At 41.6% G+C, this 62,721-nt stretch overlaps 1 protein-coding gene and 1 long non-coding RNA gene across 3 annotated transcripts; both read right to left on the bottom strand.

Moving 5' to 3' along the window:
• Positions 1 to 2,010: 2,010 nt before the first annotated feature.
• RNF11 (ring finger protein 11) lies at positions 2,011 to 34,148 on the bottom strand. Its single transcript, XM_035333152.1, has 3 exons — positions 33,527 to 34,148; positions 5,060 to 5,229; positions 2,011 to 4,517 (listed from the first exon to the last, which is right to left on the bottom strand). The coding sequence occupies exons 1-3, from the start codon at positions 33,647 to 33,649 to the stop codon at positions 4,346 to 4,348; spliced, it is 465 nt and encodes a 154-aa protein (XP_035189043.1). The 5' UTR covers positions 33,650 to 34,148; the 3' UTR covers positions 2,011 to 4,345.
• A 5,557-nt stretch (positions 34,149 to 39,705) lies between these two features.
• LOC118170382 lies at positions 39,706 to 53,834 on the bottom strand. 2 transcript variants are annotated; one of them, XR_004752685.1, is made up of 3 exons: positions 53,714 to 53,834; positions 46,533 to 46,665; positions 39,706 to 39,810 (listed from the first exon to the last, which is right to left on the bottom strand). It is a non-coding gene; the product is annotated as an uncharacterized LOC118170382 (long non-coding RNA). The 2 variants fall into 2 exon arrangements; XR_004752684.1 differs by lacking the exons at positions 39,706 to 39,810; positions 46,533 to 46,665 and adding an exon at positions 52,517 to 53,292.
• Positions 53,835 to 62,721: the final 8,887 nt, after the last annotated feature.

Genomic DNA, 62,721 nt, shown 5'->3' with positions numbered 1-62,721 from the left:
AATTTTTTTTTTTTTTTTTTTTTTTTTTTTTTTTTTTTTTTTTTTTTCCAGCTGAGGACAGAGGTGGTTTGGGGGCTTTTTGGCTGGTTGTAGCATGGTTGGTCCCCTCTTGCTGAGAGACTTAGGTTCCTTTGTGCAGCTAGAAACACAGGCAGGCATTTTCACTAATATTTTTTCATTACATAGATGCCTTTCTGCAGCTTTCACTTAGCTGTGTATGTACAGAGTGGATACTGTAATAATGAACCAGTTGGCAGCATGCAAATATAGTTACTCCTTCTGCTGAAATCAAAAGGATGCTTTTGTGGGTTATGTTTGGACCATTCCTTTTATCAAAAGGCTTTACATTTCATACCAAGAATTCCAAAGCCTTGAACTCTTATCCCAGAACATATTTAAATGCAAGATAATCTGCAAAGGATGGTTAGCATAAATTATATTCTTCAAAGTGAAATTCTACATAATAGAAAAGTTACATCTTTGATGTTTATTTTTATTCTGGCTATTAAAGAGTGTTCTTCTGAACAGATTTTGTTCATGTTTTTTATAGGTTACCAACTAGTGTATATGTTTTTAGTACAAAATTGGTGTTTGTAATAAACTGTATTTCCAGTTGACTAGCATCCACTTTGTAAGTCCCTTTTAATCCAGGATTTAACTGATCAGAGCCCTTGTTGTATGTTTGGTTTCAGCTGTCTTGTTTTTTATTTAACTACCAGTCCAACACAGAAGTACTTTCATCTTTACCATGATTGCACAAGGACAGGAAATGTTGAAGTCTTGAAACTGTGGCAACTTAAGTTCAGGTATTTCATAATGCTTCAGCCTGGAAGCACACACTTCTACCACTGCAAAGAGACGCCTGTCAGCTTTCCAAACACATAATTGCTTTCAGCCCTGTGAAGCTGCGAGGTAGTAGGAACTTTGAAAATGTTATGTGGTTAGAGCCTTTCCACAACTCCACCTCTTCACCAAGAAATTCGCTGCACCTTTTTTTGTTTGTTTGTTTTGGTACAAACTTTCTGTCTCTATGATTTACATATGAACTGGCAGAAGGCAGTCAGTATTATCATCGTTAGACATAAAATGATTTATATGATAATTCCAGTAGCATGCAAGAACTTTTAAGCACAAAGGTCTTTATGAAATTGAGTACCTTTTGCCTCAGCTTTGTGGGGATTTTTTTTTCTTTTGTTGTATGAGACAAAAACCATTTCCTACTGTAAGCTGCAAATATAGCCTAACGATTTCTCCACTGTGCACGCACCTCAGATGGGGGCCATGCCCTTCAGCCCCACCTGCTCCATCTCTGTGGCACTTCTGTGGCAGCTCGTGGTCCTTGAATGGGACTGCAGGTTGCTGTAAGGCTGTGGTGTCTGGCAATGACGACAGGTGCACGAGTTTCCCAAGTCTGTGTCTCTTGCATTGTTGCCTGAGATTGCAGAGGCTTGACCTTGATGATGCACGCAGGTAATCCTGGGGCTGCTCCAGGGTTGTTCTGCCAGTTACTCTTCTAAAGGACGGCCACTTTTCACTGCAGTGCCTATCTCCAGGAGGGTGCTTTAAAGCAACATTTTTCTAGTTCACCTGATGCAACTACAGTCTCGATTACTTGCACACGGGGGCTAGGAGAGTATTTTTTTTTTTCTTGACATTGTTTTGCAAACATTTAACTCTAGGCCTGTCCACCTTGAAACGTGCAGCACTGTCAGAGGAACGGCTGCAGGCAAACTGGGCCAAAAGAACAAGAGCCAGCCCTTGCCACACATAGGGCTGCAGCAGACTCTGCATAGGAAGCAGCAGTGCTGCAAATGAACTGTCTAATATGTCTGAAGTTCAAGTAATTTATTGGATACCTCTGAGACAGGAGGCAGATATTAATTCCACCATCTGCACGATGAGGATAAGACAGATCTTGTTTCATAACTGTAGGTAAAATTCAATTTACATGTTATTTTTGCATTGAATTCAGATAAATTACTTTGAATTAGAAATCATCCAGAACAGCACTGCACCTAAAAACTTGAAAAAAAAAATCATTTGATTTATTTGTTATATTTACACATTTGTTTTTAAGCTAAAATTTGATTTTTTTTGGAATGTTCTTGTGTAATCAACTCTAGTTTTAGCCCTTCACACCTTTTTGTTATTTAAGGAGCATTTTAATAAAAGTAATTTTTTCCTTAGCCCAGTAAGTATATCAGTGTTAAAAGTTCAACTATACAAAGTGCCTAAAAAAGCATTCAGGTCAGTAACCAGTCAATATTTCTTTCAAATCTTCCTCAATCAAGTCTAGTAATAAATAAAGACTAATACCCACGTGACAATGATGCTTTTTAAAATTGTTCATTTGCCAGTTTTAACAAGATAAAAGAAACTAATACTTAATGAGGACATTGTTTTACATTAAAAAAAAAAAAAAAAAAAAATTTAAACGCCCCCCCCCCCCCCCAAACAAAAACAAACACCCCAAAACAGACAAAGGACACAAAAGAACACACATGGAATGATGAAAAGGAACAATTATTTCGCACTGAAAAATATTGCACAACTTCAGGTCTGTCTGCCCAGATTTTGCTCCATGTAATTAGGTATGTATGAATTAAGCACAAAATTGTGTCCAGATAGATCTATAGCAATTTGAGTGAATCTAGAACTGTAGATTGCTTTGACTTGCTTCTGACTGCAACTTGGAATTCTTTTCTGTGAGCAGGTTGCTGTCAGCTACAGGTTTGGTAAATAAATCGTGTTGATTCTGTTTTGCTGACCAACCCTTCAAAGGTTATCGGTGACGCGCACAATTCTTCTATATGGTAAATACACAAAGTCATCAAAGTACTTGGGTCTTTAAACACAACTTGTTATATCGAGTCCTCAAACCATGTATGAAAAACAATCCAGAACGTTCCCTGATTTGTTGTGGTTAACTTGAGACTGCATCTCATTTTGCAAGACCAAGACTTCTCAATGTTATCAGTGTTGCATTTGAAGGTATAAACGTCACTGCAGGGTACATTAAGAAAAAACCAAACATGCTAAGTGACTAAAAGGCCTTTACAGCTACAATCTTTGCTAGCCCATCCCTTAACAAGCACGTACTTTTTGCTGCAGAAATAAGCTAATGGTGTAATTCTGGCTGTAGCAGTACTATTTTCCCCCTCAACTGCTACTACGACAGTCTGTGTTTATATAAACTTTGCGTTATATGCAGAGCAAGTTTTTTCTCATATCTGACTCTTATCTGCTTGGTGGACTGATGTGTCAGCCAGCAGGGCTTAACAGATACATTTAATACAGGAGACTGAGATACAGTATGTTTATTCTTAACTTCTGATAACCTAAGAACTACAAGAACAAGAGATGCAGTATCCATTTCCTGTGATTAAACCAACCATTTTTAGGGAGCAAAAAAGTAGAGTAAGTGATCAATGCTAATGCTACATTAGTTCCAAATATCTTTTTCCAATTATGGTAGCTTAACTATTTATTGTCCATCTGTACCACTTTTAACTTGATCAAGTTAAAGTAGACATAAAAGTGTAAGGACTGTTGTTTCGTTAAAACCGAAGCAAGTTATAAAAACCATATACCATAATTTAATTTGTAGGACCAGTTTCATATCTTCATATTCAGCATCACTTGCAGAAAAGGGATAATGCATCTCAGTTTGCTTACAAGCTAGGAGATCACTTCGAAGTCTGCATATTCCTAACTGCAAACAAAATATAGCACTTTTAACAGGTTATAAATAAACTGGTTTTCAAGCATAGAGCCAGCCCAACAATAACAATACACTATTAAAAAGACCTAAGGCAATGAATTCCATCTCCAATGGAAAGAAAAAAAAAAAAAAAAGAAGAAGAACTGTGCAAACAAGCTTAAAACTATTTCTTTGTGCCAGTGTTATAAAATGTAGATTTTAATAAAGCCTTGACCCAAATGCCAGGACTTGTGAAAAGAATCAAAAAAAAAGTTACTTTATTTAGGAAAAAAAATACTCTTATCTTACTGCTAATAAAATCAGATACACGCAGTTTAAACATTTACAGTTGCTGTAACACTTTACAATTCCTATATATGGGTGTAAGAACAAACATTAAAAGACAATGGTGGGTCAAGGCTTTACATTAAAAATAACAACCTACTTTTTCTATAGTCTCTAAAATACTATGTTTTTTTCCAATATTTGCAGCCATTCAGGAATAATTTTTATGTATTTATTAGGAAATGTATATTTTGTGCATGATCTTAATTCCTAATTCCTGGCTCTTTGGGCTGAATGACAAAAGGATCAAACCCATTAAAGTGGATGGCCTCCTTGAAGGTTCAGTGGAGAAACCCTGGCTCAGTTAGTCTCATAGGATGAAAGCAGTGCTGCATCCACTGGCTCCATGCAGGATGGACAGGTAAAGGATCTCATCAACCAGTCATCTATACAGTCCAGGTGGTAAATGTGCATGCACGGCAGAAATCGGATGGGGTCCCCATAAACAAAGTCCATCATACAAATGACACATCTGGGGAAACAAAAATTGTTAACACATTTAAGATGCTGTTACCATACCGCACTGGGAATGAAAAGCAACGTAATGTCTACTGCATACGTCTGTGTGAACCAAGCTTTAACTACTTGTAGACACAGCGAGGATTTCTTAGCTACGTCACTGCTGGCTCCACCAAGCGTTGCGTTTCTTGGTGTTCTCTTTGCACAGCGTGCCCACGACTGCAGTGTTAGCAGAAGGAAGGAAGCCTGCAGGCATGGAGGGGACAGCTCAGCAGATGTAAAATTAGTAATGGGCAAGGGGAGTCGCAAAGGTGAGGAAGAAGCAGCGTGGAACTACTTCCCGATGAAGAGAGGCTAAAGGGGGTGGTAAAAAAGACATGGACGAGAGAAAGTAGATTTCATTTGTAGCAGGAAAGCAAAGAAGGATGAATCAGAGTCTTCTGCATAGCCCTTTTCTCAGAAAGCTGTGTCAAATTACACCCGGATCAGGTTCCCTGTGGCAATACCATAAACCAATGCAACACCCAAATTATTTGTTAGTTTTCTGTAACTTACTCTCTGATCTTCTTCTCGGAGCCGTCTCTCCCAGGATCATAGACTCCTTTAGGTAGATGCTGAATAAGGCCTATCCTCTGCGCTATTCTGATTTGTTCTTCTTCTGTCAGCTGTGTTGCTAGCCGAGTCTGGCTAGGGGTCGGATGATAAACAGGAACAGGGACTTGCTCCTAAAATTAAAATAGTTCAATTAAAAAAAAGGCTTTCCTAGTATTTCCTAGCACACACAACGTAATTAAATTTCTTCTCAGTCCTACAAGTGTTTCTGTGATCTCCCACTCCTACTTTGCAATTTTGGGGCTATAATTACAGACATAATGGGATGAAGGATTGAGGCCAGCATCTTGGGCAAGCAGCTGTTTGTGGTTGTTCTCTCCAAAAGCTTTTGGTCTCCATGAGTCATTCACAGATGAACTACGTGCACAAACTCCACCTGAGAGCAGGCACATAAATCTTACAGGCACCTGGTGAACTGGCAGATACTGAATCAAACAACGTAATGGCTTTAAGTTGCAAGTGGAAGAAACCCCAGTATTTGTACCAAGAAGTAGCTTTGCTGTTAGATTTGTGAAGAATGATTTGCAAAGAAGAGGACAGCTGAGTCTGAGAGTTTCAGAGAGGAATATTTATGACTTCTGTAATAACAAAAAATAATGTGAGCTATTCTGGGCCACCCAAACTCCAATCCCCAAACTCCAATCCAGAACTGCAGACTTGAATTCTTGCGTGTTTAAAAAAATGTTACCTGGACAATAAAAATAATTGCTTAAGCAAATAACTGATGTTCTACATTTTTTCTACTATGTTTATATGATTTTACAAGTTCTCCCAAGCTGGACTTCAGCTGATGTATGTTTAGAACATGCATTTCCCAAACAAAAACTATGTGGTGTGCAGGTATTCTGCATTCCTTCCTCAGCTTTTTTTGATCATTAAGGAGCTTTAGAGCAGATGTTTTCACATTTACATTAACACCATACTTCGCTTTTCAAGCATTTTTTGAAAGTAAATACCAGTTGTGAACAGGAGATACTCTTAGCATAATACTGACCGGTAACCATAAGCCTGCTGTTAAGAGAGAAGTTCTTGCAGTAAGTCTATTTAATGGTGCTTCTTAGACAGCAGAAAAAGCAACTTTCACAGAGGAGCTGGACAGGCTGTCCCCTCGTGCTGCCCCTGCGCCCAGCTGCTGCCAAAGGTGTGACACAGGACACGTGGACACAGCACCCAGACAGATTCCTCCAGCACACAAATGGCTTAGAGGAACGCCAGCATGGACCTGCTGGCATCACCACCTGTGTGTAGCAGCAGAAGCACAACCGCCCTTCCTGCTCCTGCTCCCTTGGGTTCAGGCGAGAAGCCCACCCGGCCAAGACAGCTCGGAGGGTAGTGCCCCTGCTTCTGAGCTACAGCGACTCTTCTGCTGCCACAAAGTGTGGTGAGCAGAGGTGCGGCTGAGGGCAAGGCTCCGGGATGGCTGGAGGAGGCTCGGAGCCGCTCGCTGGCCAGAGCCTGGCAGTAGAAGCCCTTGCTTACAAGAAATGCTCACCAGAAATACAAGTTTCCCAGGCAGTTCTTCTTTTAACACAGTGCCTACTGCTTGCAGTTCACCTATGGGGTTGAATTCACACTCCTCTCCTAATTCAACTACACCAGGCTTTCCACCTCTAACCTCCTCGCAGGACACAGAGGGCTTCCGAGAAGGTTTGGAGAGCGCTAATACGGCCACACTTCCAAAGAAAAATGCCAGTGGTTCGCTAAGTTTGATTAATTTCCTGGCTGCTCTAGACTGCATTTCACAGAATCACAGATTTCTTTCGGAGCAGCTGCCTTTTAATGGTTTAAATTATCTAAATTATTCTCGAATCACTGCTTGGATAGAGAAAATCACCAGCTGAAGCTAAGGATGACCTGTCAGATACAACAGTACCCACGAAATGGCTCTGCAGCCTGTGATGCCAGGAAAATGAAGCAGTTTTTCCCCTTCCCAAACACTGCACACCCTCTGCACTGAAGACAACAGCCTGAGGCAGTGCCCTGCCCTGGTCTTACACTGCAAGACCCCACAAACTATCAATAACTTTTTATTTTCGAGGCACTGCTATACCTCTATGGAAGCACAGTAATTAAATCAATAGTAGAGGACATTACTGCTGGCTCCTCCATTTGTCACGGAGAAGGATGCATGTAACACTTCACACTCGGAGAGAGAGGCACCCCCCTCCCTGTCTGCAGAACAACAAGAGCAGAATAACAACCACCACGCACTGCCCAGGGGGGTGCAGAGGGCAGTGGAGGGGAAGTTAGGGGTACGTAACGTGTCTCCCCTCGGTACAACCATGGCTGCAAGTGTTTGCACAGAAAAGTACTACTGAAAGCAAACACAGGAGGAAGAAAAGAGATGAGGAAACTCAGAACATCTGAAAGTAGCAGGAACACCAACCTGCTGGTGAACGGTCCGTCAGAGCAGCAAACCGATGAGCGCAGCGTGGCACACACATACAGCACAAGGAACAGCAGTTAACTGAGAATCTGTCTCAAGTTAAAAGCTGTCACATCTCAGACAACTCTGAAATGAGCAGTCAGGCCTAACAGCCAGCTGGTGGCTGCTTCAGGTAACTTTTGGACAGTGAATGAGCATAAAAGACAGAAAACGAGCATGACTTTAAGCACAGAAAGGCCAATCAAGGAAGAAAAGCCTTTCCTCGTTCGGGTCAGTTACAGGCGCTCGCTGCCGCTGACCACCACAGGCCCCTTACCTGGGGGCCCCCTCAGGCATGACTTCAGGGCCCCTCTCCCCAGGTGACTTCTCCCCGCAGAGAGGAGCGGAGCACGGGGCTGGCGGTGCACAGGCCCCTGTTCCCTCCACATACCAAATCCACAAACGCCTTCCCCAGCGCTGCAGGCAGTGCTCGTCCCTTGGGCCTCCTGGCTCCGACTCCCTCCAAGCAGAGCTGCTGCCTGCACCACATCCGACAGACCCACGTCTGACAGACCCGGTGGAGGCAGCAATTTATGGTCGTCAGCTGTGAGCTCCTCCAAGTTCACACACCAGACGAGAATCTCTTGTCAGATGGGTGAGGCTGGGTGAAAACAGTGCTGTCTTTCAGCACGAAGCCTTCCTATTTGGGAATGTGAAAACACGGGAGGCAGAGGGCTGCCAAGCTGTTGTGAGAACGCATAAATCGTGTTGCTGTAAATAAAAACGAGTGACCGCTCAACACCCGTGATCCCATGCACTTCCTTAACATGCTGTCTGATGGCACTTCAGTCTCTTCTCCAGTAGCTATGAAAAGCCTGCCCAGCCTGGGCCAGCCATGCTGGACAAAACACGCCAGGAAGATGGAAGAACGCGGCCCCACAAGCTGCAGAGGGAACGCCAGCAACGACCACTTCACACCCGGCCTCTCCCCAGGACAGACACAAAGACGAGGCGTGTCTGTACCTGCGTTATTCGGAAAACACTTCAGACTGTTTATTCACAGGAATATTCGCCCTCGGCAAGTCTCCTGCGGTTTTTATCAGCCCAGGTCAACGCGAGGTCCCGCACAACCCAGCGGGGATATTCTGGGGTAACGAGCTGGGGATTTAAGGCTTCGCTCAATCAAATTACATTTGTGGCTACAGGCCCTCTGACATGTACATACACAAAAAAGATCGTATTACCCGCATAATTATTATTATAGTCCAAAGACGAGCATGGATTTATTGCTCTTCTGTCTCAATTTTCCCTTATCTCCCGTGGAAAATGTTCTTGCAGACAAAGTTATGAAACACTGGCTTTCTAGCCAAAGTCTGCGTTATTTATCGTTTGATAAAGACATCAGGTATTTCAAACGCAGACAAAACTTTGTGCTAATTATTCCTCCATGAGGTAAAAAAGGAATGATAAAAAAGCCAAAACAAACAATCAAATCTACACATCAGTGTCAGCCAAGAAAGTAAAAATCACTTCCTGGCACTCAATTTGCTTTCATCAGTGACTACATTCATAGGGGGGGAAATAATGATGAAACACCTCAGATGGCCATGGTCCCAGGGATGCGCCCACTGCTTCTGCCTTGTTCAAAGGCAGGTGCTGTCAGCACAACTTCCCCTGGCTTTCTATGCATACCAAACCTAATTCCTGATCATCTCTCGTGTTTATTTGGCCCTCAAATAACAGCATGAATTCAGACTCGAGGACTACAGTGGGGTTTGCATCTCCACTGCACCTTGGCTCCTCCTCCCCCGGGGACAGGGAGACCATACAGGGCATCTGGAAGTCTGCATTTTTCACTACTCATGAAAATAAAACACTTTCACACTTTGCTTGAAAGGCCCAGACACTGTTCCTGCGTGTGGATTCCCAACCATGCTTTGGGTTCTTGCCTAGAAAAGGTTTCATTCAGTGCTATTTTTTTGTTTGAGGTTTTCTCATCAATGCAACTTATCCTGGTTATTTATGCTGCTGTAAAACAGCTTCTGTTTTGTTTTACAGCATTCTCATCTTGTTCTTGCCAGTGTAATGAATTTGTAATACTCTGAAAGCAGGTCAGTGGTAGATCAGAAACTCTTAATCCCTGGATAAAGATTATTTTAAGATCCCTCTACGCCACATATCAGCAGTATGCTATCAGGGCTTTTGTTTGTTGTTTTTAGTAATTGCACCAACATGCACGAATTATCCTTTCAGGAAGGGCAAAAGTGAGACAAATAATTGCTAACATTTCAAAGCTCCAGAAGTTAAAGCCTCACTGCCGTCCCTGACATCCTGCCCACTGCCACGCGTTTTCCACGACTGACCAGTTTGCTTCATTTCCATCTCTAAATTTTCTTCCTCATCTGCTCCAATGCTCTCGGTGTGCATCACCTTGGAATGCTTATTTGCACTTTTACACCAACGCATCTGTTTGACAACGGAGACAAACTTCCTCCTGCCTACGCTTACCTGAAGTCTTTTTTACACTTTCCAAATACCGGTAGGTGCAGCACTTACGCTCCTTGTGCCTGTTGCTGATTAATTAACCCAAGTCTAGCAGTTCAAATTGAATTTCCCCAATCGCTCCCACTGCTCCTTTTTGAAATCCCTTCACTGTGCAAACACCTGTCTCGAATCGTGGTGTCTGAAGGCAGCTGCTTCGTGTATGGCTGCGTCGGGGCCACATCTGCTCCACCGCCGGCAGCCTCGGCCACTGATGGCGACACGGAGCGGCCCCTCTGCAGCTGCACCGTGCAGCAGCCCTGTGCCCGCTGCACCCGCACCGCTGCGCTCACCTTCCAGCCTCGTCGCCTCCCAGGTGTCCCGCCCTGAAGGTGAGATGCAGGGAGCCTGAACAACTCAATTCAGACATAAACAACTGCAGTTTACAGATGTAAAGGCAGGAGGTGAGGGAAAAAAATAAATCCTGCTTTTTCTGTCGCTTGCAAAATCCCCGCTGAATTTCATGAAACGTTCTCCTCTCGCTACTTTATTACTCACAAGAAACTAACAGGGATAATGGTCCAGAGGCCTTTTCTGGAAATGCCATTCTGATCTGGGTGAAAAGACTCAAACTCCATCTGTATGTTAATACACCCTCTGAAATAATATCCTCCCCCAAGACATATTACTGAAAAACCACTCGCCGCTATAATGTGCATTATACTGCAACTACAGCTTACTTTAATAATCCTTAGAATATTACGAGCAGGCTGCCAACTGTAAAAGCCTTTTTCTGCCATACAGAAGAGAACAGTTCATTTATAAAGCTAAATACCAGCTGCTATAAAACATCATGTAATGAAATTGTTACCCAATCTTTTATATTCCTGCTTCCAGGTAGCCAGTCAGTATAAATAACTGCAATAGCTGAGCACTTACATTAAAAAGTCCTTTTTAAAGCAGAATTCCCTCTGCCATTTGGAAGAGCCAGCTGGGACAGACAACCAGACCTGACATGCACCCCGGAGCCGCCCTGGCTCCAGCTGGAACCTGAGCATGGGTTTGCCCAGCAGCCCCGCTGCACTTTAACAGTAACACAGCCAGAAAAGAGAGCAGACATGCCATTAACGCCATATTAAGCAAAACTGTAATTGATCCTTTACTAAATCTGCAAAGCAGCCAAAGAGCCTCCCGTTTGTTCATGGGAGAAGCGTGAAGATCCACGTAGCTCCCCCCTGCCAATGGCACCTCTCAAACCAGGTTCTTCGCTTAGTCTCCTGAATGCGCATTTGCCTTTGAAATAGTTACAATTCCTTGCATTTCTCAGGATTCCCAAGTTCCTTCCTGAAGAGATTAACTACACAATTTAATGTTAAAAGTAAATTTGATTCATCTGGAACTTTAAAATGAAGTATACTTCTATTGGCCTTAAAGAATTGTTAAGGTGTTACTCCACTATCACTGCTTGCTAGAGAAAGTTTACTTTAACTGTTTGTGACCATTTTAAACAAAACCACCTTACTTTTATTTCCCTTTATTTGACACGTTCCTTGGTAAAAACGGAGAGCACTGAAGGACAAAAGAAAACCACAACATAAAACTTTTCACATCTCAGTTTTTCGTTTATAGTTTTGTAAGTATCACAATTAGCACTGAAATATTAACTTAAACCAGAGAATTGCCACGCAGAGAGAAATGTGCACTGCATCTCACTGGCCCATTGCAAGTAGGAGAGCAACGCACAGAAGAAGAGCAAAACCCCTGGCACTTGGGACGTGCTCAGATTTGTGCACGCTTCCCATCAGGGTGCTCCTAAGGAAGATAAATGAGTTAAATTCTGAACTGGGTGTTGTACGCATGGGTGGTCACTGCTGTAACAGACTAAGAAAGCAGACTGCAGCAGAGGAAGGGAACAGACTCCTTGTGTTGTTTCTCCAGCTAGGAAGCAACATCTGGTTTAAGCCGTTTTGTTTCAGAGTTGTTGGTGTAGGCCCTGCTGGTTCTGCAGCAATGGAGTAGCCTTACTTGAACTACTACTGCTAAAACTGTAAAATAGTTCTATGCCTTTTCTCCACAATTAACCCACTGAATGTCTGGGAAGTGCACCTGAAGAGTTACAGCAGGCAAGCACCAGGAGTGGGCCCTGGCTGCTGACTCTTCCACCCCGGCCTACCTTGCAGATGGAAATCGCCTGCTGCTCTGTAAAGTCACCTCGCCTGGAATCTGATTATCATCAATGCAAACCTAAATATGAGAGATTAGCAAGAAGGGGTGGTAGGGAAAAAGCAGTAATTAAAAAGCGGTAATTAATCCCTGGAAGCACAATCTCCTGCCACAACCAGACAATTTTTACATTTCCAGGCTGCGCAGCAGGTTTCTCTGGCTCCAGGGCTGTATCCTTGGGCGCATTTCCACTGAACAAGTCTGCTCATCAGCTCCACGTCGGCTTCAGCTGTCCTTGCTCCCTTCTCCACTGACCCCACCAAACTTCAGGGTGTGAATTTCTGCAGGGTAACACACACACACCAGCACATTCTTACTAGTCCCAGGCCCTCAAATTGCCCAAGAGAACTGACTCCATCTCCAGAAAGAGCTCCTGACAGCTCTGCTCATGGCATCAGGCCACCGCTTGAGATAACAATGTCCTCTCACTACAGCTCCTAGCGTGTTTATTTTAATAGGTTATTTTTATATGGGGAGGGAAAAGATCCACAAACAATTTACAAAACTTCACGCATTTCTGTCAAGCTGTTGCAATGAGAGAAACCAGAAAGAACAGTTGCCTACAAACGTTAAATTAGGGGCACTCACACACGAAACAGCTTCCTTGCACACCCCAGGGATGACAAAGCAAAGCAGACAGCTGGGTAAGGAGAACAGAGAGCAGACAGGGCCAGCAGTCATTCCTGCAGCTGGTGGTAACAGAAGAGCACATGTATGCGAGTCATCCTACCCCATAAGCGAACCACAACATCTGCATTATTGGCACATGTTCTCTCCTACTTGCACCGAGTGGTTATCTCTGCAGAAACCCCTTCTTAGGTCTGGCAAGCAGAGACAGTTATTATAGCACCACGGCTGCACTATACACAGCACTTATGGTTCAAGCAAGACGGTTGCCGGAGAAATGAAGGGCAGATCTGACAACAAAAAACAGCTGAAGTTTTGGGAAGAAGAAAAAACAAGAGGAACTTGGTCCTAGACAGTGGTGGGGAAAACAACTAAATCTCAGTGAGACCGTCTCCTCTGCTTGAAGGGTCCAGAGTCAAGTTGCTGTGTCCTGCTGACTGCTGGGGAACTGCCGTGACGCATCCCGGACACCGTGTCCCACGCACACCTACCCGAGCCACTCAGGGCTCTGACTCACTCAGGGTGCAGCAGACAAAAAAGCCCAAGCTCACGCGCTCCTGAGACGTGAGCCTGGCCCAAACCTACCGTCCTGCACCCCCAAGGCACCGCTCCGCTTAGATGACTCCACCAAGTCCTTCTGTGGAGGGCTTGATCCTGGAGCACCCCAGAAAGGACAGGCGTGTGGGTGGCTTCACGTGGGCAATGCGAACACGCTGGGAATATTCAGAGCACACTGTGCTGGGAGCCTCCTACCGAGCCCATGGACTGCGCACAGCCAAGCTAACCACAGGCAGCCCCTGCTCACCTCCCAGTGCTGTTTCAGTTTGGGGATTTGTGATCCAAACTGATCCAAAATGGTGCTGCCTCTGAAATACCAGTCCTGCCACTTCCCCTGCTCTGTCTCTTGTCGTTGGCTGTATGGACACTGACCCAACTGACTTCCCCTCACAAAACAAACCAGTATCACTGACTGCGCGATCACTGGAGCACGTGAAAAAGCTGGAAACCACCAGCCCAGAGGAAAATGCACAAGCGCCCCTTTTAGGGACTCAGGCCAGTTATGAAATATTGACTCCAAACGCTTAAGAAATAGCGAGAGCGCTAAAATGTCTAAAATGTATCTTTTGGCAAGAATTGGTTAGGTCAGTTTGAAGGCAATTCTAAGAACAAAACTGATATTTTGAGTACTTGAGGAACAAGGTAGCAAAATTACAGAAATCAGCCCTAATTAGCTGAGAGGAATGGCTGGGGAAAGAGACAAAAATAGTAAACATAAAAATGCACAGAAGCGAAAGACAGGAGCAATCCATCAGGGGAGGACTGCTCAAGTATAAATATATACCGGCTGCGCTTCTGTGTATAAATACAAGATGTGTGTATGTATATATATGTTAAGTGTGTACTACAAGAGTCCGTCCTAACTAATAAAAACATAATAATATAACAGAAAAATATGATTAAGATTGATATGCAGAAGTAGGAATGTATTTTAGCAGAAGTACATGGTGCACAGGATATCAAAGGATCAGTGCCATCCTGTGAAGAAGGATCTCATCTCTGGGATCAGCATTATCTCCCCATGACACAGCAAGCATCTTCCTAGGGCAAAGAGGGCCACCCAGAAGACAATTTAATGGCCTTGTCTAAAACAAGTTTCAACATATATCCAAAACATAGCATCAAATGCAAGTCCTCATTCACCAGGCTCCTAAAACAGGCCTGACAGACACAACAGCCGGAGCCGGGACAAGATCACCCTGCGTACAGCCATCCTGAGGGTGCCAGTTCAGCCGAAGATAAGAGGTTACACAAATGATAGAAACAAACAGATCAACAGCAGCTATCTCAGATCATCTGCCTCCTAATGTATTATCCTACGCAATGACACTAAATACTTCCCTGTAGCTACCCAGGTACAAGCAAACATCGAAAAGGAGGTCTGAAAGGGGACACAGTAGATCTTTTTATAGATAAACTGTCTGTTCCCCACCTCCCCAATACAAAACAGGCAATGCTGCCCTAACCCAGTAAAGTGGGGAGCAAAGGTTTCCCCAGACAAGGTAAGCAGAACCAAAACTGTTGGGAGACTTTTCCCTCAGGCCTTGCAGCAAGCAGTAGTCCAGGACAGCAGGACTCCGTCACTTGGTGCAGAAAGGGTACAAACCCAATTGTCCTGCTAAAGTTAAATGACTGCACAGAGAGAAGTGATAAATATCCTCATCCTAACACAGAAGAGCTTCAAGAGATGGACAGGGCTGGTGATGGGCTGGGTAGCCACAAAGCAAGAAAAACTGCAGCAGAGACTGCCGGTATGTGGCACCTGCTTTGAGACCTTGTCAGTCAGAAAAGCAGCCTGTGTCAGGAGGGTTTATTTCAAAACTCGGAAATCTGTGTTACGCTTTACTTGATCATAACTTTGTACTCGATTTGAAATATTTTAATTATGTTTTTAACAAAGCCATCTTCAATTATGAGTGCTTGCTCAAGCAGGAAGCTGCCACACCTTGGCAGTTCCATGGTACAGTCAGATCCACAGCCCTTTTTATTCTCTCTTAATTGCATCTGAATTTCTAACACAAAGTGCACGTCCCTAAGATCAACGTGCATGACTTGGAATCTCAGCCGAGGCAATGCAGCAGGGACCCGGACCATGCGGAGGATCCAGCAGCGTTCTGAGGCCAATAAAAGGACACAGTCACTGCTGGGTTTTGCAGCAGCTTAGCCATAGGGGTTGTTCAGCATGTTTCTGCATTAGCTTGTTAGAAAGCCACAGATACGTGAAGCAGATGTAATATACCTGCTGTACACCAGGGCACCCTAAATGCAGTACGAGTCTCCATGAACAGCTGTCCCTGTGGTGCACCAGTGTGGAGATGATGTCCCCACTGCCCACCTGCTCCCTCCCTTCTGCCTGATGCTGGTGGTGCGATTCTTGTGATGACTTCTGCACTTGACTTCTTCTGGTGCACCCTGTGAGCTGTCACGTGAATGGGGTTTGGGTCAGGTAGTACTGCCAGCACACGCGAATGGGGTTTGGATCAGGCAGTACTGCCAGCACCACCAGCCGCTGGGCTGCACACAAAGGATTTCTTCGCTGGCGATGCCCATGCGCAGCCTGGGTAACACGCTGTGAGGATGCAGTCACCTCTCCCAGGCACGCATCCACTTCCATGCCCCGCTTCTGTGAGAATTAACACACACACAAAAAAAAGGTGATTCGGCTATTTGTTTGGTGTCATTTGATAATAACAGTAATTTCAGCTCTGAGGTAATGAGCAGCAGGAGTAAATAGCCAGAGGCATTGCTCCTGGCTATCAGCTCATCTCTGCCGGTCAGTTATTAATGTTGAAGGAATGTCTCAGGTATTAACTATCATTGCTAAATCTGTTTATGGTTGTTGGCTTTTGTTTTGTTTTAAAGCAGTGTCCTATCTAAAAGCAAGGAATGACTGGATGAAAACTAAGACATACTAAAGCATTATGAGGTTCCCCTTCCCAGTGCAGTATTAGCAGTGAACACAAGGGCAATGTTTCTGTTTTTTTCCGGCTCAGTCTTGTCCTCACAAGCAGTGACTCTGCATTTTTAGCTCACAGGGCACAAATCCAAGAGTGATCTCATTCAACTGTCAAACCACTTCTAACAGAAAAAAGCTCTGTGCCAAGAACAGGTAGAAAAATCATAAATAGCTCTCTCAGGACTTGGTTATACAAGAGAAATATTTCCAGAATGTATTTTCCCTACTTATTTTAGAGTTTTCAGTGCATAGAGACGGTTCAATGAACATCTGCTCTCTCCCTACTCTGTCACCAGAAAAGACACGTCCATTTTACAGTTACCTATGAGGCACACATTCGGTCACTGGAGTAGTCAGGATGAGCTGCAGACATTCAGCTTCACAGCTGAATAAGCTACGATGGCCATAAGTAACTGCATAAGCAACCTCCTCTCTAATGAGTATTTCTAGTCTGTTATTTCTTTAACTGCTCTTCTTCGGATCTCGCCTCTGCTTGTTTTACGCCAAGGCCAATTGTGCTCATTTCAGCACAGGCCCTTTCACAGTAGGTGTTTTTGGGTGAGAACTGAGGGAAGCCCAAAGCAGCGTGGAGCTGTGCCTGGGGTCCAGACCAGGCTCCTGAGGGGCCGGCCTGGCCACACCGCTGACGGGCTGGGGACTGCAGTGTCTCATGTTGTCTGCCCTGAGTGAAAAACCTGCCTGCAGCCAGCCTGCCCCCCTGCTTCCACATGCTTTCACAGAACGTGGCAAGAGCTTCACTGACATTAAGACCAGCTATCTGAAGAAGCCTTGAGGCCACACCGCTACCACGGCCACACAGCCTCAGCAGGGCCAAGCCCACCGAGCGCTCTCCTCACCACCACAGGAGCAGGGACGTACAGCTCCATGCAGGCAGCTCCTGCTCTCCAAACAGCACCAAAATACCTGCATTTTAACCATCCCTGTGCTTGCTCACACAAATGCACAGCTGGAAGCTGCTGAATATCGCCTGCAACAAGCCCTGTCCCGAGGCAGCCAAGCAAGCACCAGGCCCGGCGACTCTGGTGACAGCAAAGCGCGTGCTGAAGTGCCCTCCTGGGCCAGGGCCTGCTGCCACAGTGGCTCAGAAGAATAGAAAAGCCATTTAAGTGGAGTGCTGTGAATACAGAGAGGTCATTTTTCTGAATATGGACTGCCTGGTGGGAAGACAAAGGCCTGTTTCACCCTGAAATACCCACATCCAAACAGCTGCAAGACTTGAAGACGCCCACCACGGCCTGAGCTCCCCCACGTGCAGTCAGGGGCTCTCTGTGTTAGGTGGAATGCACCAGAAATCCCAAACAGCCGACACGGTGCTAAATACGTCACTTCAGGTTGGGGCTGAGAGTGAAATCCCACTGAAGTAAGGCAGCTACCTGTGCCAGTTTAAAAGCATTCATTTCCCAAGATTGTTACGGGTGACTTTCAAATCCTCTGCTTTGGACACATACACACGAGACCACCCCAGCTGTGCACTGAAGCACAGCTCCCACAGGTGAGGTACTCGCTGCTTTCAGGGCCACTAACAGACAGAAGTGAACACCGTACAACATTGCACTATCCACACTGTTTCGGGCATTATGAAGATGTAAAGAAATACTTTCTCTTTATTCTCTTAATGTTTCGTGTGGAATAACCATGCCCTGCTACAACCCACACCATCACTAAAAGAGACTTTGTCAGTTTACACAAACCCCAGTCATGATAAAATGCCAAAATGGAGTAATACCGACGTACAGATGGAAAGCTCTGAAAAAAAAAAAACAAAAAAAAAAAAAAAAAAAAAAAAACACCCTGGGAGTTTTTCAGGTTTAATTTATGACATTTAGTCTAGAATACACCTTGTTTCTTGGGTAACTACAGTGATAACTGTAGTAGCTAGAGCAGTTTAAAGAGAAGAAAAAAGGTGGAAAACTTCTTGTTGGGATTCTAGCTGCATGAGCAGAAGTAGTGCCACTCAGTTAGTACAGAAATATTTTAGTTATCTTTCTAGATTACTTAAAACTCCTTTGCTAGGCTGCACCCTGTCAGCAACGCTTTCATGAAGCACTTCCAACCACAAATCCCTTTTCAACATTACCACAGAACTTGGGAGACCATGGCTTACTTTAATTTCAGGTTATTTCAAAAAACCCCAACAAAGCAGAAATTTTACCAGAGGCTTGTGTCTGAACACCACTCTGTCCTGCTGGGGCTGGGTGTACCAAATCCTGACACTAAGGAGGGAAAAGTCTGTGGCTGCATTTTTCTTCTTGAGCATTTAAATGCAGCAACAAAATCATACATACCAAATACAATAGCAACTTTGCTCTCCCCTGAAGCTCCCTGGATGGTTTCCAGGACACCTATCCTAAATGCGTCTCTTTGAGAGAGGACAGTTGCACCACAAAGTAATCTAGGTGGACGTGCTTCTGCAGGGTCATTAGATTTCCCAAGTAATCTCTGAGCCAACAGGCAAGGTAATAAAAGCAGTCTAAATGCTCAGCTATATCTGGGATACCACCTCTCCTATAGGCAAATCTCCACTCCAGCAAAGAGACCAACAGAAATCGCTGCAGCTAACAGATTTTTGTTCTCTCAGTTGTTTTGCACCAGGCACCAGAAGCAAAAATGACATGGGGAGATGGGCAGCTCTAGGCATTTCCCTGGGGGCAGAAAGGACTGTGCACAGCTCTGTCCAGGAGCCTGATGGTCTTCAAGGGAAATCTGCTGAAAGCCCTATGCAGCAATTTCAGACTGCCATATCTGGTTAAAGAAACTTTCATTGCTCAGTTGAAGCTTTGTATAGAAATTAGTCCTGAAATACCATACATTTTGTTTTTCAGGTAAACCGAGTTTCTTGAATATTATATCCACTGACAAACAAAATAAAAATAGAAGCATTAGCCTAGAAAAACAAAGGCGGAAAGGCATACAGGACTGAGCTCTAAATAAACTAGGAGAGTAAACATCAGAAAAAGAAAAACAACTAAAGATCTGCTTGGTACAAAAATAACAGGTTCAAGCTGGCCATAAATATCTAGAAATGCTAAATAGCTTCTTGAGCCTTAGCTCTTGGCTGATCAAGTGGCTCCCTGCAGGAGTAGTAAGGGCAGAGCTTGATCAGCTTATTGCAAAAATTATATGCTGTCTGCAGAAAAGAACTTCGCGGAGAATGTCTGACTACCCACCCTTCCCCTTATTCAGACACCAGCCCAACAGCTACTCATACGCTCCTCAATATGTAAATCCTAATACCATAATGAACAGAGCTGCTATCCAAATTAATGCAATCTATGATGTAGTGTAATAACTAGCAACTATACTCATCATATCTAACTCAACGCAATTTAAATAAAATAGAGAAGGTAGTGCTCATTAAATCTGAGCATTGCTTTGTTGAAGTTATTATAAATGCTTGCAGATGCTCTCATGAGTGACTCCACCTAGAAGTTTAAGACACTAAGAAAAGCTTTAACAATGAGAAAATAAATTTTTGGATAAAATCACTTTGTATTAGTAGTTCTGAAATCAGGACAACTGCTGAGAAAAAGCCTTTGATTTTGTGATCTAGCTGTAGACAGGGTTCTCCAGTGTACACTGAATCAGCCTCTTTTTCAGCAATTGCTCCGTTTGGTTCACCAGGGAGTTTCAACTCTACTGTTCACCCAGCCCTGCTATAGAGGCCTGCATGGCTTGTGCAGCTTTGGATACATTCAGGTTCAGCACTGCACATGGCAGGAGCCTGAAAGCACACCCATGTCCTTCCTCCTCACCAGGGAGAGCAGAATGCTAGCAGCAGACATGGCCTGACCTCTGCTGGGGTTCTGCTGGCCCGCTGCTGGAAACCACCTGCAGCAGAAGCACGGAGGTTTGGGGGCAAGCCCTGCTTCCTGCAGCACACTTGACAGGTCGAGGCAGAAGACAAGCTGGAGAAGCCTGCTGACAGTGCACTAGCTCAAAGTCCTACCCCATACGGAAATCTCCAGCCTTACAAACCCACTTGTGCTGCTTGCGTAGCACCAGGCAGCTGCAGGACAGCCGAGAACGGGTGGCAAGCAAGATGTAGGGCCACCAGTGAACAAGTACCCATGAGGTTATCACAGCACGCTGATACGCAGGCACTGTACTGCTGGAACGTGGTAAACACTCTGCAGCTGGAATTAAAATAAATAAATAGCTATCCTACTTCAGCTGGGTGCATTACTCAAGTCTTTCTAAGGGAGAGAAGGTGATAGCCATTGGTCTAATTTAAACTGCTATTTCTGTCCAGCTGAAATGCATTACTGTGTTCACACTGAAACCTGGCCAGCGTATTTAGTGACATAAACCAGTGGAATTTCAGTGGCAGCGAGTGGTCTCACTCGGAAGACAACTCCTACAGCACTGCACAGCACAGCCTAGCAGCCGTCTGCTCCCCAGCCACCGGAAGGGGTGGGCACCCCCCATGGCCCCAGCCTCAGGCGGCCTATGGGTTATTCCTGTGGGTCTCTAAGCCAAGATGTATGCCTGACCTGACATAGCTGGTGAGATCCAAAAAAGCTGTGAAGTTGCTCTTTACCACCTGTGTCCAGCGTTGCTAGCTCTCAGTTCAGAAAACTGAAGAGAAAGACACCAAGCAAGGAGGTGCGATCTGCGTGAGGACAGCAGAGCTGCAAACTTCGCAAGAGTTGCTAACACTGCGCGAGCAGACGTGAGAAAAAGAAGCATGATTTGCTTCTCAAATTTACTTCTTGAAACAGGGTTTTGTCCCTCAACTTGCTTTATGTACAACTGACTCTGATAGGAAACCACCAGTCTCCTGAGGCACACCGAGCTAGAGTAAAGAGTCACAACATGTAAAACAGGACTGCTAAACTGAGGCGGCTAGTTTAGCTTCTGCTGTTGTATAATCATATAATTTCTTAATTCTAAACGTTTTAGACAACAGGGAGGTTGTTTCATTAAAAGCCACATACCCTGGCAGTCCTCACATACATATGCACAAAGGTAATCAAACTCTTAACAGTACTGACAGGGCTTGCCAAGTTATATTCAGACTTTGGAAACAATCCACGCAGCAATAACTGGAAGGCTTGTGTGAGGAAAGAGGCACAGCAGCACCCCACAATGCAAATGAATGATGTTACTGTAATCATTCACGTCCCAAGGGAGATCACAGTCTGCTGCACAACATGAACAGGCTGTGAAAGTCTTCACCGATGCCTGTACTTACCAAATATACTCATGAACTGTTAGCTAATGTTAGCGAAGTTTCTTCGTTTTTTTTTTTAAAAAAAAAAAGATGAAGTGAGGAAATGCACCTAAGCTTCTTTAACAGCAGCTGTGGCAGACAGATTTATATTCTTTCATTCTGTTCTTTTTGGTTGTTTGCTTTTGAACAGGAAGATCACAATTAAGAACAGCATTGAGGTTTTGTCTACATTGGAGATTTGTCCCAAAGCAGCATAATCCCTGCAGCTGCAATCACTGCCCCTCTGAAGTTAGCAATGGCAAGCTTGCACCGTGTTTTATGCGCAGACCGTTCCCAGATGCACTCACTGTCCAAACTAGTATCAGGCTTTCGTTCTGTGCCTGCTCTAGTATGCAGTTAAGTCTAAGTATATTCTACGGAGAAGCCAAAACTCCTGTACCATTTTGTGGAAATAGCACATGGCTAATAGCTGCCATTTCTAGACCTTTCCAGAGATGGTGCAAAGTAAAACTGAATATATAGATCGCATGAAGTGCAGATAAATCTGACCTCCACCAGGAAGTCAGTCTGGCTCACTAAGCTGACAGAGTAAAATAAGAGAGAACCCATCTGAGATGCTTCAATGGTGTGAGGGATCAGATACGTACCAAAGCTACCACAAAGGGACTGAGGAGCACATGGCTGTGAGAGGAAAGCAGGAGGGAAATGCGAAACAATCCACTCTGGCGGCAGCAAGGAGTTAGACCTGACTTCCTTGTGTCAGAAACACGGAAGCACACCGTGTGGATGGGTCCCAAGGCACACCGTGTTTTAGCCTGTATTACAGCCCATGTACACAGAGATACCTCCCGAGTCTTTTCCTTGGCCTCAGCTGCATTCGCTCCCCAGTACAGTCTGTCAGAGCCGTTATTTTTAAGTGGTGGAACGGAATCCTGTATTAAATCAAGTTAAGTGAACACAGATTCTCATTCCCCCACATGCCTGAGGTACACACACACACACTACCATAGGGGAATATATGGTTTTAATTGGCGTTAGTCCTTGATGTAGCCAAGGCCCCGGGATAGGAGTATTGGGTTTCATCACACAGCAGCACTTTCTTTAGAGACAAGGAAAGTACCCCTCTCTCCTAGAAATACTGTACAAGCCCAAACAGTTCAAGTTACTGACACACTACATCAGATAAATTCCCCTATATTTAAGAAAATGTCTTACCCTGACAAAAGCACGGATGAATTTCCCTCCATCTGCAATATGCTGGCTGCATGACTACATGGAAACATTTGCCTGATCCCTCAACACCAAGAACCTGTTTGGAAGCATCTGTTACATGGCTGTTAACTACCACTTTCCCAGTTTTTCCTTCTCGATATGAAAACACCACCGCAGCAGCTCAAGTGCTTAGGGAAATCTCCAAGAAGAAAGACACTCTGTGCCATCTGACTACGGAGGCACTGACCCCACGATACCACAGTCTGAGTCTGAGTCCACTGCAGAAATTCTTGCCAGCACAAACACTTGATCCAACTCGCTCTTTAATGAAGAGGTAATTGGTCATTATTCATCCACAAGACACTAAGCAGAAAGAAACAGACATTAAGTTCTTGATATTGCAGCTGGGAGTTTGAAAGTCCTACCTTGACTACAGTGGAATCTAGATAATGGTGTGTACATAAAATATATTTAATAGACACCAAAAAAAAAAAAAAAGGAAGGATAATACACCCTTCTTTCCAACCTCAGCATAAAACTATAGCTCTTTTATCCTCAGTTTACCAGCTCAGAGTAGGTGACAGCTTTAGCCACATGAAGAGACCTCAGGAGAAACTATATATAGGGTGAAACGAACTTTTCTCCAGGAAGCTCCAAATCTAGGTCATCTCGCTTCTTCTGAGAGGTAACAAAAACAGGTTACTCACTGAACAAGAGGAAAGATTACAGTTTATAGAGAAAAACAAACATTACTTGAAACGTGAATTTTTATTTTTGTGCAAGTGGATACTATTTTTTTCTTTCCTAAAAGATTCTTCAGGAGGATTCTGTAAAATAAAACTGCTCGTACATTTAACATGGTGTCACTGCACAGCTCACTCCATCTCCTGCAAGTCAATAAAGCCACTATATTTACAAAAGGAACGGGCATTCTTCGGTAAATTTATTTTCTAGTTTTGCTACACAGTAAAACAAGCAACCTAACTTATTAAAAATTCCAGAGTTTGTCTAAATTCAGACATAGTGAAAAAAAATCCAGCTGGCAGAGGGCACGTGGCCACCACAGCCACAGGAGCTTTGACCACGCTGCATCCCCAGGTGCCTCTAGCTAAGGTTTGCTTTGTGCTGTTACCAGAGCAGGCTGGCACACTTTCTTGGCTCAGGACAGACCTTAGAGCAACACTACCTATGCAGTGCTTTTTCCTCTTTTCTAATTTGCAGATCCCTGAAGAAATTTGCAGCAGAGGTGTGTGGATCTGTATTCTCAGTTTAATGACTGCAGATGGGATTTTATGACTTAGCTGTTGTGAGCACTGTAAACACAGCTCATAGAGCCTCAGAGATCCAGGGTCTCAGAGGTGAAAAATCATTAACCTAGAAAAGAACTAATACTTAATTTAAGTATTTTTACTTGAAATTTACAAAACATAATGTTTCTTTACAAGAAGGTAAATATACTTCCAAGAAAGCCACTCTTCACAAGACAATCCACAACTGCCTCAAGGTCCCCAAATGAAGATGTAACATTACAGAACTTGGTGAAGCAGACACTAAAAGCGATGACTTACTCATACCTCATAACCTAAATTGAAGAGAGATGGATGCAACAGCAATACAAACTGTAATACCTAAACAGAAAACAACCAAGAGAAATCCCCAAACATCAGAAACTGGCGAAGCAATTAAGCAAGTACTATTAGCATGCAAAAAAACGAAGTCTGCAAGTGTTAAGATATTAATTTTGTCTCAGCTAAATCTGAATTTCCAGCATTTGTTTGCCAGTCTGAGCCTTTTATATAGTTTCCACTGAATTCAGCAGTTAACTGCTTTCTGTTAAGCAACAGTACAGACCAAACCAGTTTTGCAGTTGGCTATGTCTGTAGTCAAGCAATTCTTACACCTGTTTGTTCAAAACCCGAGAGCAATCACTTCTCTCTCTGATCTTCAAATAAAACACATTTTTTCAGACAAAATAAATATTGGTCTTAATCTATACTGCAAAGTTAAACTGTCTGAATTACAATTTCAACGACTGTGTTAATAAAATGCTGTGATTAACGTTCAGCACACAGAACAAGCTCTGTATCTGGGTTTAATTACAATGAAGAATAAAAGTCAGATACAGAGGCATCGTCCCCGAGTAGTCATGCGTTATACTGCCCTGTAGATATTGAAATGACGGAATCCGATGCACTTTGATCTCTTAGATCCAAGACTCCTGCAGCTCTAAAAGAGAAAGGGCAAGAGCGCCCAGCCTCAGCTGATTCTGCGACGTTCACGCACTGAGTCATAAGGGATTTGTATCCCTACCTACCAAGGTGCACCTTAGAGGAATAAATAAGGGCAGATAAATATTGTTCCAATCCCTTCAGGCTAGAGCTTGTACAGAGTCATCAGGAGAGCAACACAAAGTGACGGTGAGGACCACAGAGAAACCTTACGGCACCTACAGAACTACTGTCCAAGTACGCGTATTTTATATGCAGATATTTCTGGTTTATAACCTAGTTGGCCATTTCTTTTTACATCAGTTTTGCCATGACAATACTTAGAATTCATGAAACTGACAGTATCTGGCAAAGTTTCGGTGGTTTTAATCACGGCTGCAGGAGAGGTGATTCCCACCCTTTGAAACAGCACCGAACGGGTTCTTGCTTACACTGGACATTCATGCAACTCGGTTAGACTTTTATTAGTCATAAAAAAGGCATTTCCTTGATGCTTCTAGGACTTCTCTTAGCAGTCCAAACTCTAATGGCACATGGGCTAAGCTCTGGAAAACTCAGCACTGTCAGCCAGCTGAGATTCATCTTTGAGGACGGGGTTGTCTCTGCACAGATACTTGGCCTTTGAGTTCAGTGAACTGAGCACTGGGACTGCTTCTGGACTGTGCCTCCAGGAACACAAACTGCTCTGGGTGGGAAAAAAGCAGAAGGGAGGACATGGAGGCCTTTTAAGTGTCCAAAAAATATGATCACGGGAAACAGGTTTCATTACTGCAGAGATAATAGTCTGCACATGCATCGCTGCATGCTGGGGCTAAGGGAGGAACTGAATTTCCTGAGTCACAGTTTCTCCCATTCCTCCCACAGTTTCAGTCCTCCCTCAGGCACTTCAGGTCCTGAACCAAACCAGTGGCTGAAGACAGGCAGGAGGAGAGGCTCAGAAATCAGACTGGCCTTTGGTACGGTTTCATGCATACGTGCACGTGTGCGAAGCAGGGAGCGTGCGCGAGCTTTCTGATGGCTCAGCAGAAACGTCCAGTGCAATAAACCAGCTGGTTGTGATTTGGCTGACGCAACTGTGGTTGAAAGGAAGGCTCTTTTATCTTCTCCTCCAGTTGCTGCACGCATCTGTTGTTTGTCCATGTCACTGCTCATGGATTGTGGCCCAGCAGCTTTTCTGCCACCGGCATTGTAACTTTCTTCTTCGTTGTCGAGAAATAAGAGCAGCCGACAGAGATTCCTATGGAAGACTGGTAAATAAAACAACCGTTCCTTGTAACTCATTGGTCTCTTGGAAATTGTTTCATTAGCTCATGGGAAAGTCATGGCCGCTTTGCTTTAGCCCATTCCGCAGACCATTATCTCTTCAAAACACAAAACTAGTTTATTTTCCGTGGTTCTGAAACCAAACTCCAGCTGTACGGCCAGCAACGTCTGCAGATCCCATCAGTGAGCTGGCAGCACACATGGGAAACGTAACGGCTTCCTAAACACAAGGTGGTCCTGGATTTTGGGGAGGGCAGCATTGTTTGTTTTGATTGGCATGCCTCAAAGAATGCTGAATCTCCGCGGATAATGAAGATTCATTATCCTGATTAGGCAAGATTTTTTATTACCATCTCCACAGCCTGCTCATTCCTACTAATCGAGCATCTGGAACATGGGCTGCCAAATAAAAACTAAATGATCAGATTCCAGAACAGATTTTAGGAGATATCTATTGTCTTAAACAGATCTTCTGATAAAGCTCCCTCTCTACAGCAGCAGATTTGTTGTAAATTCCTTCAGAGGTTCATTTTGTAACGGAGGAATATTATTTTATTAAAATCAAATTATCACAGAACACTTTACAGATGTGAATTAAATTACTATGCATGTCTGCACTAAAGATAAGCTTTATTACTCCTCATTTTACAGATGAGGAAACTAAAGCACAGACCAGTTAAGTGATTTCCCAGAAGTTACAAACTGAACAGCAGGCTGAACTAAGAAAGACCATGGCTTATGCTAGGGCTGCTCAAGTGATTTTATTACTGTTGAAATCCAGTTTCACCCAGCAGGAAGCTACACGTGGACTCAGGTTTTGTTCACCAAGAAGCTCTATGTCAATTCCCCTCTGCCAGGCCAGGTGGCTGCTGCATTTTCCTGCCGGTGGCAGCTGCCCCCTGAGGCTGGCAGAACAACCTGGAGGATGGCATCTTCTACAAAAACACATCCTACCTTCAGGAAGCACGACATCTCTCACTTCTGAGACTTTCACGGTGTCAGGGCAAATTTTTCTCGCAGTTTAAAACCAGACTGGACCTTGCTTTGCCTTCTAGAGTCAAAGAACTTGCCAGCTTTTTTCCCCTGAAGAGGTTTTTCTCTAACTCGGCCATGACATCCCTAAAAACCTGCTCATTTTGTAATTCTCTGGTCTCTTAGGAACTGTTTCATTAGCTCATAGAGAAGTCACGGTTGATTTGCTTTAGTCTATTCCGCAGCCCATTAACTCCTCAAAACACAAATACATTTCTCCGTGTGTCCGTGGGGAGGCAACAGTAAGGACAGGCACTGTGACTGGTGGATCCCAGTCCGTCACTGGCAGGCAGTGTTATTTTTAGTTTCTTGGCCTCACATTCTGCAACCAGTTTGCCTAGAAACGTTAACAGGGTCTCTAACAGTGTTCCTTAAGCCAAGTTATTGAATTGACGAGCAGTGACACAGCCGACAGGGACAGACCTTGCCTAAGAGCTTGGTCCAACTTAGACATTCCTTGGGGAAACACGTGCAACACAGCAACCAGCAAGCTGTCAAATGGGGTTATAAACATATTATCTTCTTTTCTAAATTCCTCTTGCAAAATCTCCTGGCCAAAATGGTTAGGGACAGATCCTTGCTGATTGCTGACTCAACTACAGTAGGCTAGAAACTGACTCCAATATTCACAATTAGGAAGAGCGTTAACAGAGAACTCAAACGTCAGCATACACATCCCATTTCTTCTAGCCATGCCCAACGTGTATTTATAACTGACTGGAGTCTCAGATCTATTTTAAGCTGCAGAGAACTCCAAAATTCAGCCAATGCTCATTAAGATGTCCATTAAAAACATTTTTTAAATGGTATTTTCGCTATTATTACACACACACACAAAAAGTTATCTAGCTTTACAATACCGACTGGTATCCTTTATCTTCAGGTTTGCCTTTCTTCCCCTCTCCTCCCCTTACCCCCAGCCCTCAGCTCCTTTCACTAGCAAGATGAAGACAGCAGCACTCAGCCAGCCTGGCAGCCTACCTGAAACCACCGTGCATTAAGACTGGAAATACAGGTGCACATTTTTTTGCTTTCAATAAGTATTACCTAGAAAGGAGTTTACCCTCAGCACCCACAGAAAACTTTCTATCTAGTGCTGATTACTAGCAACAAAGTTATCTACACAACTTGCTAAGTTGTTCAGACATGCACAGCATATTGCTCAATAGTGAGATAGTCTTGAATGCCATTATGAACCATTAAGTTCATAATATGTATATTTCATTACTACGCATATTTCATTTACATTTCATACATATGTTTCATGAATAAACTGAATATCCCTCTACAGATATTTAAAACAAAGCAATTTGTTATTGCTTTGCACATCTACATAATTCACCGGAACAGCCCCACAAGATACCAAGGGCTCACAGATTTTCCCAAAGCAGCTGTCCAAATTGTATCACGACAGTCTACCAGGACTGACTCTACCATTCAGTGTTTGGTCTTTCACAGTTAGAGATATTAATATAGCACTTGTTCATTTTTGAAAACAAGTTATATAAGGCAGCCTAAGCAATCACATTCTTGAAAAAGTACACAAAACAACACCACCTTACTCATTTCTCCTCCATGCAGCACATTCTAAGCTTCAGCTCCTCCGTTGCTCTTCTCGTTGCAGCTGATGGCCTCCTACACCCACGGTGTCAGAAGGGACACGTGAACAGGCAGACACTCCTGTGTGCACACCTTTGAAGTTTCCAACCAGAATGAGGAACCGGGGGCTGCAGCAGTATTTCACCAACTAAATTGTAATTCATACACATATCTTAAGCAAGATGTGGAGGACAAGCAGAGAAAAGGAGAAGACTGCATATGCAATACTTAATACACACATTTCTCTTACGTGAAATTACTAGTTGGTTGGGTTTGGGTTTTTCCTTCATGGCTAGTGCTCAGTATTCAGAGTTTTTCCATCGTATCTTTCCTCCTTTTACGCTGTTGGGATATACACCAACAGTTCCAGTGCAGTGTAGTACTTAAGTTATGATGAGAGTTAATAAAAGCTTTGTTCTTTTGAGCAAAGTACACCCAATACACGCATCCATGGTGGCAAGTTCCAGACAGAAATGCAGCAGACTACCCCAAGAAAAGTTTTGGACTGAGCACTTTCCCAGGGTCTCAAAGAAGCAGTGTTGCAGGAGTACATCCGCACTGCACCAAGCACTAGGAGGGGGGCACAGGGCACCTCGGGCACAGACCTCTGTGCCGCAGGACAGGCAGAACAGGGCAAGAGCGCAGCGTGTGCAAGTGATGCTCATTTCACAGAGCAGGCCCACAGAGGATATTGCAGCAACCTCAATTTAGAGGAAGCCATGAGACAGCCTGAATTGTGCTTTCAAAACCTGCTGTCGCCAACAGCTTTTGGAAGATTATGGGCACACAGCGTTGGCTTAAGCTCATGTTTCTGATCTTTCGTCTCACTTTGTGCCTACAACCTAATCAAGTGACTATCCAGGTCAAAAGATTTTAAATGAATCTCTCAATTAAAAAATAAAAATAAAAATCCACTGGAGTATTTCATCTGGGCCTCTGAGACAACACAAGGCAGTACTGAGCACCAGAGCTAGCTTTGGATCTCCTCAGATAAAGGGGTAAAACATGTTATCAGTCCATCTTCCATATCAATGTTTCAAACATGCTTTTATGAGTTCAGTATCAATACCAAGAACTTGCACTTATTTCTCATGCTTTTAGCTTATTAATTTAGAAAGTGTTACATATATTTTCTTTAAAATATTGCAGTGTATGTTGTCAACAGTAGTACCTTTTAGAAACTCAGGTAGAAAAGATGTATTCTGCACTTTACTGAACACATTCCAAAGCCCAGTAAACTCTGAAATTGTTTTCTGCAGCTAATGAACTATTTAAGAACAGAAATATGAGACAAGGATTAAGAGAAGTTGCACATCTGTTCTGCAAAATAAAATCGTTGGGAAGAACTGCTAGAAGTAAAGAGAAACTAGAAAAAACAGTGAACTTCTGTGGAAAAAACAGCAGAAGGCATATTGCCAACAGATGGCGAAGAAGTCAAACAGAAAAGAAAAACAAACTTGAAAGCACACGCAATTTTGAGGACTTGAGAAGAAACAAAACCAAAGCTAACTTGTTCCTAATCAGATTCACCGGTTAGAAATGGAGTTGCATGTGCTCAGCACTTAGAAAAACAGTTGTAATTCCAGGCTTCTAAAATGGAGGCACCCAAAATCAGCGTCTGTCTATGAAAATGCTGGTCCACTCTTAAAATAGTTTCCTTTTCCCCCCAACACATACAAACACGGTCTTTTGTGTGTGTTTTAATTATTTCCCACGTTAGCCCTTAAGCTTGATGCTCTGGAAAATGGCTGATGTTTTTATGGACCTCTTTCTCATAATGTGGATGGCTGTTTAAAAAGATGTTTTCCCTCTGAAGCCTTCTTCCCAGGGCTTACAGTGCACTGACAGCAGACAGGTATATGCAGAGCCTCTGAATGGAAGGCATATTCCTCATTATTCCGTGCACCTACACTGACAATCCAATTTTCAATCCAACTTTTGGAAGCAGAAATTTTATTTCTGAGGGATTTGATATCACTCAATCATAAAATAAATTTGACATGCAACGATGAAGTGACTATTGGAAGCGCGTTTTACGGTTAGAAGTTAACACCTGAAAAAATTATGGCTTAACTAGATTCCCATATGGATGCCCTCAGCACAAGTGTGTCAGGCAATTTAACATGTTTTAAGTGTCAGAATAATATAGACTTTAGTTAAAAGAGACATACAAGTCCTTCTCTACTGTATCTTCACCTCTTCATCAGCAAGCTTCCTTCTCTTTGCTTGCATACCTTGCAAGAGCTGTTCAGGAAGTTGGCACATCACTGCTGCAAACCCAAAGGAAACAAACCCAAATATGTCTATTTCATGACTAAAGCACCAGCAATTAGGTTTTAATCTTCCAGTTTCTTGCACACTCTCCAATTGCCACAAACAAGTTTTCAAACTCATTTTGTCCTCTTCCTCACCTTCCCTCCCCAGGTCTGTATGTTCTAATGTTCATGTAATTCTGATTAAAACATTGTGAAGTAAGCATTTGTCACACGTAAGGACAGAACTCCTACATTCCCATTTGTAATACTGAATCCAAGCTGCCATTTGAAAGTAAAAATGAGATCATAACCTACTGCTGCCACAATGGCAACACGGAAATCCCCAAGTTCAGCATTTGGCTTGTGCATTAGGCCTAATACAATCCAAAGTTATCAGTCCCCTTCACCTCAAAGTGCATGAAATACTGCACAACATTGTAAGCAACGTCTGTTTTAAAGTCACAAACCACTGTGGTTCAAGATTTGTGGAACAAGAACCTTTGAATTTTGACGATGAGACACAAAATACCATGTTACGGTGAGGGCTTAGCAATTGGTAGATTTGTGTATGGGGTTTATGGACAGCGGTGCCATTCGGGACAACCAAACACCTGTGTACACATCACCTAACGCTAGACTGACTGCTCTATTCAAATGCGGGAAGTTTGGGTATGAATGCACTTACTCAGTAACAGATGTCTGAAAGTTCACTGATATTACTGTCTACTGTTTTCTCAGTCAACCATCCACACTTACGTACAAATTATTTTTTTTTTAAAATAACATCAAAAAACATGACACCAGCAACTGAGGAAGATGTCTGCTTATCTACCACTGAAGGCGACGTGAGAAGGCCTGCAAAATGGGATTTCTCAACTCTCACAAGAGCTAACAGCTTTTTTCCTTTGAGAGACTTTTCCAAGTCTTCCCAGAAATCGCAGATGTAAACGCAACAAAAATCAACATATCAAGTTGGCTGTCCACACTGTAACAAAAACACGATGCATTCCTAAACAGAATGGACAATTAGGTTTAGCTTAGAACAACATGACCTTTAAAAATATTAATCTGCTGTCAAACACTTTATTGGTCAGACAGTTCAGAATTCAGACAAAAATAACCCATCTCGGGAAATTCTTTCTAAATGTTAAGCTTTTGTCCTCGTGCAAAGCAAACAGCCACGCAGTGCCAAGCAATGCCAGCGCTGTTCCCCTGCATCATCGATGACTGCTACGTACGTGGCTCCTCTCGAGCACTTAAGGGACTTCCTATCAGAGCTGTAATTCTTGCACTTGTAAAGCATTCACAGATTACATGGCTACCCAGCTAAATACTTCCTGCAATTTTGTTAATTATACGTCAAGGTCTGCAACTACTGAACGACTCCCACCCTTGACAATAAAGAGCTCACAAGCCATCCTCCAGAATTTGTGTCTCAACCAGTAATTTTTGAGATTTCACTGATCTATCCTATTCTGTCCTTTCAGATAGGAAGACACTTTTAACTCGAATAAAACGTGCAGCTATATTGTTAACATTCTTCCTTGTATTGTTTTCTTCTCATTTTTTGGTGCTATGCAGCCTTTAGAGGGCCTGTTTCAAGCCATGTATGTTTCTATATGCGGGGACAGAGATCACCAGGAGTGGACGAGTGCAACCCCAAGTCCAGCTGCCTTCTCTGGGGGGGGCATCGCATTGAACAGAGGTCAAAAACAGGATTTTGGTTACTACTGGCACTGAGATTCTGCATCGCTACCCTCTTCTGTGAAGGCTATGATACAGAAAACACCCAGTGTTTTTCTCCCTCCCCAGTTACTCATCAAGATGTACATTAACACTTTATTTCTAGACAGAAAATCCAATGGGAAAACGATCCCTTCCAGGTCCCCCCGGCAGCCGAAGGGAACAGGATCTACTGGATTACAAAAGTTACTCGCTATGGATCAGTCCCTGCTAAAAATAAGCGCGGAGCACAAGCTGGAGTAAATAGACCCAGACAAAGAGCAGTTTTTGTGCAAGTGCGTGTGGCCTCCCGTCTGCGAGTACCGAGAGAAGAGCAACACCAGACAGTGATGTCACCGGGCGAGGACAACAAAGGAAGCGGCACTGCCCGAAATTCGGGGTCCTCCTTTCTGTAGCCAAAACCCGGAGCCTGCCCCCGGCGGGCCCTCGCCTCCCCCTCCGGGCCCGGCCCCGTCCCCTCGGCGCTCAGGGCCGGGATCTCGCAGCCCCCCCGCCGCGAGGCCAGATCGCCGAGGCCGGGCCGAACAAAGCAGCGGCCCCCGGGGGGGCGGCGTTAGGGACCGGGAGCGCCTCAGCTCGCTGCCCGGCGCTCGGACGAAGGCACGGGGGGAGCCGGCCCCGCGGGGAGCCCGGCCCACCCCTCCCTCCCGCCCGCCGCTCCCCGCTCCCCCCCGTACCTGATATGGCGGCGGCGGCTCCTGATCCGGCTCAGCCCCGTCCCCGTAGCTGGCCCTGTCCGACTGCGACTCGTGGAGCAGCGAGATGTCATCCGACGTGGGGGACTTGAGGCAGTTCCCCATCTTCCCCCCCGGCCCCGGGGAGCGGGGCTTCCCCTCCGCCTTCTCCGCCGGACCCCGCCGCCACCGGCTGGGCGCCCTCAGCCTCCCCGCCGCAGCGCGCAGCCCGCAGCCGCCCCGCCGGGGAGGCTCATGCCAGCCCCGGCCCTAAGCGGCTTAGCGGCAGCCCGGCCGCCCTCCCTCCTTTCCCCGCACGCTCCGCAGCCGCCCCGACCCCCGGCAGGGCAGGGGAGGGCAGGGGAGAGCAGGGCAAGGCAGGGCAGGGCACGGCAGGGCTCGGCTCGGCTCCCGGCCCCGGCGGGCCCCGGGAGCTGGGGGGCAGCGGGGGCTCAGCTGGGGTCCGCCCGCCGCCCGCCCCGCGGCAGCCCGGCGCTGTTGTGCTTCCTGGTCACCAGCTTTCTGCGCACTGGGCTTTGTCGCACGGCCCGCCCCGGCTCCTCCTCTCACTCCGCCCCGCTGGGCCACGATAGTAGACACAAGGCCCGGTTCCGTCCCCGAGCCCGGGGGAAAGCCGGCCCGGCCCCGGCGGGCTGAGGCGAGGCCTGGCGGCGGGCTCCGGCCCGGCCGCTGCCTGCGGGGCTGGGGCTCCTGCCCTCCCCCAAAATGGTTCCGCCGTGCTCCACCTCCCGGGGCTGTGTGTGTGTGTGTTTGCTTTCCGGGCGGCTGGGGAGGAAAGGCCGCCCCGGCGCCGTGAGGGGACAGCGGGGCGGCCCCGCCGGGAGCTCCGGCAACCCCCCGGGGCTTCTCCGGTGGAAGGTTGGAGGCTCAAGTTCCCTCCCGGGCCCCGGGTTCCTCAGGAGAGATCCCCCAAATATGGTTTCCTTTGTGCTGAGCGCCTGGAGTTGCTGGGAAGGGCATGATTTAGAGGGAAAAGCACCAGGCATTTTATCACTTTTGTGTTTCTGTGGTGGTGTTTTTTTGTGTTTCATCACCTTTTATGTGATGAACAAGTATTAAGATAAACCACACATTTAACTCCTTTACTAAGGAAAAAAAAAAAAAAAAAAACTTTTGGATATAAGTACAGGTACCTGCAGATTCCAAGAGAGTAAATGCCCCCTCACGCTAACACAGACCAATGTAGAGAGGAAACAACACTCGATATTTGTCATTTACAGGACAACGCTTTAAATGTTTCCAGCTTTGTCAGACCTGATGAGCATCCATCTTAGCTCAAAATATCTATAAACTAGTTGACCACAATGAAGTATTTGGCTCTACAACATTTACTTAAACATTCAAGAGGTCCTGTGGTGGATGAAGAACTTCGAGCAGTGTTTCCGCTGATTATCCTATCTGGGTTCCTCCGTGAAGATTTCCCTTCATTACCGTTGAGGAGTTCTGTTTAGCTGCTTACCACTGGATAACCTAAACACCTTCAGTGTAAAAGCTACAGCAATTGAGAAGTTATTACTGATGTCAATGGGGTTCAAAATGGTTTTAGACCTTTCTAAGAAACTAAGACTAGAAATGTTGCAGGAGACATAAGTGTTGCTTGTGATAGAAAGGCTTTGCAATGGGCTGATGTAACTAATAATGACTGCTGTTATGATGTGGTCATTTGGGTGTTTATCATAAGAGTGAGTTCACTTGGTTTAATAGGAGAATTAGGAAGGCAAACAGTAGTTAGAGAGGAGCTGTTGCCTAACCCAAGAATGGTTTCAAGGTGCATGCAATGTCAGGGCTGCCACTGCCAGAAACTTGTAATGGATTTCCAGCCCTTTTACAGGGATCTTCAGTTGTGCAGGGGCAACATCAGCAACAAGATTACTGGCAGCTAGAAAGGTGTCTGGTCACTGCAACTTCACATCTCACTCTTTCTGTGGAGCTTCAGCCCCTGTAGTCACTGTGGCCGCATCCCCAGTGTGCCTTGCATTCCTGATCCCGCACAGTGGAGAGGTCCCGTGGCAGCAGAGAGTGCCTCCCTTTGGGCTGGCATGCCAAGGTTTGCTTTCTTTGGAAACCAGCATGCAAATGTGGATCCCTGGTCTCATCCTGATATGTAGCCAGGACACAGCTGGGATATACTGTGGGGTCCCACAGAGTAGATGTTGCCCGTATTTCCCTTGAGCCAGATCTCCAAAAGAACTATCACCAACTGCTACACCCAGTTGAAACTTGCACTTAAGTAGGTACAGGATGCTCTAAATCTGGGCTCCATTTGAAAGATGGACACTTGTCAAGTGCCAGAAGAGGTCTGCTTTTCATGACAGACTCACAGAGACCAAAGAGGAAGCAGAAGTTCACATTTGGCCTTGCAACAGGAACAACTCTGCACCTGTGAGAGCTTTGAACAACGAAGAACGATTACCAGCAACTGCTGAGTTCTTTGAAGCGGAGAAGTTTAAACCACTTGTTTTTCTGGACCATTTACTCCTGTTGTCAGGTAAGTGGTTAATTATGGCTTTGCACCACCAGATCACAAGTTGAAAAGTGGTCCAGGAGGCAAAGAATGGAAAAACTCTTCTGTTCACAAATGCAGAAGTGTTGTCATTTCATAGAGATGTGCCTGCTGTGGTGTGACAGTGAGGCTACTAGTTTTTCTACCACAGCATGGGGACAAGAAAGCAGTCAAAGAGCTTGTCAAGGTAGAGGATGATTGTCCTTAGTGCTCAGTGACCATTTGACGGGAGCCTCTCTTTAGGGAACCCATGACCTGTTTTCACTGTTTCTCGGTATTAAGTTACAAAAAAAAAAAAAAAAAAAAAAAAAAAAAAGATCTGGCAGGCTTCCCCCTGCATGCTTTCTGTAGATAACTATTTTTAAGTACACAGGCTGCTTAGAAGGATCTGTTTTTGTGGGAATAGACACAGAAGTGACCCTTGTTCATACAGAATGGTGGAGGTGACTATAGACCAAATGGATTATACACCCAAACAAAGTATTTATGAGCTGTTCATGCTGTTCGTGTTCCACACAGAACTGGAAGCTCACAAGTAGGTTTGATATGATGTATGTTTTTTGAGAAGATTTACAAGTACACTGGCCCTGTTCCTGCAGAACTGTAGGACAATTAAACCGATGGCTGCAGTTCTGTTTTTTACTTCCTCCCATAGTTTGGGGAACAAGTAGTTATCGGACTGAATATTGTAGTCTTAAAATGATCTCACAGATACAAGGAGGAGCCATATAGTAATTTAGGGCAGCATAGATATTGCTGGTAGAAAAGATAAATGCAAATATGAAAATTTATATCAGACTGATACTAATACAGAACTGGTAACCCATGTCCATGAACTTTTTCTTACCTGTAAACGTTTAAACTACTGGCTCTAATCAGTTGTTAAAGTGGGAGTCCAGAAGTCTTAAACTTGCCAGTATACACGATTAAATTTCTGATAAATTTTAACATGGCAATGTCATACACTGGTCTGTTCTAACCACTTCAGTCATTATTTGGCAGCTACGGTCTTCTAAGTGAAACGTATTTTAAAAAGAAAATGGAAATTCATGCAAAATGTTTTTAAAGGATTCAAACAATTAAATGTTTATTTTGGAGGGGTTTGGTATTAGAGGAGATGAGTTACATGACACTGTATTCTTAAGACTTGTACAAGTTCACCAGAGATTATGAGCTATTTTATTGAAAAATCTCTAAAATTCTTTTGGAGTTAAAAATCTAAAAAACACTGAAGACCTTATGAGTCTTTCTTCTTAAAGAGTTTTTCTGCAAAACTGATATCATAGTTTGCCTAATTTAGAGGCAAAAAAACTTCTGGTGACTTCATTTTACATGACCCATTGTTATGTTATTGTTGGACAACCTTTTATATGTTTAATGCGTCATGCTCAACAAAAGTTTTTGAAAGACCTTTTGTGTCCTCAGCAAGGAATACATTCTTTGATTACTTTTCTTCCATCAGCCTTATCTTCCCAGCATTTATCATTTCTTATTATGTCTTATCTTTCTTATGGATAAGAATCATATTCAGAAGCCTAGTTAAGTTAAGTTCTGAGTAAAATCTTTCCATGCCATGGTACCCCAAGTTTTACAGATAGCACTGTTTGCTCAGGTAATGTTGGTGAATAGACAAGTTATTTTAGAACCTTTTCCTGGAAAAAAAAAAGGCCTTGTATACCTTTGGAGAATAGAAATAAATGACATTCTGCTATTATACATGTGAATCTTACTGACTGTGGGAATGGACTAAATAATGAATTAATTTAATTGGTTTTAAAGAACGTGACATCTTCTAAACTGAATTATTGTTTGCAGTTTTGTTGACATTTTAGTAGAACCATAGGCATTTCTCAGTATACATTATACTTGTATATTGTTTTCCAAGAGAGACTGAATGCAGCACAATAATGCAATTACAAAACTAATATATTTCCCTTAAATCAATTTTTAATGCAGTATTTTGCTCATGTTTCTAAAAATAACTTAACCTTCTGCTTAAATTATCACAAATACTGCTTATCTCAATTTAAGTTAAGTCCTGGTAGCGGTGTGTTTTCCATTACTGGTATAAGTACGTTGCCTTCCATCATACCTGTTGTCCCCAAATCTGAAATGTTTTATCACCAAGGAATGTAATACTCCTTGTTCTGGGGCACCTACACTGTATGTCACAAAGAAGAAAAAGACATGTATTTTGGCATTAAAAAACAAAACAAAACGCAAAAATCAACCACAAAAAGAACCAAAGCAATCATCACACAAAAGCAACCTCTTCAAACAAGTCCCCTGTCACCGAGCTTCATGGTAAATTTTGTGTAGGAGTCAATTTTCCTTTTTCTCTGTGTAACACATATTACCACAGGCTCAACTTCAAGAGTGATCAGAGACCTAGAAAACATGATCTAAGAGGAGAGACTGAAAGAACTGGGGTTGTTTAGTCTAAAGGAAAGGAAAGTGTTGGGAAAAGTGATAATGATCTTCAAAAATGTAAAAGGTTTCTGCAGAAAGAAGGAATAAATTGTTCTTCCTATTCAGGGGATCTACAGCAAGAGGTAATGGATGTAGAGACTTAAGGTAGAGATTAAGAAATTATTTCAGACTGCAAAGGCAGTTTAGCACTGGAAATTATTACCTGGGAATCTCACTTCCTGAAGGTTTTGAAAAGCAGGTTAGGCCAAATGTTTCAGGAATGGCTTTAAATAACGTAGGTTATATACAGATAATTTCAAGAGGCTTCAGATGATTTTGTATTTTGTCATTTCTCTCAGGTGATTTACACCAGATGTATTATTGCTATGTTATTTTAATTTCCATTCTGCCCTATGTCATCAGAAAATGCCAGTAAGAAAGCATGGCAATAGATGACAAAATTGGAGTAGAACGGGTCATGAAGTTCCCAAAAGCAAAATATTAAGGGATCACAGTCGCTGCAGGGTAACTGTTCTGTTTGAACGGGAGTGTGTCACCACTGCGTGACAGGCCTCAGGAGGCTTGGATGCTGGGCTGGCATTCAACACGTAGTGGATGGTCAGTAACAGATCTCTGTTTTGAATTATCTTTTAAATTTGAGTTTAATTGAAGCGTTGGCCTTTCTTCACTATTTGCTGGGTGTAAATACTTTCTGACTTGGCAAGCAGCAAGCTCTATCCAGAGTTTGCTAATGGCCAGCGTGGTAGCCATCAGGTACCGTCACTGCAGGTTGAGGGACATTCTGCCCACGGTGTGGGGAAAAGACGGATATTTGGAGTAGCAGGTCCAGAAGCCAAGATTACCTCAACTAATGAACAGTAATGATGTTTAATATGGTGTTGTTTCATCTGAAGTTGACTTTTATCTTGGAGACTTTTTGTTCCTCATGAAGCCTTCAATGGTCAGGTGGTATCTAAAATGCCTCTTTCTCTTTGAAGCAGTATTGGGGCATTTGTCAGCTGAGTAGACTGTGCCTTTTGCTGCTCAACTTAATGCACCTCTTCTTCACCTTATTTTAATTCTTCATGTTTCTTCAATTTTCACCATTTTTGCTGTGGCCTAAAATCTCCATAAATAGCTTACTGTAGATAGCTATAGGTCTTCTGCAATAACAGAGTGATTAAATGACAAATGGAAAGATGCCTGAGAACCTCTATAGTGCATCCCTCTGATACACAACTCTGTCCCGAGATCATCTGTGGCTGTATCATTTCTTGACAGAAGACTGTTGAAACTGTTTCTGAAAATTGTTTCTGGACAGTGAATGACTTCTGTCAGTACTGTGTCCTAATCCCTTACATTTTTTTAAAAAAAGATAATATCTAAGATTGCTACAGGTTAAACTATTATGTATTCTGTCTGCATTGTAGCCGTGATTTTAGGTATCTGAAAACTGTTAACATGCTTTTTTATTTTAATCTTTCCCTATAGATCATGATTTCTAAATCTCTTATCCTTTATGTTCTCCTACAGACTCTTTCTTTGCTCTAGTTTTTCAGTAAGTACGACATCCAAAGCTGGTCAGAGTACTCCAGTTAAAACCTGAGCATTGAATAGAGAGCATTATTTACTAAGTGCAAAAATGCCATTTATCAAACTTAGTGTACTTCCTTTCATAATATAATGTAATTGACTTCAGTTTGGGGTGCACTGTCACTCTTTATCCTTTTCAGTGTAATTCCTGCCTCCTCAGATTTTCTTATTTTATATTTCTCCAGATGATAATTCTGAAGGGTACTATTTGGCACTTCCTGTTGCAGCTTTGGTTTTTGATGACTTGGCTAGCTTAAGTGCAGAAGACAAGTTACTGAAACTGAACAGAAGGAATGTGAGCAGAAACCATTGAAGACTTCCTACAAAAAGTATTAGGTGATTGTGAGTGACTGCCTCTGGCACTGGGGAGGACTTAATCTTTGGAAAATTAACTTCACCATCTGGCCAGAAGTGTTTCCTCTTCTTAAGATTAAATTTTACTTTTGGCATAGTCCTTTCTGCATGTGTGTGTACCCTCCTCTTGGAGGGAGAGCAGGCTGGAAATATGAACCAGTGTTTGGTTTTGCATGCACAAATACTTCTGTTGTTTGTTTCAGTACTGTGCTTTCTGCAAAAATCTCTAGCAACTGCATCATGCAGAAAACAGGAATAATTATAAAGGAAATCTTCATGATTCCTCTTGTTCTGTGAAAAGGGATACGAGAGGATAGCTGTACAGTCCCAGTTAATCTGTCCTGCTTTTAGCTGTGTAGAGATTCCTCTAGAACATGAAAATCTCAATTGTTTAAGGTTACTTATCTGACAATAGAAGAGGGAGGATCCTGAGGCTTGCTTTTTAGCAGAACTAATCACATAATGATTAAATAAACACTTCACACAAACTGAAACAAGACAGCAAAAGGTAATGTAAGTCTCTTCCTGTTTTTTTTTTTGTTTTGTTTTGTTTTGTTTTGTTTTTTAATGTGTATAGGAATAAATTAATTTTCCTCTCATTTATTTTGAAGTGCCTGCCTACAGCTGGTTTTGTAACAACAGACTTTTTCCCTCTTTCAGTTACGTTTATTGAAATTACAGACTTGACAGAGCTACTTTCTCTAACTTTTGTTGGAAGTGTTATCATCTTAACAGTAGCATCCTAACAGTGAAGTTGCAGACTGCTTTGGAAATTCATACATTAGACTACATATTGACTTTGTTCCATTGTCCCAGAACAACATACACTTCATCTGGTGTTTTGGACTGCATACTTTTCCACAAAAGCTCATGTAGAAGTAAATCACTGTACAGAATCTCTGAAGGACATAGGATGATTGTCATGGTGGATATAGTGCTGCCGAGCCATAAGCTGTACACCAGCATAATGCAAAGGTTAAGGAAAAGGTAACATCATTTGCTGCTGTTTTGATTTATTGACAGAATGTTTTTACCCATGAAATAGGAAATAGGGGCACAAATCTTAAATCCTGTGCCAGGATTTAAAAGCGTGGTCTAAAGTGTTCCGGTCGAATGTGATGCCATTCATAGGTTTTGCATCAGAATATTAAATTTGGACACAGAGATCCCCGTTGTAGAAGCCCCATCTTGTGGACAACTGTGGTGGTTTTACCCAGATGGGCTGCTGAGCTCTACCACAACCATTCTCTCACGCCCCCCTCCTCAAAGGTGAGAAAATATGATGGAAAGAGCTCAAGGGTTGATAAAAGGACAGGGAAATCACTCAACAATTATCGGCGAAACAGACTCAGCATAGGGAGATTAATAACATTTATTGCCTATTACTAACAAGTTAGAGCACTGAGAAACTAAAACTAAAAGCAACTTCCCCCCCATCTTCTGTGTCCTCCACCTGCTCCCGTATGGGTCTGAACCACAGGGTCCATCCGTCATGAGCAAAATTCTCTGACCTGGGTCCCCCACGGGTGGGCGGCAGCTCCCCCCAGACCCCTGCTCCTGCATGGGCTCCAGCCCGGGGCCTGCTCCTGCCGGGGCTCTCCATGGGCCGCAGCCTCCTCCAGGCCACATCCACCTACTCCACCGGGGGCTCCTCCATGGGCAGCAGCGTGGAGATCTGCTCCATGTGGGACCCATGGGTGCAGGGGGACAGCCTGCTCCACCAGGGGCCTCTCCTCAGGCTGCATGAGAACTGCTGCTGTGTGCCTGGAGCACCTCCTGCCCTCCTGCTGCACTCACCTTGGAGGCTGCAGGGCTGCTTCTCACTCCTTGTTCTTCCAGCTGCTGCGTAGCAGCAGTTTTTTCCATTTCTTAAGTCAAAGAGGTGCAAACAACATCACGTATTTGCCTGGATGTGGCCAGCAGTGGGTCCTTTGGAGCAGGATGAATCTGGCCCTTATCTAACATGGGGACTCTTCTCACAGAGGCCACCCCTGAAGCCCTCCGCTATGCAAACCTTGCCACATAAACCCAATACAACAGCCCATCAATGACTGAGGATATTTTGGAAGTCTTTGCAACATGCAAATATCATTAATGTGTAGAAATCAATATATGTTTTTTGAAGACTGTTTCAACTGGTAAGAAATAGTGAATTACAGAGAGATGATAGATAGGGATGGAGAAAATAATGTTGTCTACAGAACTCTGTTTTAAGTCTGAATCTGCTAGATCATTAATAAGCCTGAATCTGGCCTTGAATTCCCCAAATGGTTTTCTGTAGTATTTACATATTATAAATGAGTCTTCAGGTGACAAAATTGTGTAAGAGCAGAAGAATATTCTTTGAAAAATTTGTTCAGACAGAAAGAATAGCAAAGTATGCATGGAAATTGAATCTGGAAACTTTGGGCGTATCCTTAAAGAGATACTTGTTTTCAGCACAAAGTAATGGAAAAGGGCAAGCAATGCAGACTCGGAGAGCCAACGTACTTGGTAGGAAGAGGATTAGGAAGGTGAAAAGAACATGAAAACAAGTCTGTCATATAAACTATTTTCAGATATAACTGTGACTAAAATACTATGCTATATATATATATATGCATAGTATATTCTATTACACAGAATAAAGTATGTATGTAATTATAGTTTTGTCATTTTGGAGAAGGTAGGTTTCTATATGATAGTTTTCCATTTAATAATAATAAAGACTAATAAAATAGCCAGAAAGCATAGTGACATCTAGGGAAAGTTTGGCAGAAGTGCCTCCATGCTAGAACTCCATTCTTTACTTCTACATTTACTTCTCCATGCTATAGCTCCATTCTTTACTTCTTAGATTGGTATGTGACAGACTTACTCTGCATGCAGAAAGAATAATGTGTTGAGTAACATAACCTCTTGAGAAACAGGCATAATGAATTTGAGGAAATTATTTTAAGATTTTAGACTCATCTCAGTAGGATTTTTGAATGGGGACAGTAGAAAAGAGCTGCTCTTCACTGCATTTACAGGTTAGGAGCAGGAATTAGCTATGTGCTAATGTCAAAACTACACTTTAAAAGACACCCTACATTTCTAACATGTCAAAGTGAGTGTGCATCTGCCACTTTACAGTTTAGTTTAAAATAACTATTTATTTCTTGTTGAATCCAAACTAAAAAGTTAGGTTTTCATTCATTAGACCAAGAATTTCACAACTTGTTCCTAACATAAGCAGATTTTAAATAGTGACTGTGCTTAATAAATTGACTGATAAAACTGTAAACAAACACTACTGCCAAATTATAAAGAAAACTTCATGGAAATGCCCATGATTTAAAAACACATTTACTGATTTTGAGGAGTTCCTGACTGGCTCTTTTTGTTTCTTGTAACAATCCAAAGCCTTTTTTGAAATAGAGTTGTACATTTTGGTGAGGGGCATCTTTGCAGAATCATGTAAGCCAAGGCAAAAACTTTGTGAAAAATGCACAGTTTCAATTTTGATCTCAGGCTACTCCTTGAGGACAGGAATATTAGGACTTCAGCAATATACAGAACTAAAATTGTTGTCTGAAAGCAAATTCTGCTGGAAACCAGCAAGTGCAATAAAAATAAAAATCTTTCTTAGCACAGAGTGAAGCCACAGAAGGAGTGCAGGGTGTTTTTCTTCCTCAAGAGACTGAAAGGGAACAGCAGATGCCAGTTTACCCCTCCAGAGAAGAGCATGTGAAGTAGGAACACCTACTTATAATTCCCTGCACTTAAATAATGAAGTACGAACAATTCAGCAAGAGAAGTACAGACAGATATTAGTATGCATGCAATCTAGAGATTAAGCTGTAGCTCAGGAAAATGAGTATGTAAAGCATGCAGTAAAAGGGGTTTGGAAAGCAGGAGTTTATTCGAGGATGTTCAGGAGGGAATGATTGCTCAGCATCTCTGCTCCAACAAGTAAATTCATTGTAGTTCAGGATAAGGACAACCATTGGCATAAAAGACAGACTATTACCTTATTCTAGGGAAAAGGCTCTTGACAAAGCCAGTGTTGATAAAAGCAGAAGTCTCAGGAGGAGTAAAAGACAAGGGCAAGCATTCAGTGATACTTTTCATTTTCAATTGTATTAGAAATAATAATTGCTTGTTTATGCCCATGTAAGAGGGAAGGAAATTAATGATGTGGCTCCATCAAAACACTGCAGAGTAAACTGTTGTACATTTCCCAGCTAGTATGATCAACTGCAGTGTATCATAAACAGAAGGTTAATTGCTGAAAGTTGCAGAGTAATGTGCTTTTCTTGTTGTACTAATAGATTTTATCAAGAAAATACAGCAGGACTGTAAACTCAAAGAAGTGTAAATTGGGAGAAATATAGTGGCAGAAGGGATGTGTGTAGAATTAATTTGAAAAGGAATTAAGAGGAGTGATTTGTGAATTATTACTTCTTGAAGATGTGTATAATGATCCATAAATTAATGCACATGTAGATCTTATTAAAATAAAGGAAGTAAATCTTCATCCTTATCTCTTTATTTTACCACACACATTTCTGTGAATGTTTTATTTGGTTCCCTCTAGCCATTCTACTGTTTTTAATCTTAGCATATTAATTTTTTTTTGATACATGATGTGATGATGTACTGTGGTGCGTTGGTATGGTACTACAAATTAAATGTACTCAGTTGAACTCTGAGCTCTTGTGTTCATAATCTATTAAAGTATTCTATTAATTCTGGGTCTGCAATGACCTTTCAGTTCCAATTTTTGTATGTAATTTTAGCATAGTACTTTACATCTGATTTTCAACAATATGGGTTTTTGCAGTTGGGTGACTTAGGAGTTGTTTCAAGCATTCGATTGCCATTTCTGTTTGATTTTTGCTTGCTGCCTGTCATACACTTTTTTTTTTTTTTTTAATTATTAACATTTTAACATTAGTTTTATTTAATGTATTAATGTATATATTTATACTCTTGAAAAGACTAATAAATAGACCATTAATCTTTTCTTAAAGTTCTTTTTAAAAAGAAGTTTCAGCCTGTCAGTCAGAATTTCAGAACACACGTCTGGTTTGACAAGATTTCAAGTCATGTTTGGATGAAGTAAGGCACTTAAACCTTATCTTTTAATAGGTGGCAAGTTCAAATACCAACTCATTAATCAGAGTTTTGTTATAGGGTAAGTAGGTGTTATATATCTCATATTTCTTTTTCAACATGTTGAGGGGCAAAAATGGAGAGGGAAAGGAAGAAGGAGAGGGAATTCATACCTGTAAGGCTAAAAGTCCAGCAGATAACCTTCACAGGAGTATGGATCAACAGTATAAAATGTCTTAGTAATTTTAAAAAGTGCACTGAAACCAAAGATACTTTAGCAGACAAGTCTACCTTGTAATATGTCCAATATTCTGGCAAAAGCAAGTATACTGTCCATGTTGCACTGTGGTCTCAGCTTAAGCAAGGAAGGTATCATTTAAAATTAATGTCTCATGCAGAGCTCCTAGGGACTAAGGGAAGGGACTGTTGTATGGCTCAGTGCTGCGTTGCTGGGCATTGAAAGGATTGCCTTCCTCAGGGAACCCTGGTACTGATTAACCAGAATATGAGAAGGGATTTTCCTTTAGCTTCTGAAGCCAAATATTTTAGAGGAGGAGAATCTTACATATCTGCAAACAGAAATGGTTACATCTTTAGAACTCTGAGAAGTGGGTGGCTAACTTCACAGCACTTCAGTTTTCCCTCTTTTCCCAAACAGGAAAATAATGAAGCTGGGAGATGTGCAACCTGGAATCTGCCCACATATGTGGAAGCTGGTTGATTTAACTTTTTTAAAAAACAAGCACCTTCTTTCACCAGTTTTCCCACTTCATCTTAGGCTTCCTACAGCCTATAAGTAGATTCTCCTTTGTAATCAAAGGGGAGGAAAGCTTGTGTTCTACCTGTTTATAAACTCACCAGAGCAAATCCTTCATACCAAAGCTCACTTTTTTTTTTTTTTTTAAAAAAAAAAAAATGTTGTGGTTTTGCAATTAACATCTGTAAGGATACAATGCTGTAGGAACTATTAAAGAGCAATATTGATGTTAATATTTTACTGGAAGAGTAGTAACACTTACTTACTTACATGCATGTCTGATATCAGCCTCTTACCTGGCTCTGCACCTTACTGTCTCTGCCTTGTGTGCCTCCCTCTTCCAGCACTGTCCCTTTCTTCAGAGCCATGTCGTGGTAACCCCACTGCCATTTGTCACCACCATGGTGTCAATTTCCCCAGAGAAAAGTCCTGCTTATGAACAGTTCAGGGAGTTAGGGAGAAGGAAAAGCCCCTGTCATCACCAAATACATCTTGAAACTCTTCTGACCCCCATCCAAAATGTTTAACAATTTGACAGTTCCTGATGGTAGGACGCTTTTTCTGGTATTGGTGTCAGGAATGTTTTAAAATATCAGCCATTAATCACTATCACAGCTTCTAATTCTGGATTTCTGTTTCAAATCTTCCCCAGTTCAATCAGAACCAAAGTTAATGCCCACTGGCTGATCTCCAGTGCATGCCTGCACAGAACAACTGTTGCCTTTAGCTGGTGGGGAGATCAAGGCTTGAACTGACGAAAGACATCTGTATCTTGGAAAACAAATTAATGTTTATGTTTTAATTTATAAGTTCCTGGCTCTTTTATAGTTCCTGTTTTTCAAGTAATATCTCTTTGGATCCCAAGCTGATGGAGAGTCAAAATGGAAAGGGCCCATGAGAGAATTATCACAGCGCAACATCTGGTCTGCATTGGAAAAAGCTGAGAAAGATATTCAACATCTCTGAGACTAAGAGGCAGTTACAAGGCACTTTAAAGTCAGTCCATGAAATATTGTGCAGGTTGTGGCCACCTGGGCCAATCTAATGTTGTTTTGGGAAGAGCTACTCTGCTTCCTAGCATCTGAATTTTAATCTCACTTCAGCATGGATGTGGGAGAGCTGGGAGTAATATGAGAGGTGTTTGCTTTTCATAATGTTAATCTGATTCCCAGCATTGTCCTAATTATGTTGTGTTTTTTGCTATTTTCTCAATTTCCTTTTGGGCATGTTAGCTGAAGAGTTAAAAGGCTTTCCATTTAGCATAGCTTTATAGGCCTTTTTAGCAGCAAAAAATGACAGAAAATAGCTGTTTCTCTGCATTTTCAGAAGAATATATATATATATATATATATATATAAATTTTATTCCAGAAAGTAAAAGGACATTAAATAGACTGCATATTGGTTGATGTGTTGGTATGTCACTTGTGGCAAGGAGTTCTGCTGTACCCAATTATTGCTCTTTTCTGCACCAGCAGACTGGGAGAAATGCAAAGAAATCACGGACCAAGACGGGCAGTGAGAGTACCAGTGAATCCAGAGGGAACACACTCCTTCCACCACAAGAAACTTTGGTTTCATGAGCTATGATGTCCTTTAAGTCATCATAGCTCATGCAGAACAGAAACAATTTGACATGTATAACAAGAAACACTGAGAATTGTTTGCCAAACAAAGACATATACTGCAGATGGAAGAGCTGATGAAATTTGTTTATAGTTGAGGAACTACATGTAGATTTTTCAAGACGAAGGTTGCGCTCTTTCTTGCCAAGATAAACAAATCTGATAGAACATCTCATTGCTCTAGGCTGCCCGAGGACCCACTGGAAAGTCTATGGATCTTTCTCTACAGAAAAATTGCGTGTTGTCAATACCTAAGTGTATTGTCCACAGTTGCACTGTGGCAGCTGCAGAGGAAGTGGAAGGTTCTAGGGAATACATGAGGGAGAACAGGATTTTTTGGCTCCTGAAAGAGTATGGAGTGCTTTTGGAAACTGTGAAAGAGGTTACGAGCTGAATGTTATAGCTACAGAGGGTTATCTGTGAGTTAAACATAACAGTAATTAATCTGGTATCCTTAGAGCTCAGTACTAGCTATTTACATCATACGGAACTGCAGTTTTCCAGGATGCCTGCATTCCTACAAAGATACCCAGATTTGCACTGTTACAAGTTTTCAGTTGTACCATTAGAAATATACTGTGCACAGATGTTTTTACAAGGCAGTATATAGTTGTCACAAACAACTGTTTATACTGGGCCAATTATTTAGGAAAAATGTAACGAGAGTGTAAATGCAATCCCTGATACGGACATAAAAGGTTTATTAGCAGAATAATACAGTTTTTACTTTCCTGACTTGTAATAGGTCCTGGAAATAGAAAACTAATCATGTCCTTAAAATCCTGTTATATCTGTAAAAATATATGTTGGAAAAGGGCCAGCAGCATTCTGGGTTGCATTAGGAAAAGCATTGCCAGCAGGGCAAGGGAGGAGATTATTCCCATTTGCGCAGCACTGGTGAGACCTCAGCGGGAATTCTGTGTCCAGTTCTGGGCTCTCCATGATAAGAAGGACATGGCATACTGGATTGGGTGCAGGGAAGGGCCATGAAGGCAGTTCAGGGACTGGAGCATCCGTCTTGTGGTTGCCCAAAGAGGTTGTGGAGTCAGCATCATTGGAGATGTTCAAAATCCAACCAAGCAAGGTCCTGAGCAACCTGCTCTGGTTGATCCTGCGCTGAGAAGAGGGGTTGGACCAGGAGGTTGGCTCTGTTAATTCTTACTATGCCCTTTAATCTAGAAATGAATTTTTGGTGCTTTATGATAGAGAATTCGATGTCTTATTACAGGTTTTCTTTCCTTAGTAATACTGGTATTAACAAATCACAGTATATTTTGACACATCACATTAGTGATAGGTACATACTATGTCTCAAGGAATTGAGAATATCACAGTTTGAGGAAGGTAAAATATATAATTACATTGCATATTCTGTGGCACTTTATATAGATAACTTGCAACTATTCTTATAGCAGCATCTGAATGCTGAAATTTAAAAATGGCTTGCGTTTTTATTAAACAAAAGATTTATAAAGGAAGATATTTTCTAGCTCAGCTGAATAGTGATTTAAAATTTGCATGTGGTTTTTCATCAAGAAAATGCTGAGGAACTAACTTGCATTGTTGCAAATTACCAGATCCTCCTTTCAGAAACACCTTGTCTTTCATATTGCCTCTGAGAAAGAGAAAAACCTTTGGAAAAAAATAATCTTTGGAAATCAAGAAATTCAATAACATTACCCAAGGAATTAGGGAAATAAATCGATTATAAAACTTATTATTATTATTATTATTATTATTATTTTGTACTTCTTCAAGTGAAACAGTAAATAATCTGTTTCTTTCTTATCAATACATAGTCACATCAGGTTTTGTAGAACAATATTTAAATGCATCAAGAACACCTCTGATAATTAACAGAACACATAAAATTTTGCAATAGATGAACCATCTTGAAAACACAAAATTAAGTCTTCAGACTTATATGAAGGTCAAATACACATAGTGAAAAGTTCCCATCTGCCATTGCCACTTTTTCCTGCCTTACCTCTTTCACAGCAGATCTCTGGTTGTAATAGTCGCTGTGTGGGGTGTTGTTGTTGTTGGTTTTTTGGTGGGGAGAGTATTATTTTAAATTGACACCTCCAGCAGCAGTGCCTCCTCCTGCTGTTTTCCTTTTATGAATTTATACCCTCTGATATCAATCCAAGCCTGGCATAGCTCCAAGTCACCCATTTCTCAGTAATACAGGAAATTAAATCTAATGTCTAATAAGCACAGAGGCTTATGCGACCTCTGTTAGCTGAACTAATACTAAGTATCTTAATAATATTCGCTTGTCTTTTGATGCTTAGGGAGTTGTGCAATTTGTTGTTCTGTAGACCAACTACATTCTGCATTTGGATGAGGGGCAGCTGGGATTTATCCATTGTTTTCTGAACGCTTTCTGAATGTCACCTCAATATTCTGCTTGTGTTGAGGGACCCCCTGGAACCTTCATGTCTAGGGTTTGTCCCACTGTCTGTTAATACCCCCACAGTTCTCTTCCTACCGATTAGCTCCATCATTTCAGGGGCACGTCTCCTACATATATCAATTTAATATGTGGATTTATACTGAATAATTTTGAACAGTTATAACCCTATGAAACTGCTTCTGTCTGGTTTCTGTAATACACAAAGTGACACAGGGTCACAGATGCTCTGGAAATTGGTTTTGCAGCTGATATGCTAACTCAACAAGAAATCAGTTCTGGCAGAAAGCCAAAGAAAAATATTTTAATATAGTGCCATGCCAGTTGGTTGACTTTCAGGAAAGAGATAATTAAAACATTCAAGGGAGTTCCAAGTCTCTGGAGAAAATACCATTATGGAAATACAAGGTTATTTTTACCATGCAGCTTATTAGCTTCCTTACTAAAAGGAAATCAAGGAACTGAATATGATAGACACAAAATAACATTTTCACCTTCTTGAGAAGATGAGAAATACTGCTATAAACTGAGTTCAGTATAACACCAGATTTGCAATAAGTACAAATCAGATTATTTTCAGCCAACGGATTCTTCAGACGCCATGTCAATGCCTTACCTGTCCTCATCCCTCTTCTTCCAAGCCTATGCAATGGTGGGAGCAGTGATTATTTACCTCTTTTCTACTCTACTGTAAGAGTAGAAAAGGATGTAGGTTGGGAAATCCATGTAGCATATCCCCAGGCCCCAACAACCCACCACTCCAGGGTAGGGTCTGCAAACTCCATCGCAGATGAGTTTGCTTCCTTGTCTGGCTGTTCTGCAGATTTTCTGCACTTGGTTTCTACCCATTGTGGTTTGGTTTCATTTTCTCAAATTCTAGACCACTTCTTCTGAGAGTTACCTTAGATGTCAGGCAAGCATCCCCACACATATTTGCTAACTATGTGTATTTATTCGGTTCAGTGAACTCTGATATTTGCTGTAACACCCCATTTCAGTTAGAATGGCAGAGGGCTGCTGTAGAGCAGCCTGTGAAGCTGCCAGCCAAAAACTTAATTTCCTGTTTATTCCTATTACTATCATGATGAATTGGGAATAGTTTGTGAACGCACAAGAATCCAGAAGAAAGAACCTTCTGCATACTTCTTTTTTAAAAAATCTACTGTCTAAAAAATAATAATAATAAAAAAAGTTAACTGAGACAAGTTTTCTCAGCTGGAGGCTGCAGGGTTTCTGTGCCTGGCTTTAATAGTTACATATTTGTCAGAAAGTTAAAACTAGAAACAGAAATGCTCTGCCAGGTAACCTATATGCAGCAGCCTTCATATACTACTCAAGAGAGTTTGGGGAGGGAATGTGGTATGGTCAGTGTTAGTCCAAGGGCCTGTGTAGTTAGGGCTGCAGACATCTGAAGGAGAGCCATAAAATGAAGGGTCTGTACCCTGATGCAATGCCCAGGCCACAGGAGCTGCTCAGCCCCAGCAGGGTTTATGCACTTGAGAGCCCAAAGCAGAGTTCAGCAAATCCCATGCACAATCCAAATGGGAGGAACTTAGTCCAAGGTGTTACCTTCTCCTTCACCACCTTTGCTTTGTGCTACTATAAATAAGAAGTTGTATGCAGCTGCTTTTTGATGAGATAGGGATAAAAAATTCAATTCAATGAATAATTAATATTACGCTTCCAAAGTTTATTCCTACAGGCATACACAACATGGATGTATGCCACACTCTGCATAAAGACCTCCCTCTGTTTGAAATTCTGGGACCTCTGTTCTTTACTGATTTCTACATGTAGCAGATAGACTACTCATAACAGTAACGCTGTTATCTCCAGTGTAAAAGCTATTTTCTGGAAATCTAATGGACAACAGAGTGGAATTTCTTCTTTTCACTTTTTTTTTTTTGTCCTTTTTTGTCTTTATGAATTAATTTCTGCCAGAGATTGTTTTCTTGTGGCTTAGCTTGGTCACTAATCTGACTGCCTAGTTTACATTTACAGAGCAGGACCTGAGGTTTTCTCCATGTCTTCATATTATTGTTCTGATTTTGCAAGTCTTGTTGCTTGGGATACTTGTACAAGTAGTGTCTGTTTGCACAGCAACAGCAGAATGAAGGTTAAGACGCTGCTATTTAATCAAGAGGGAACAAAAATAGTTTTGAAAGCTACCACTCTTCTTGGCTGATACTCAGAAAAGTTGGTGAAAAGAGCAAAGAAGTCAGCTGGGTACATTAAGGCCAATATTTTTTTATATATTTCATAGCTGGATTTTTAGGAATGAAATTTGTAATTATTTTACTCTGCTTTAGCAAAACGTATGTGAATATATTTTTTTCCAAATGATTGTTCTGTTTTAGATGCTGTTATTTACATTAATAAACTTTTCATTTCATCTAGTAATGTCCACAAGGTGGTGCCACAGCTAAAAAATTAGCAATAAATAAAATTAATATAATTTGATAATTCTACCTTAGCATCATTAAAGAATGAATAAGCATTTAATAAGCGTAACATCATCTGCATTTCTAATAACATCACAGATTTGTAACATTTTTAAAAAAATCATTAGAGCATAAGCATGTACAAAGATGAGGAGACAGCTCAGGATCTAGTAGACAAGTTAAGGAAAATGAAGAATTACATCCTCATACAGATCCTGTATGTGTCCTAGCAGGACTAGCAGTGCTGACACCGTGCCCCACAGAGGAGGCTTCCAGTAAAGGTGTAGAATTCATCTCTCTATCAGCCTCATCAGGTGCAGCTGGCCTCTGCAGGGTCCCATCACTATTTTTCCCAATGTTTTAATGTTTTGGAGGACTTGGTGCATAGATCCACAGTGAGCTGGGACAGCTCAGTTCAGGCACCCAACTTAGTACACCATCTTCTAACCGGGAGCACAAGGAGATGCATGCTCACAGTGCTTAAGCAGTACCATAGGAGTCAGCCTGAATCTGGACAAGTAGCATTGCACTTCCTCAGCTCTGACCAAGACAGCTTCCACGTAGTCACCCTGGTGTGTCTGCAGCACATTGTAGCCAAATTTTTAAAGGTTTGGGGTCTTTTTTTTTTTTCCTTTCCTCTCCCCACAGCCAGGGTAGGCAGGGTCCCCGTTCTCCTGTTATATAATAATGTACAGTTGGCATAGATAATGTGCAGTTGATTCAGAAGGGGTAGAAAGTGTCTACAGAGGGACCTAGTATGGATTAGTGTACACAGGCAAAATTAATAGCAGACTTTTTTTTTCTTCAGCTATAGTCAGAAAGGCAACCATCCCAAACTGAGTTACACAAAGTGGTAACTGAGTACATGTGATGAAGTTCCTGAGCATCTTTCTACACAAGATCAGAGCAGAGAAAATAAAAGACAGTAACGCAGACCATACTACGACTATAAACATTCAACTCCTAATATGGGGGGTTAAATAAAAGAATAAAACTTACATGAGAAAGTTTGCTGTGTGACTGTGAATGTCTGCAGTTTTATAGCAGACTCACACGTCCCAGAGAAGCCTGCTCACTCCTGCCAGTGTTCGCGTGCTCATTTCTTCATTGGCAGCATAAATGTTCTTGTTGCACTTCTGCAATGGACAGATTAAGTTTGAGCCATTTGTACATGACATTATTTTGTACCAAAAGCACCAAGAAAAAGGGATAATTTTAAAATACTTTTCAAACAAACACTGAATTGATTGTCACTTTCTGCTTAAATCTCTTCGGTGTGATAGAGCTGTATCAGAAAGAGTAAAATAACTATTTTTTGAATTTCTTTAAATTGCTGTATTTTTATTATAAAATAAAATTCTGGTGGCTTGTAAGACTCAGGGGAAATTATATATACCCAAGAATATGGTCTGTCTCCCAGCATAAACCAACATGAGAATTAATGCCTTTGTGAGTTTAGCTTTAAAAGGTGTCAAATGGCACAAATGCTTTTTTTTTTTTTTTTTTTTTTTTTTTTTTTAATGAATCATATTTTTAAAATCTATTTTAAAGTGGTTTTGAGTGTCTTAAAATTTTGTATTGGATTTCACATCTGTTTGGACAAGTCAGAATTGGAGAACTTACTGAATGTACAAATCCACTGAACAGGTCAGCTAGTTTTCATTTCTGAGTCAGTCCAGATTGCTCTCGGTTTATGGCAGCAATGTGTATTACAATTAAGATGACATATTCCTGTTTAAGTTTAGAGGTTGATTTTTCTCTTACTGAAAAGTTACTTTTGAATATGTGTATTTTCAGATGTTTACCTGTAGATGCATACACACGGAAGAAATCATTCTCTATTTTAAAGGCAATAGCAGAGCATCTGGGATTATATATTTAAATTTCCACTGTATGTAAGAAATAGATATCTGCTATTTTAGTAATTTAACCAACAAATTGAAATCCTGAACATTTGTGCTTGCGTTTTGTTTGTAATGATTTTTCATTCTTACTGGAAATCCCACAGTTATTTTTAAAATACCAAAATAATTTTTCCACTGTCAGGATTTTTCTATCTTCCCATTTAGGTGATCATGAATAAATCAAGATTTAGCTTTATATCTCTATATCTGTACCTATAGTTACATTTAGATTCCTTTGCATATTTGTAGGAGGGGACTTCCAGCATGCTAGCTCAGGAGTCACTCTGAGCACGGCTCAGAAATCATCCTGCAGATGCAATGCTCACCGGAAACAATTCAGAATGGCAGTGGTATCCTGCAGGATGTGTGCAACTCGTTCAGCTATGTGTTGATTTACACAGGACTATATTATAGATTATACATTCTGGTAATTGTGGTATTATTACTGCTAGGCTATATCTAAGTACAGGAAATACATATAAGCATGTTTGAAGTGATAACATCCACTTCTGTTTAAAAAGCCATTTTTTATTCCTGATGAAAAATGCATACATAATACAGCATTTGTGAGAGAAAACAGACAATTTCTTAGTACTTAGCAAGACTTTTAGGAAAAAGCTAATTAATTATAGTAGGCCCATAACCAGAATTTACAAATATACGCACACGAACTTTTATTCTTAATGTCTTTAGAAACGTTTTTATAAGTGTGGTCTTGATCCCAGATCAGGAAGGTTACACTACATTTCCATCTGAAAACACGAGACAGACCGGTATAAATCCTCACTCTATCACGAAAACCACAGTGCTAAATTTTTATCAGACAGTGAGTAAAAACCATTCTAGCTTTGTAGAAGGCTGTGAGAGACTAATAATTTCATCTCGATGATACAGTGGATGGTATTTGTATATACTACAAGAAAATATTCCTATTAAAATTTCCTCCTTAAAACATCGCCCATCTCTCCATATGCATAAGAAAGCCCCTCTCACCCCCACAGCCACTTACGTGTAGTCCCTCTGTGCCTGCTTATCAAACATCAGGATCCAGGAGCAGGCGCACTCTCCATCCAGCAGCCCCAACCTCCTGCTGTGGTTCGGGAACAGGTTGGCTCCAAACGTGACTTGGAGAGAGACACCCTGCTCCTGGCACGGGATGTGGTGCTCAGGGCCAGCCAGACCCCTCCCAGAACATCTCTCACCATTTCGCTGTAACAGTGTGGGCTTCAGACCTGTGTATCTACCTGGGGAAAGGCCGTGGGGTGGTTCTGTCTAGAGCAGGGAGGGAATATCCATCAGCTTTTGTACACCAACCTCTGCTCCTCAGACAAGACTGACAAAACATAACCACCATATTAGCCATACCATGCCTATTTTTGACTGATTCATCAGGGAAAATATATTAAAATTAATGTCGTTTCCCCCTTGTTTGTCCCAACAACAGAAAATTATCAGGGCAGAGAAAATAAGACAAAGTCTTAACTCTAAACAATAACTAGAGGTGAGGATATGATGTCCTCCCAAAAGGCCTTCCAGCAAAACATTTTTTTTTACTATTATGAAAGATTTTTGCCTATATTAATAAATTAGAAATGTAATGGCAGAACTATGAAATAAGTTAATAAATCAAAAATATATACCCACCAGGCCATACCTAAATCTATATCTATACTACTGCATGATGCAAATTGTATTGCAGAGTAAAATCACAATTAGAGTTGATGCTACTTGATACTTTTCCTATTTGTAATCCTGTACTGTGTAATACTGCTACAGATCAATAATATAATGCTGTATTGCACAAATTGATTTGTTGAAATGAGAGTTATGAGTGAGGTTCTGGCAGATGCTGCAAAATACAATAAAGGATTGTCCTGTTATCATGTCTAATGGTGATGCATACCTAAAATAGCCCCCAAACTGATGATTTGCTTCAATATTTAATTATATATTGTTTTCATTATATATTATGTAATATTAAGAATATCTTTGTCTTATGAATATGTAATTGATACCAGTCTGAAATGTTTGTGCTGTCAAACTAACACTGAACAGAACTTTATTTTTGTTAAATATCAAACTAGACAGATTTTGAAATAATAAGGTAGTTGTTGCATCTACATTCATATTAATATGCCTTTGCTTTTTGGACATTTCATTATAATAGTGTTTTGGAAGAGTTACCTGGTTATGTAAGTCTTGATTTACAAAACAATTTGAAGATACATTTAATTTTAACTATGGTCTTCAGTATTTTCCTGTACTGGAATCTCTCTTCTTAGTTTAAACTTGTAATATCCTGTTTAACAAAGGAGCAGCTTCAATAATACTTGGAGTACTTACTGTTCTGCAAGTTTGTTAAGTTTGTTGCTGGGATCAGGGCTTTAAAAGCAAAGGTCAGATAAAGTTCCCTTCTTGGAACACACTCAGAAACAAGCTGCAATGTTTATTTTTTCTTTATAAATCTACTTATTAAATAGTTATATGACCAATGATAACTTTACTGTTAATACAATTAAATGTATTTGTATGGGTCATGGAAAAGAACAAATGTATGGATTCTGTTGAACAGCACACCTAATGTAGCTGGAGCATGTGTGAACCGTTTCTGTAGCACATATAGATTTTTCCTTTCATTAAGCACTAAGAGACATTGCATGCAAAAATAATTTCACAACTTAGAAAAGGCATTCTAATGTCCATCTCTCTATTTCACATGGGAAATATATTTCCTCACACTTGTACATGACACCAAAACTATTGTGTCCTTCCTTAGTCATCACTGTGGAGGATCAATAGCAGTGTCCACATAAATTTCAAGCACTGCACACTGTACAATATCTAATTAGCTGGAGATATCCAAAGGAAATTGTGTTTCATAACATCACAATTGGATAAGTGAGTCTCCTGTAGTAATCAGCAGCAAGAATGTGATTTTACTTCAGTGGACTACAATAGAATCTAATCTTAAAATAACAGTTCATAACACTTTCCAATAACAATGTTATGTTTCAGACATAATTAAGTTACTTTAGTCAAATTTTGTTGGAGTTTAGAAGAGCAACTTGTCAGTAAATGCTTAGTGGAAATGTATATGTTTTAACTGAAGTCCACTAACGAGTCCTCATCATTAAAATCTTGTGAGATTGACGCTTCTGAGGATCTGTGCTGAGCCCCAGAGCGGTGCTGACTGCTGGGCATTAGAAGCTTCCTCACCTTGCCCAAGTAGTGTGACATATCTCAAACACCTAGGGCTTTGTTCGTGGTTTCAATTTCTAAAAGATAAAAGTTTCTTAAGCATGAGTAGTCACAGAATTTACAGATCAGGCTGTGTCATTCCTCTCGTATGTACATCTTTAATAAAGCTATAAGAAGGTTGAACAATCAACCTGACTCTTTCATGCTTTGGGTAAATAATAACTAGTGCCTGGCATCTACCTTTACAGGTTATGTCTGAATACATTTGCAAACAGTTGTTTTAGGTGACACAATGAAGTGAGCAGCGTAAACTTAGAAAACTCTGCATACCACTTTGTCAGTGTGCCAGAACCAACTTGTAGGGATTCCTAAGGTTTCATTTCAATTAAGTGCCACGATGCTAAAATCCATTTATTCCACACTAAGGCTCATCTTAGTCCCAAACACCGTCAGCTAGCATCAGTGCAGGCCAACTGACCTTGCTTCCTACACAGAAGCCGCCGTTGATGTAGGCCAGGTCGTCCTCTTGTCTCTGAGCCAGCCAAGGCAGGTAGGCCGCAGTCGGCCTGGGCCTCCCTTGCATTTGGTTGCATGGCAGAAGGCCAACCTCAGTTGGCAAGTCAGTTTTTCCACAGAATAAAATCATTATAGGTAACAAGATGAAAAAGCGAAAACCCCTCAAAGCTGTTAAATTATATTTACTTTTGAAAATGAGCAGTATTGAGCAGATACTCAGGGAGGCAAGAAAGCCCAGTGGATTGAGAAATCTGGGTTATTTCCCAAACTCTCCTGACTTGTAAATGACCTTGAGCTGTCTTCTCTGTGCTTCAGTTTCCCCATCTTTATGAGGAGCATAATAACCCTCCATAACGATTTTAGATGTACTGAAGGAAGGAAATGTATGAAGGCTAGGCATTGCTTGTGTTAGCCAGAGATGGATCCATGTGTGGTTAAAGATGGCCAGGACCTGGTCAATGCCCTGTGTGTTCCAGAAAATCTGGGAAAAAAAAAAAAAATGAGAAACTTTGGTTGTTAGACTCTTTGCTTTCTATTGTCTCTCAAAACACATTTCCATGTTAAAGGTCTTTCCTATCTTTCAGACCATTACAAAATATCTCCAGAACATTTCATATTATTTAGTTGCTGCATTAATACTCACAGTTGCTGTTAAAGTTACTGGGAATTGTGCTTGCCAAGTATCTCTCAAGATTGGTCAAATGATAACTTATAGATAATGTATTTTTGAAAAAAAAAAATAATAAAAATTGGAATATTATATTAAATATTTGGGTAAAATTAGTATAATTTAGTTTGTTATAAGATATTTCAATTGGACTTGTAGCTAGAGTTTAAAACATTTTGATTGAAACTCAAAAAAAAAGTTTTTTTTTAATTTTAATTATATCTTGATTTTACATGCTTTGTATTAATATCCAGCTTCAAGCTCTGTGTACAAAAAGAACAGTCTACTTGCAAAACTGTTGAATGCTTTGACCTCAAGGGCATAGAAACTGTTGACTCATTGTTTTTATTGCATATAATATTAGTCCTTTGTCACATCCAGGGGATGACATCATCTTCTTCATTGTTAGCAGCAGGTTTGAATAATAGAAAAAGTGCAGCATTAGTTGTCTGCTGTACTTGCCCTTAATAAATGAATGGGTATCTGGTCCCGAGATCCAGATTCATATTTCTGGGTAGCATTCAGAGGGAGTTTGTGCCCAGCCCCTGCACGTAGTTTTGTTCTGCCTGCATGCACACCCTGTGCAGGCCAGGCGAGCTGGCAAACAACACAAAGCCTGCAGATGGGGTGTCACTGGTGGTGACACTGGCTGCTCGATGGGACAAGGGCAGACAGGAGAGGAAGAGGTTGCAGGAAGAGCAGAAGGGAGACTTTCTTCAGGGTCAGTTTAGTAGGAAGAATCACTGAATTTCTGGGAATCATATTTCTCTGTAATCTAAAATTATGAAAGATAATTCTCTGAAAAAAAGTCATCTCTAGGACATGCTAAGAAAATGGGAGCTGATTATCTTCACAATACACCAGGATAAATATGTTATCCATTCCAAATTTGTATTCATATCTATTAGTTGTCTACAGCTTATTCTCAAAGCATAATTCCTTATGAGAGATGTTTGCTTATGCCTGCCTGTTTCCTGGAAGAATGAGACATGATTATAGATATCAATCAGACTAATGGTGGTGTTATTTGGGTAATTCACCTCCTTCTCCTCTAGGATTCTGCTGAATTCTTTTATGGTGAGGAAAATTTTAAGTGTTGCTTCCTGAACAATAAATATTCCCATTAAGAGAGTTCACTGTAGGAGAGATTTCTTGAGAGACTGATAAATATGCCAAATCCTAATCTCTCCCCATTTTCTATTGCCCTTAACTCCTTAGTCCAGAAAAAAAAAAAAATAAATAAAAAATAAATTAAAAAAATAAGAAGTATGAAAGTATTTCACTAAAAAAAATATACCTGTGTGGTCACAAAATGATTTTGAGCTGAACAAAATTTCTTCCTGTGATGACAGCCTGAATCGAGCTGGACTTTGAAAAGCTGAAATAGCCCCAGCTGCAAGCAGAAGGCAGCGGGCTGGTAAAGTTGGAGGCAATGGGTTAAGGATCCTGGATTGCCTAATGGCAGAGTGAATGCAGACAAGGGGTATGTACTTGGAAATGCTACTAGAATGCCAGAGCTAAAAAAAAAAAAAAAAAAAAAAGAGAGAGAGAAGACAAAAAATGGTTAAAGATTAAATTCAGACCCACTGACTTGGATGTAATAGGGACTTAATGTATTTATTTGATCTTTTTGCAACAGGCTCCACTATCATGCAGATAGTGATAGCTGCCTTGCAAGTAGATGGCTTAGGTTTAGGCAGGTGTATCTATCCTAATTCCTATCTCAAACATATTCCAAATTTCAGACTTATCTATTATGAAAAGTTCAAAATGTTAATTCTTCTTTAAATGTGCTTTTGCAGTATGAAATCTGACTTTTCTCAGTCTTCTGTTCCAGCCTATAGTTTCTCTTCAGTAAGTGTTTTCAAAAGATCTCAAGTGGCATGAATTTTAGTGAGGCTAAATCACTTGGTATTCTCTTATTCTGCTTAGAAGAGGCTTGGACAAAAGCAATAATGCCAGTCAGTTCCCCTTTATCCCTTTAAAATTATGGACTACCTCTATAGAACTTGGTCTCTTTTTTATGTCATGTTCTGACAACTTGTCTAAGTTAAACAGGTTTCTGTGGCCAAATTAAATGCTTGGGAAATAGACTATACAGTTAATTTGCAAGAGTAAGGTGTATTAGCATCATTTTTCCTCCTCTCAAGGGAAATGATAATTCAAGCAAAAGAAAAGGTTAACACAATAAAGATATTCTGAAAACATCCTGTTAATGGTCCTAAGCTGGGATGGTATCGTCTGTTGTGCATAAGCAGCAAACAGTGTAAAATTCAGATTTTATTCCTATGATAAAAGTATAGCCTTAAGTGCTGCAGAATAATCTCTGCCTTTCTGAAAAGTTAATAAAAATAAGGTGTGGGAGAACTTTTCTTTGATTTTCATAGGTGGTATCAAATCTGCCTAATTTATGAATATAATAATAGGATTCATTTATACATGTCAGCAACATGAAGAGAATATGTGTATGTGAACAAAAGGCAAACTGCAAGCAAAATAACTGCAAACTTCGTAAAAAGAAGGAAATATTTTATTATATGAATATGTAAATAAGGTTTCCCATGTTTGTGTAGGGGCAGAAAAGACTTCAGGTTTTAAATCCAGCCAAAATGCAAACTTTCATTTACAAATCTATTAGAAATGTTGAACATGAACATCAAATTCAGTGATAGCAAATATCATACACAAAATAAGTGAATATATCCAATAGCATTCAGAACTACTAAAAAATGACTGACTGAAGTATAGCTTAAAAAAAAAAAAAAAAAGGAAAAAAGAAAAGAGGATGAAACAAGAGTTTGCAGTTCTCAGTTTACCCTAAAATGCTTTTTCCCTGGAGTGGATGAAATCTGATTCTTATACGAAAATACTTAAATCTGATGCTTATATGAAAATAGTCATAAAATATGAAAGAAGATGTAGAATGTTATTTGCTTCAGTTCATGTACAGTAATCAGGCTGGACGATGAGTCTGCCTGTAATTCAGAGCATTATTGAATAGTATGCATGAGCTGTGTTCCTCCCCATGTAAACAAGTGGAGCTTTGCATGTGTAGCAGTTTAGAAAAACAAGTGTTGACTTATTCACAGCTTACTTTCTGACTCTGGATTCCCAGAAATATAACAACATCTAGAAGCAAATGAGCATGTAGATTATTCCAGCAACTTTTCTTTCATTTTATGGCCTCAATATCCTTAGAAAAATATATTGGTCATTTTGAAAAGCAGAACTTTTATCTCAGCTCTAATGCTCACTTCCTTACTTTTCTTCCAATACAGATTTTTGATAAGAATATAGTTTTCCCTATTTCATTTTCCTTCAGACTGTCATTTTAGATGTTTCTTAATATTTTTTTTCAAAGAGGTTCTCTACCAAAGGCCAACTTGTTGTCCTGCTTTTATTATTTCTGCATTTTTCATGTTGACTACAGTATAGTTTTTTCATATATCTAATATGGATTATGTAATTTGATAATTCTGCAGAACAGTAATGAGAGAAAACAAATCTGATTTTTTATCTGATTATGCCTGGACTAGCACACAGGTTTTCCTGCATTCTCATAGAAAATAGAACAGAGTGGAACAAGTGATGCTCCTGACTTTACAGCTTAGAAAATATTTTAAAGATATCTCAGGAAAGCCAGACCCAATGCTTAGAGTGGAGCTCTACTCATCTTTTTTAAAAAAATCATATGTTGCTCTCCCATGGTCATATGTGACCAT

Source organism: Oxyura jamaicensis, chromosome 8 (assembly GCF_011077185.1).
Source record: "Oxyura jamaicensis isolate SHBP4307 breed ruddy duck chromosome 8, BPBGC_Ojam_1.0, whole genome shotgun sequence".
NCBI classification, from domain to species: Eukaryota; Metazoa; Chordata; class Aves; order Anseriformes; family Anatidae; genus Oxyura; species Oxyura jamaicensis.
Note: the sequence above shows the minus strand (reverse complement) of the source record. Positions and strands in the feature narration are given on the sequence as shown.

Coding starts and splice junctions, on each gene's coding strand:
- RNF11 (XM_035333152.1), bottom strand. CDS start 33,649: ATGGGGAACTGCCTCAAGTCCCCCACGTCGGATGACATCTCGCTGCTC. Junction 5,230..33,526: donor AGCCGCCGCCGCCATATCAG/GTACGGGGGGGA, acceptor TTTTAATTTTAG/GAGCAAGTCCCTGTTCCTGT. Junction 4,518..5,059: donor TCCGAGAAGAAGATCAGAGA/GTAAGTTACAGA, acceptor TTGTTTCCCCAG/ATGTGTCATTTGTATGATGG.